Genomic DNA, 57,952 nt, shown 5'->3' with positions numbered 1-57,952 from the left:
GTGCCTGGCCCTGCAGCAGCCCTGCGTCTGGAACAAACTCTCAGCCGCGGTGTACGCCATGCACACCTGCTCCCTCATCTACTTCCTACGCCTTACCATCATTGCAGGTGAGGGGGGTGTTCAAGCATTCCCTTGTAGCGGACTGACATTAAGTGGGGTGCCAGTCAGGTCGGGGACTGATCATTTTAATAGTCAGCGTCTGGTCAAACTATACAAATATACATGTGTAACAATACTTAGTACATATGACATGAACCCTTTAAAAAATTCTATATTTTACACAAACCTAGTTAATTTCCAGACTCATAAAGAAATCATAAACCACTTCTCTTTAAATTCAACACAACATTTATATAGAATTATATGATAATCAGTTAATCCCTAGTGTGCATTTTTAAATGAATTCAGGTTTCCCAACAGCAATAGTAAAGAGTCTAATCACGAACAAAAACCTATGATTCACATTTCTTTCAGTTCAACCCAAAGCATCTTCATTCAGACATGTGTGTGTTTCTAAAATAGAGAAACAAACATCAGCATTAAGTAACATTAAATCTACAACTCTCTATAATTAAAAGTACAATACTTATTGTTAGGAGATTTAAATGATAACTTGGCCGCATTTCCAAATCCCCCCGCGTCCCTAAACATAGCTGTTATCTTACATGGAGGAAACCCAGAGCATACAAGTAACCGTTTAACAATAATCCACTTTAATGGTAATATACAATGCAATACAATCAAATACATTACCATACACAACCATATCGTATCATATGAATAATGTCAGGAGTTTGGCCTACTCCTGGCTCCTGCCCATAGGCCGCCAGACCTCCAGTCCCAGCAGCACGAGGAGAGAGAGGGAGAGCACAGCGGGGTTCCTGTCTATATACTTCGCTGACCAGAGGAGGAGTTATCTGCGCCTCCCTTCCAGACCAGTGATTGGCTGCCCAAATTAGTATCAACAGCTCACATCTTAAGTCCCCAATCCCAGTGGCTCAGCTTCCTTATCACAGGGATCTGAGATGACTGTATGTCAACTCCACACCTTCCCCCTCTTCCTTTGTCCTCACAAAACCAAATGTTCACAGGCCCCGAAAACAGTTCACAGTTTTCTCACCCAAATCATTTTCCCTTTTTAAGCATCTTGATAGTTTACTAACATGAATACATACAAATATTTCCTTACAATTCCCTCTTTTGCACTCTTAAAAAAGAGAGTGCAATTTACACAAGGCACTTGCAAAAAACTGCATCCTTGTCTGCAGACTGCTGGAACCCAGAGTACAGAAAGTCCTCTTCACAGAAAACCCTTCCTGCGTCATAGTAGAACGCCTTCCCTCTCAGCCTTCGACTACAGGCGCTGCAGGTGAAGCAGCTGTCATGGTAGAGGCTGCCCATAGCTTGGCAGGCCTGGCTGGCTCCATACACCGTCTTGTTGCACTTAACCCACACTCCTGTTTCAGCGGAGAGTGGAGTCCCCTGTGCCGTCCTGGCTTGCCGTGTCTTTGTCCCCTCTGATCCGCTGACGGCGGCTTCTGGGCTGCCTGCTAGAGAGATGTCTTCCTTCTCCTCCGGCTTGCTGATGGCGGCTTCCGAGTCGATGCTGAATAGATGTCCTCCCGATCTTCCTTCTCCGGTCCGATGATGATGCCTCCCGGGACGACTGCTGGATGGATGATGGATGTCCTCGAGGTCCTTCTCCTCCAATCCGCTGATGACAGCCTCCGAGTCGACCTCCATGACGAGAGCCAGATCTGTCCTGATGTCGTCTAGGGTCCTCGCAGGTGTTTTCCCCGCCGCACACTGGCTCCCGTGGTCCCAGTTGTCCCCCTTTCCTTGTAGGCGGACGGCATGGGATGTCCTCTGGGTCACTCGGTCGGGGCCGGAGAGCCTGGGGTTGACAGTCAGCCTCCTGCGTCTCGGGTCCCTCTTTCGGCGTCAGCAACCTGTGTGGAGAAATCTGATACAAATCCCTCAAGCCTACGCTCCGGGCTCTGGGGCCCTCGGCTGTTTGACCCACCAGTGCGTGGCAACTTGGAGCCTGTTGGTGGGGTGTCTTAAAACAACAGACGTGTGTGCACAGGTTTTCTAAATTAATTGTGCTGCTTCAGAATCTTGGACTGTGCCCACTAAATAAGAACCCCAACATCTTTAGGTAAACTAAATAACATATTTCAATAGCTCTGAATTTCTGACAAGCATCTGTATTTATTTTTAAATGAAATCCCTGAGATCCCATTAAAAATCTAAAAATATGATTTGAACTGCTAATGTTTCTGGTAAAGAAACACACTAATCTTATGGATTCAAAAACAACCAAAATCACAATACTAACAAAGTGAATGGCTTCCTGGTGATACTGCTTCTACCCGTCAGTTCTTAGATATTATCCTACTAAAAAATGAATACAAAATTCCAACAAACTGTCATCAAATGTCCCTCCACTACAAATGTAGATGAAATGTATAACCCCATAATGACCTAAACAATAAAGTCTATGGCTCTTACTTCTTTACCAGGCTAGTTACATGATGTTGTCTGTTGAAACATTACTCACCGGTCAGCCTCTCCAGTATTCCATTCTGGACTTATATCTCTCTGGCAGCCCCTTGGCCACTGATTCTCTATCTGTGTTACCTGCTATAACTCAATCAATACTAGAGACATGTCAACATTCATCAAACAGCCTCTTATCCCCAGATATGGAGCAGGTCAATTCTAAAACTGTCAATCAATGGTCAGATTGAACAATGGAGTTGGGCAGCAGGTTCCTTTCAGTCCCTAAATGAAAAATGTACATTGTAAAGTTTACACTCCCCCTTTTTTACACATTCTCTCATGTGTAAACAAAAACCTGTATGGGAAGAAAACCTTCAGGTCATAATGGATTATAAGACAATACCAAACATTTTTCCCAGTAAACACCTGAGAGTGTTTCTCTCCATCATTCAGTCCTAAAAGAAACAGAATTCCAAATGTCATAGTTTGAGTTTCACATTCTGCAAACAGCCACCTCCTGTGGGAGTGAAATATCAAGTAGGTTAGAAACGGTTTCCCCTTTTGTGCAATGTTAGGAAACCTCTCATTTCACACATTATTATCACCCAAAAATAATGTGTTAGTCCAAAACATGCTTGATTAGTCATCGTTTTAAATCATGCAGTTGCACTGATCAGGTGCAGACATACACACACTCACACTCACACTCACACTGTCAGGTTGTAAAGTCAGGTTTGGTCAGGTTCACCGCAGAGTCAGTCACACACACAAAAGGTTACCACACGATTATAAACGTACTTTTAAACTGATAAAAAGCTGGTAAACCTATAATTTAACTGTACAAATTACTAATAGAAAACTACTATTTAAAAACCAAACACATTACTTGTTGTCAAGGATGCACACAAAATGAAACTTAAATGAGAGGCTGAACTGCCACCTGAGGGGGAACTACGACGCCAGATTAGTGGTTATAGCGAGGTATGTGGAGCGTAAAGGCAGAGTTTTCGGTTAAGGTGGCTAATACAAATCGGATTATGAAATCGATTAGTCTATGTATCACAGACTAAATTAAATCAATACATTTCACTTTGATTTCATTTGGACAAAAATGAATTGTTTTTCCCCGTATCCTAACCTAACGGGGAAAGTGTCCGACCAAAATGCAATTTAAAAAATCAAATAATCAAGTCAGGAAACTTATTTTGTGATTTAAGCTATCGTCTGCATAGCAGTGGAATGGAATGCCGTGCTTCCCAAGTATGTAGCAAGTAAAGGGAGAATAACAGGGAGCCTAACACTGAGCCCTGTGGGAACCCACACTGGAGTAGAGAAGAGTATATTGTGCTCCTCCAGAAGGCAACAATAGTTTCCTGTTAAGTATAATTATTTTTATGTTCTACTAATTAAATCTTCTATATTTATTTCATACTGTCAGAAAATGGCAAAACCATAACCTTAACCCTCATTTATCCTTTTTACGATACAATCTCACCTTTATTTTTTAAATAGAATTGTGTTTAAATGTTTTAGTAGCTCTGAGAGCTTTTGACCATATCACTTGGTCCTCATCGACAGATTGATTTTGCTTAGTTCTCATTGGACCACACTTGTTTAAACCTCGAGGACTTTGATCCTCAATTATAAATCATGATTTTGTTTGTTCACTTTATGTTTTGATGTTCAAACAATACAAAGAACAATGGTGTTACGTCCTCCTTTTCCCCGGTAAAAAAACATAAGCCTCAGACTAACTAAAATAATGGCACTAATATAAGAATCACATTTCTTAGTACGAAACAGCAATACAATACCTATAACAATATATATGTATACTTATAAATAGGACCAGAAGTATTTCTCTTCTATAAGTTCACCACACATCACACAAGCTTTTTTAAAAGTTGAAGTCAATATATTTACTGAGAGATAAACCAAAAACAATAGAATAAATTAAGACCAGGCAATTGGCTGGTTCAGTTGCTGTCACAGCGGACACAGGAGAAGAGAGCGTTTCTGATGCTCTTCAAGAATCTCCTGTCTCTGCTTTTTCTTTCGCCGCTGGTCACTTTGATGACCTCTGAACAACCACAAAGAAGCAGGATGTTAGTGCGATCAAACAACTACAAACACATGAGACTGTGAGGGCTTTAGACATGTGACTTACCAGACTCCATGTGAGCAGCTTCGTCCTCAAGCTTAAAATAAACTGTTTCTGGCTGAGCAGAGACTATTTGCTCGGGAAGAGTCACAGCCTTGAACGCAACACTTTGGACGTTCTTTGATAGCTGCAGAGTGACACTTAGTTCAGAGTCTCTGCTATCAAAGATTACGTTTTCAATGCTTTGGAAGCTCTCAGTCAGTGAAGGCTGTGGTGGGAGACTCTGCTCAGCCTCTCTCATGTCAACAATCACGGTTTCAATGCTTTGGCTGACTTCAGGGTCCTGCTCCACAGCGAAGAACGGATGCTCCAGGACTGTGAGGGGAATAATCCGTCCACACTTGTCCGGCAACAGCATATTTTTCAAGAGGTCCACAAAGTTCAGCAACTCCTCTCTCTTGGCCATGTGTCTGTAAGGTATTACCTGCAATACATTGAAGGTAAAACATGTCTAAGTAATCCTTTTCAAACACGGCAATGCAGTCAATAAATACATTGTAGAAATACTTGTAATGACATTATTATCCAAAAAAAGACAACCTACCTCCACCAGGTCATCAAGAGACCTCAGGTGGAAACATTGGTTTCCTCTGAAGTGATGCCCAGTCTGTAATGCAAACTCCCATGGAGTCTACAGAGAGAGACAAAGTTTTGGTTACATTGTTTATACAGACAGACAGACAGACAGACAGACAGACAGACAGACAGACACACACCTACCTTAAGTGTCCAGATTTGCTGGTTGTAGCTCCCCTCAATGTTAAAGTAGAAGCTGCTTTTTTGTCCATAGTTCAATAGAACATCTGGAGGCTGACCCACCAAGTCCACAATTTGTTTCAGTGTGTCATATTCGTGGTCCGCAGGGAACAGAGCAAAGCCTGCTGCTATTTCCGCAGCCACAGCACCGAGAGACCACATGTCAATCTGTTCACTGAAGTCCATGCCCAGGAGGACCTCTGGTGCCCTGAGAGGAGAGGAAAACTTCTTGTTAAACTCACTTTTGTTTATTTTCCTTTACAGAAACAGACTTCCGATTTTTGCATCAAAGCCGCAGCCTCTGTGCCACATGTTTTATTATTCCTACCTGTACCAAAGACTCTGAACAGCAGTCCCTGGAACGGCCTCGGACACGTGGCGAGCCAGGCCGAAGTCAATGAGTTTGACCTGAAGCGGATGCTGCAAGCGGTTCACCACCATAATATTCTCAGGCTTTATATCAGCGTGGATTATTTCCAGGGCCTCAAGGTGGAGCAGTGCTGTTGTCAGCTGAAGAAACACAAAGATTGAGATGCTTTAGGATCACAACAATGTACATTTTTAGGTCTGATTTCCCATTAAATCTCAAGTAATTAAATGATGCTCCTAAAGAAAGGAATGATTTCACATACTTGACGTAAAACTGGACGGATCTCAGCTATGGGCAGAGCGTTGTGTTTTCTCTGCAGCATGTACTCATAGAGACTCAGGTCCAGGTGCTCAAACTCCAAACAAATTAACTTTTCATGGTAGAACGAGCCATACCATTTCACCAGACTGCATTTATCGGCATCGAGAGTCTGCAGCTTCTGGAGAATTTTAATCTGTGGAAGAAATACAAAATGTATTATTGCTATTTGTTGTCACCTTCAATACGAGGTTGTAGGTTTCTCATTTCAAAATAACTCAACACGTAACTTCAGATTTTATAATAAGAGTTTGTAATCTACCTCTTTCATAGCTCGCTCAAAGAAAAGAGGTCTATCCTTGGATATTTTAACGGCCTTCTTTGTGTTGGTTACATTGTCCATACACATGGCCACCTTACCAAAGCTGCCCTCCCCGAGAAAGGCCTGCACCTCGTAGCCGGAGGACAGCAGGGTCCCCTCGTGGATCAGGAAATCGTCTGTGGAGGAGAGGAGAGAGGAGGAAATGGACACACAATTAAGTTACATTTCACAGTCCACAGAACAGCACATCACATTCAGTCAGTGCTGTCACTGATTTCTAATGCAAGATAAAATATCCTATTTGGTCTTTCTTTTGTGCCTGCACATATAAACGTGTTCGAGAAACAACGCCCTCAACATAGGTTTAGTCAATTCCAGATGTACAGATGCAAAAAACTATCTTCATGTATTGGCTGAGAAATAAATAGGCAAAATACAAATACTGAAAAATATTGCTTATGAGAAATGTTCGGATATTTCTGTAGTGGTTGAGAAATGAATTAGTCAAAGTATTAAACATTACTTAATTACATTATTAAACTTGTTTGAACAAACTGTTCCCCCTAAATAAAGTACACATTTTGTACTATCAGGAAATACAACTTTTACGGATATTATTGCAGCATTTTGTTTAAAAAAAACTACAAAGATGTACCCAATTACAAGATTTAAGATCCAAAAAATGATATTTCTAACATGTTACATATTACTATCATTAGTTTATTTAAATGAGGAACATGTATTTGATCACTTGGTACTAAGCCTGGTCCTTATTTTGTAACCACAAACTAAAACAAAACTGTGTATTGAGCAAACATAAACTTAAGTCTGTTTTTCAGGACTTTACTTTACTGACGGTTGTTAACTACTTTCTGCTTACCTGTGACTGACATGTCACTTATTGTCTCTGATAGTACTGAATCAAATCGTGCTTGTGTTGAAAATGCGGTGAGGAGCAACAGATGTGTGTCTGTGCGTCTCAATTTCAGGTGAATAACTGAACAGTTTCCCTGGAAGCCGGTCCATATGTTTCTAAAACCTTCCAATGTTCCATTCTGGAGTTCCATCCACTCTGATGGAACGTTCCAAAATGGAAGGCATATGCAATTGAGGAAACATGTAAAATGTATTTTAAGAAAACATGGAAGTCACATAAATGTAAATCCTTGAATAGGCTGAGATGATAAAAAGTGAAAAGAGAAGCTTTTTTACACACTCTGATCCACATGTGAATACAAATCACAGATCCATTTAGATTTGTTCGTCATGTTGTCAATATAACTGCTAGTTGAGTGCATGCATGAGCATCAACCTACTAACAGCAGCAGAAACCTGTCAGCTGCAGGCTGTTTATAAGAGCCACTCAGTAGGTCACTACTGCCATCTAGTGGTGATACAGAATATGCATGACCATATGATGTATACAATTCTCATCTTATTTATTTAGAAAAGTTGGCTTTAATGACCTATAATTTTTAGGAAGCTATATTTTAAGCACATTGCAGGTTATAAAGTGTTTAACCTGCATCTTTTGAAAAATGTGGTTAAAATCCAGAAGTACTTTAGCATTACTACAGTGTAAAAATACTCAGTTGCAAGTGAAAGTCCTACATTTAAAATTGTACTTTAGAAAAAGTATAAGCATTAAACATTACTTTAAGCACCAAAGGTCCTCATTATGCAAAATGCCTATTTTAAGCACCAGATATTGTTTTATTATTTATTCAAATGATTGATCAATTCATGTGTTCATCACTTCAGTGTTGCTCTTGGTAAGGCAATGCAAGTTTATTTATATAGCACCTTTCAACACAAGGCAATTCAAAGTGCTTTACAAAAAACGAAAGACATTAAGAAAATGGCATTTAAAATCAGTCATTAAAAAGAAAAGATAATAAAATAAACATTAAAAGAAAAAATACATGGATAAAAGTTACAGTGCAGTTTAAGATGTGAATAGTTCAATTAAAAGCAGCGGCAAAAAGAAAAGTCTTTAGTCTGGATTTAAAAGTAGTCAGAGTTGCAGCGGACCTGCAGTTTTCTGGGAGTTTGTTCCAGATATTTGGAGTATAATAACTGAACGCTGCTTTTCCATGTTTAGTTCTGACTCTGGGGACAGAAAGCTGACCAGTCCCTGAAGACCTGAGAGATCTGGATGGTTCAATTTAGCAGGTCAGAAATGTATTTTGGGCCTAAACCATTCAAAGCTTTATAAACCAGCAGCAGTATTTTGAAATCTATTCTTTGACACACAGGAAGCCAGTGTAAAGACTTCAGAACAGGAGTGATGTGATCCACTTTCTTAGTGTTAGTGAGGACTCGAGCAGCAGCATTCTGAATTAGCTGCAGCTTTCTAATAGATTTTTTAGTGAGACCTGTGAAGACACCATTGCAGTAGTCCAGTCTACTGAAGATAAAAGCATGGACAAGTTTTTCCAAATCCTGCTGTGACATTAGTCTTTTAATCGTAGATATATTCTTAGGTGATAGTAGGCTGATTTAGTAACTGTTTTAATGTGACTGTTGAAACTCAGGACAGAGTCCATGACTACACCTAGATTTCTGGCTTTATCTGTTGTTTTGAACATTGCAGACTGAAGCTCAGCTCTAACTTTTATACGTTCTGCCTTGGCTCCAAAAAACCATTACCTCAGTTTTATCTTTGTTTAATTGGAGAAAGTTCTGACACATCCAGTCATTGATTTGTTCAATGCACTTACTCAGTGTTTGAATTGGAGCATAGTCTCCTGGTGAAATTGTTACGTACATGTGTGTGTCATCCGCAAAGCTATGGTAACTTATTTTGTTGTTTTTCATTATCTGAGCCAGTGGTAGCATGTAGATGTTAAGGAGAAGAGGCCCCAAGATGGAGCCTTGAGGTACCCCACATGTCATATTTGTCAACTCAGATGTGTATTTACCTATAGAAACAAAGTTGTTTCTGTCCTTTAAGTAGGATTCAAACCAATTTAGAACTGTTTTCGAAAGTCCCACCCAGTTTTCTAGTCGGTCGAGTAATAGGTTGTGGTCAACAGTGTCAAACGCAGGACTGAGATTTAATAATACTAACACTGAAGTTCTGCCACTGTCTGTGTTTAAGTGGATGTCATTGAAGACCTTAACAAGAGCAATCTCAGTGCTGTGGTTTGGACGAAAGCCTGATTGGAACACATTGAAACAACTATTTAAATGCAAGAAATTACTCAACTGTTGAAAAACAACTTTTTCAATGATTTTACCTAGAAATGGCAGGTTTGAGATGGGCCTGTAATTGTTCATTAATGAAGCATCTAGATTATTCTTTTTTAAGAGCAGTTTAATGACTGCATTTTTCAGGGCCTGTGGAAAAATACCTGAGTGAAGAGATTTGTTTACTATATGAAGTTGATCTGAGGCCATGCAACGAAAAACATCTTTGAAAAAAATCCTGTTGGAATAATATCAAGGCAGCAGGAGGAGGATTTCAGAAGTTGAATAATGTCCTCTAGGTTTTTATCATTAATCTGATGGAATTGTGTCATGGTGTTTGAATTGATATTAGGTGGCCATAGGGACAACACATTTGCTGTACCTGATGCAGAGGCACTGACTGCTTGTCTGATTTTCTGAATTTTGTCAGTGAAAAAGGAGGCAAAATCATTGCATGCCCTGGTGGATAGAAATTCAGAGGCTCCTGACACCGGGGGGTTAGTTAGTCTGTCGACGGTAGCAAACAAGGCACGTGCATTGTTTTTGGTAATGATGTCAGAGAAGAAAGACTGTCGTGCGTTTTTCAATTCCAAATTATAAAGGCCAAGTCTCTCTTTATAGATTTCAAAGTGAACCTGGAGATTTGTTTTTCGCCACCTACGTTCAGCTTTTCGACACTCTTTTTTCTGCTCTCACGGTCATGGCCTTTCTCTATGGAGATATTTTCTTCCCAGTCACTTCCTTTACTTTAGTTGGAGCAATGGCATCTATAACACAGTGTTTCCCCTATATACAAATAGTGGCGGCGCAGCGCCGCTGCTGAAATATGCGCGCCGCTGCTAGGGGGCGCCAGCTAGGTACCCAAAAAAAAAAAAAAAGTTTGCTAAATGTTGAGACATTGCCGCTGTATGTACTAGGCAGGGCCGATTTTTGGTATAGGGCACCAGATCTGGGGGGCGCTGCGCTGGTAGCTCTGGGAGGGAAAAAACATTTTTGACCGTTGGTGCTCATCCTAATTTTCGGCCTTGATGTAACAACATTCATAATTAAGTAAATGTAACACCCTTTTCACCCCGGTTACACTTTCCATTTGCCCTGTACGATGGGCGCTGTAAGTCATGGAAGTGGGGGATGTTGGCTTATCAGGCGCCTGCAGCTCACAGCCAAAGTGCGAGCGTGGGAGCGAGAGAGAGAGCGAGGGAGAGAAAGAGAGAGAGGGCGCACCGGTACCGGCTCTGTGGTTATTAGAATCTGGTGCTAGCTGCGCTAACGGATATAAGAAGTAGATGTTTCTACAACCAGGGTGGAGGAGAGCTCTCCTGTCAGACTGAGTGGCTCAGTGAGGTAAAGGACTCTGAGTGTTTAGATAGTTCATTTCAGTCTAAGTTATCTCAGTGGGTCTCAAACGTTTTGACCACAAATTATGTAAACACATATTTCCAAGGCACTCCTTTATAATTATTAGGATAAATAAAAACAGGTTTGAAATCATTCCAATGTATACTTTAGGACAGTAAACCAAAAATATCGTTTAAAGTTGGAGAGATACAAAGATACAAAAATATGCATAAATAAATGTTAACTAGGTCAAATAAGATATGAATGAACAACAAAAATAAAATAAGTGACATGTATTTGTTATTGGCTATGGTGGGTTACTGGTTATGTTCACATACTTATTTGATTATTAAAATGTAAACCGATCTTTTTCATATGGGTGTTTAGAGTTGTACCCCCTAGATCAGGTCTCTAGTAATTGTGTGCTCAAACTGCACCAGATTGAAGCATTTTACTTTAAAAAAAAAATGTTGTTCAAAAAATCTTCATACCCCCGGACCCCTTTAGTCTAGAGGATGTGACGTCCACCCCCCAATTAAAACAAGCTCATACAATACTGAATACATTTGAAGCCATTTTGACGGATATGACCTATGTCAACAAGTTTCTGTTTTTTGTAGTGTATTTGCCTTTTGTAGAGATTTTTCATTTATTCTTTACATATAAAATCTAGGGCAGCAAATTAGCTAAAACCGGCCCTGGTACTAGGCCTCAAGAGCCTTTCTTGTGCTGACACATAGAAACAAATTGGCGTGGCGCACTTCGCACGCGCACACACTAAAAAATTCCATGCGCTCACATTATACTGGGCCCACGTGCCTTAGCACCGCTGCTATGACTCCATCCTAGGGGAAACACTGTATAACATTTATAACATTTCCCTAGTATTTTCAGTTAAATATCGCTTTGTGGTTACCTCTTTTTGAACATTTTTGTGAACAGAAATAGAGCTCTCAAAGAACACATAGGAATGATCAGAGAGTGCAACATCAGTCACCACAACCTTAGAGATATTCAGACCCTTTGAGATAATTAAGTCCAGAGTGTGCCCCTTATTGTGCGTGGGCTCCGTCACATGCTGAGTAAGTCCATAGTTATCAAGAACACAAAACAGTTCTTTAGCCCCAGTTCAGTAAATTCATCAAAAAAGCTTGCACAGTATTTGGGTGGTCAGTAGTGATACAAATGCCATATCAATCTCATTAGTATGCAGAAAAAGTGACAGGTCGCCCCGCCCCTTTTTGGCCGGAAGTCCCGCCTTATTTGACCGGAAGTCCCGCCTTTTTATTTTGAAAACCGGAAGTCCCGCCTCGTTCGACCGGATGTCCCGCCCCCGCTTCCGGCGGATGTCCCGCCCCCGCTTCCGGTTTACAAAATTAAATTAAAATTAAATTAAAATTAAAAAAATGAGAAAAATAAAATGCCGTTGTTTTCAATCAATTAATATGCCTAGGATATATGTCCCGCCTCCTAACCACTTCCTGTGTGGTTAATCCTGTATACAGTATCGAATGTAACTTACAAATACTTGCAAATAACATGAAATTAATCAAAAGTAAAAGCATCTAAAAACATATATTTAAACCTCTCTGTTTTTGCAAACAGGACATGACAGGACATGAGGGGAGAAAACATGGTGAAGGAGGGGGAACACACACACACACACACACTTTCCCCGCCCCTCACCCCTCTCGCTTTAGGGCTGTCTAAATAAAAAGCCAGCGTCTTTGGTCACTCTTAAATATTTTTCAAGTCGAGAGAAAATGGCCAAGAGACGTCTTGATATGAGTTTAATCAGCGAGACACCGGTGACAACTTACAGCCATCCGTTGGGTGCTCCAGTCCAGAAACGAATGCAGTTTGTATGCCGGGTTCAGACACCTACAGCCGAAGATATGCTTCAGTCTCCTCTGTCTTGAAGGCAGTGGTTAATCCTGTATACAGTATCGAATGTAACTTACAAATACTTGCAAATAACATGAAATTAATCAAAAGTAAAAGCATCTAAAAACATATATTTAAACCTCTCTGTTTTTGCAAACAGGACATGACAGGACATGAGGGGAGAAAACATATGGTGAAGGAGGGGGAACACACACACACACACACACACACACACACTTTCCCCGCCCCTCACCCTCTCCCTCTGTCTAAATAAAAAGCCAGCGTCTTTGGTCACTCTTAAATATTTTTCAAGTCGAGAGAAAATGGCCAAGAGACGTCTTGATATGAATTTAATCAGCGAGACACCAGTGACAACTTACAGCCATCCGTTGGGTGCTCCAAATCAAAGTAAAGCATATAAAAAACAGATATTTTAAAAAGTCAGCCTTTTTGCTAAAGGATAAGGGAGGGGGAAAACCCCAAACCCCCTATGGAGAAGCCATAAACCCCCTATGGAGACAAACATGTTGTAAACAGAGGGAGGTAGGTAATATACTTAAATATATATAGAAAGTCAGAGAATATTTATCAGAGGATAACGCATATACATTTGTACAAGTCGACACGGGTGGATTTTGTAAGAAAACAGAGTTTTCGTACTCAGACCGCTGCAACAATTTCAAGCAGATCTCTGCGATATGCAGTCGCTGTCCGAATATAATGATGGCTTTAATTATTTGTTAACAGTCATAAATGTATTTAGAATAAACCTGTGCTCAAACATTAAAAAGAAAAAGAAGGGTAAGGTTACCAAAAGCTTTTGATACAGTTTTAACACACACAGCGAGATCCCTAAAAAGTCACAAACAGAAGCGGAGAAAGAATTCTTTAATAAAGTTTTTCAAAACTTGTTGAAGAAAAGCGGTATACAACATTATATAACCGCCAGTGACATAAAGGCATGTATGGTAGAAAGATGTAACCGTACGCTGAAAACTAAAATGTGGAGGTATTTTACAGCTAAAAACACTCATAGATAGTGTTTTTTATGTATGACAACTTTACAACTGGTAGAAAGTTAAGTACTTTTTCTGAGCAGATTTTCTTTAAGACTGTGACTCTTAACACACCAACCCCCCGAGAGACAGACATACTCATCCCCTTTTCAACGTATTTTGTTTTTGTCTTTCTCGTTTTTTTTTTTTCCATTATATTTTTGGAAAAAACTACATAGTGATTGCTAGCAAAAATACAACATGCAACTAATACATTATACAATATTACGACTTTTGGCGATATTTTCAACACAATATACTTGTACCCTTTTTTTTTTTTTTGTAGGACTTCAAGATATGTTGCATGTCATGCATAAACACGGTGTCATCTTCCTTCAGCCATCACAACAACAATCAAGGTGGATCTGTGAAATGAAACACCTCTTCCCAAAGAGTGACTACCCTATTGAGGGCATGCGTCTAAGGCAGTAGGGTCTAAATCGATGGGCCAGATATACTAACATGCAGAACGTACGGTATGTTTGAAAAAGACTAACCATTTATCCAGTTCAAGCTGTCTTTAAGATGTGACATAGCGCTCTGACTATTTCCCATAAAATCGTGACAAACTATTACTTGTTCTTACATTTGACCTCTTGCTGCTTGGTTGAAAATGATAGATGAAAAAGAACTTTTTTAAAAAGAGTCAAACCACAAATGTTTTAAGATTGTTACAAAATGTAAAAAATAAAAAAGGTCTGGAGACAAAATTAATTCAGGTGACTCTGGCTTTATTAGGACAACAAACATATAATACAAATGGGTTAGGGGTTAAATATAACCATCGTGGACTTAATAGTCTAACAAAATACTTTTATCTGAATACATTTGTTCTTTTTAAGAGCACTTTTTGAAATTATTTATTTATTATTTCAGTGGAACAATCCAGTGTTTGTTAACATTAACGCTTTCTTCTCTTTTTCTTGTGTTACTAAGATACTTTTAAACACACTTTGGTGTATGCAACACTTGTTCAGATAAACAAGGTTTTTTCTTTTCTGATAAACTTACATATTTTAGTTATTTTATGTTACCAAGATACTTTGAGATACACCCTGATGTACGCAACACTTAACAAAGGGTATAATATGAAGTAGTTGGTAAGGAAGGGGTTTTTCTTTAAGGGTGCAAAACTTTAGAACAGGGTAAAATATTCATTAATTTGTATTGAATTGAGTTTTCTTTTTTTGATTTTCAACATACTATATGACTTTTACATATTTCTGACGTACTATACTTTTTTGACTTTTTTCTGTAGAATCTTGACAAAACTATTACTTGTTCTTAAATGATGACCTATTGCTGGAGATGAGATGAAAAAGCTACAACGCTTAAAGAACTTTTTTCTAAAAACTCTCAATTCTACACTGACTCCCCCCACTTAACGCAATAAGTCCCACCCCACTCAGCAAATCATCTAAAACGAAGGACCCCACCAAGACGACCGTTGAAAACTAGCCATGGATCTGAGAAAAACCAAGTCTGATGTAGCCTACCCTTATTATCACCAGGATAATGGATATGGGCTTAATGACTGGATGGTACAAAGTAGGGGAGAGGATGTTCCCGAAGAAGAGCTCTCCTCTATATGTAATAGTATTGTAAACGAAACATTTAAAGTGGTCCTGGAATCTTCATTTTTCAGAAACATTCTGTAACATTACCGAAGAAATTACACTTACTCTTTTTCTTGTGTTACCAAGGTACTTTTAGATACAGTTTGGTGTCTGAAAACTGAAACTGGTTGAATATGAAGTACTTTATAAGGAATTCGGATTCTTTTAAAGGCAGATTTTGGCTTTTTTTCTCTTGCCAAGATACTTTTAGACACACTTTGAGGGATGCAAAACCTTAAAACTAGAAAATGAAGTACAGTCTGATTAGATTTTTTCTTAAAGACTGTTTCTCTAAAAGGTAAGTTTGTGATTTTAACAATTTTCCCTGACACTTGGCAGATATGTGTGTAATTCTCTCACAAAGGAACTGTAAGATACACTTTTTATGTATGCAAAACCTTAAACTTTTTTTTTTTTTTTTTTTGAAAATAAAATACTTTGTCTGAATACATTTTCTTTAAAGGCACTTTTTTTATTTTAACTCTATTTCAGTGGAAAAATACAGTTTTGTTGACATCAAGTCTTTTTTTCTCTTTTCTTGTGTTACTAAGATACTTTTAGACACACTTCAAGGAGAGACTTGAAAATATCCGAGTTGTATGGAGAAGAAGAAGACTAATAACCAGCCGGGGGTTTTTTTTTTTCCGATACTTTGACTTTTCTTTAAAGTAAAATAAAAATGGGAAACTACTATGCAAAACGCTCTGTATATATTGATCATAATGTAGTCAATACCCTTTTAATAAGTGTGGTGATGAGGACGATTGAAAACAGAATGAGTAGTGACCCCCGTGTAAGCAGAATGGCTGAAGTTTGTAAACTAGAAGACATTTTGGATATCGTTCGTTCTGGCAGTACTATTCCGGGTCATTGGGAAACCATTGTAAACGAAACATTTAAAGTGGTCCTGGAATCTTCATTTTCCGAAACATTCTGTAACATTATCTCAGAAATGAAACAAACATCAAAAGTGTATCATGTGCTCTCATTGTATGCTCTGTTTGTAGATGTAATGCATCTGTGTGTTGAAAACAGCATACACGTGAATATTTTGACTGAAGTGAAAAACTTCCATCACGATATCTCCAGTAATATGGGGAATTCTATGCTGGAGACTGTCCTGGGGATGCTACAATCAGTATAACTATTGATTTTGTGTGTGAAAAAAATAAAAAAGTGTTTTTTTTTACATCTAAAAACTGTTGTCATCATTATAGCAAGGGGGGCGTGTCTGATACATGTGTATTACAGTCCTTCTTGTTGTGTTTTTTCAGTGTTTTCTGTGTGTCTGTACACACAAAGCACACTTCATTATCTACTTTTCAGCTTTTTTAAAAAGAAAAGTGTGTCTTTCGGTAACTTTCTCAGAGAATTTAACCATAAATCTGTTAAATGTTCAAAACAGCCTTGTTTCACTGAAATACCCTCAAAATGACAAACTGCCATTAAGAGTCAGATTCTTAACCAAATCTACTGACACAAAGTACTTCATTATCTACTTTTCAGCTTTTAAATACAAAAGTGTATCTTTCGGTAACCTTCTTGAGAGAATTAAGCATAAATCTGTCAAAGATTCTTAACGAAATCTACTGACACAAAGTACTTCATTATCTACTTTTCAGCTTTTATACACAAAGTGTATCTTTCAGTAACTTTCCCAGAGAATTTAAGCATAAATCTGTCAAATGTTCAAAACAGCCTTGTTTCACTGAAATACCCTCAAAATGACAAACTACCATTATTACGAAATCTCCTCAAACAGAGTACTTTCTACAGATGAAGCCTCCCACTCAATGCAATAAGTCCCACCCCACTCAGCAAATCATCTAAAACGAAGGACGACCGTTAAAAACTAGCCATGGATCTGAGAAAAACCAAGTCTGATGTAGCCTGCCCTTATTATAACCAGGATAATGGATATGGGCTTAATGACTGGATGTTACAAAGTAGGGGAGAGGATGTTCCCGAAGAAGAGCTCTCCTCTATAACATATCCATGTAAGGTCTTTAGGACAAAAGAGGTATTTGTTCAACACATTCGCAGCAGTCGGTTAGCGGGAGATGATCTATAAGATTATTATGGATATGTTATAGAGGAGAGCTCTTCTTCGGGAACATCCTCTCCCCTACTTTGTAACATCCAGTCATTAAGCCCATATCCATTATCCTGGTTATAATAAGGGCAGGCTACATCAGACTTGGTTTTTTCTCAGATCCATGGCTAGTTTTTAACGGTCGTCCTTCGTTTTAGATGATTTGCTGAGTGGGGTGGGACTTATTGTGTTGAGTGGGAGGCTTCATCTGTAGAAAGTACTCTGTTTGAGGAGATTTCGTAATAATGGTAGTTTGTCATTTTGAGGGTATTTCAGTGAAACAAGGCTGTTTTGAACATTTGACAGATTTATGCTTAAATTCTCTGGGAAAGTTACTGAAAGATACACTTTGTGTATAAAGCTGAAAAGTAGATAATGAAGTACTTTGTGTCAGTAGATTTCGTTAAGAATCTTTGACAGATTTATGCTTAATTCTCTCAAGAAGGTTACCGAAAGATACACTTTTGTATTTAAAAGCTGAAAAGTAGATAATGAAGTACTTTGTGTCAGTAGATTTGGTTAAGAATCTGACTCTTAATGGCAGTTTGTCATTTTGAGGGTATTTCAGTAAAACAAGGCTGTTTTGAACATTTAACAGATTTATGGTTAAATTCTCTGAGAAAGTTACCGAAAGACACACTTTTCTTTTTAAAAAAGCTGAAAAGTAGATAATGAAGTGTGCTTTGTGTGTACAGACACACAGAAAACACTGAAAAACACAACAAGAAGGACTGTAATACACATGTATCAGACACGCCCCCCTTGCTATAATGATGACAACAGTTTTTAGATGTAAAAAAAACACTTTTTTATTTTTTTCACACACAAAATCAATAGTTATACTGATTGTAGCATCCCCAGGACAGTCTCCAGCATAGAATTCCCCATATTACTGGAGATATCGTGATGGAAGTTTTTCACTTCAGTCAAAATATTCACGTGTATGCTGTTTTCAACACACAGATGCATTACATCTACAAACAGAGCATACAATGAGAGCACATGATACACTTTTGATGTTTGTTTCATTTCTGAGATAATGTTACAGAATGTTCGGAAAATGAAGATTCCAGGACCACTTTAAATGTTTCGTTTACAATGGTTTCCCAATGACCCGGAATAGTACTGCCAGAACGAACGATATCCAAAATGTCTTCTAGTTTACAAACTTCAGCCATTCTGCTTACACGGGGGTCACTACTCATTCTGTTTTCAATCGTCCTCATCACCACACTTATTAAAAGGGTATTGACTACATTATGATCAATATATACAGAGCGTTTTGCATAGTAGTTTCCCATTTTTATTTTACTTTAAAGAAAAGTCAAAGTATCGGAAAAAAAAAATCCCCCGGCTGGTTATTAGTCTTCTTCTTCTCCATACAACTCGGATATTTTCAAGTCTCTCCTTGAAGTGTGTCTAAAAGTATCTTAGTAACACAAGAAAAGAGAAAAAAGACTTGATGTCAACAAAACTGTATTTTTCCACTGAAATAGAGTTAAATTAAAAAAAAGTGCCTTTAAAGAAAATGTATTCAGACAAAGTATTTTATTTTCAAAAAAAAAAAAAAAAAAGTGTAAGGTTTTGCATACATAAAAAGTGTATCTTACAGTTCCTTTGTGAGAGAATTACACACAAATCTGCCAAGTGTCAGGGAAAATTGTTAAAATCACAAACTTACCTTTTTGAGAAACAGTCTTTAAGAAAAAATCTAATCAGACTGTACTTCATTTTCTAGTTTTAAGGTTTTGCATCCCTCAAAGTGTGTCTAAAAGTATCTTGGCAAGAGAAAAAAAGCCAAAATCTGCCTTTAAAAGAATCCGAATTCCTTATAAAGTACTTCATATTCAACCAGTTTCAGTTTTCAGACACCAAACTGTATCTAAAAGTATCTTGGTAACACAAGAAAAAGAGTAAGTGTAATTTCTTCGGTAATGTTACAGAATGTTTCTGAAAAATGAAGATTCCAGGACCACTTTAAATGTTTCGTTTACAATACTATTACATATAGAGGAGAGCTCTTCTTCGGGAACATCCTCTCCCCTACTTTGTACCATCCAGTCATTAAGCCCATATCCATTATCCTGGTGATAATAAGGGTAGGCTACATCAGACTTGGTTTTTCTCAGATCCATGGCTAGTTTTCAATGGTTGTCTTGGTGGGGTCCTTCGTTTTAGATGATTTGCTGAGTGGGGTGGGACTTATTGCGTTGAGTGGGGGGAGTCAGTGTAGAATTGAGAGTTTTTAGAAAAAAGTTCTTTAAGCGTTGTAGCTTTTTCATCTCATCTCCAGCAATAGGTCATCATTTAAGAACAAGTAATAGTTTTATCAAGATTCTACAGAAAAAAGTCAAAAAAGTATAGTACGTCAGAAATATGTAAAAGTCATATAGTATGTTGAAAATCAAAAAAAGAAAACTCAATTCAATACAAATTAATGAATATTTTACCCTGTTCTAAAGTTTTGCACCCTTAAAGAAAAACCCCTTCCTTACCAACTACTTCATATTATACCCTTTGTTAAGTGTTGCGTACATCAGGGTGTATCTCAAAGTATCTTGGTAACATAAAATAACTAAAATATGTAAGTTTATCAGAAAAGAAAAAACCTTGTTTATCTGAACAAGTGTTGCATACACCAAAGTGTGTTTAAAAGTATCTTAGTAACACAAGAAAAAGAGAAGAAAGCGTTAATGTTAACAAACACTGGATTGTTCCACTGAAATAATAAATAAATAATTTAAAAAGAACAAATGTATTCAGATAAAAGTATTTTGTTAGACTATTAAGTCCACGATGGTTATATTTAACCCCTAACCCATTTGTATTATATGTTTGTTGTCCTAATAAAGCCAGAGTCACCTGAATTAATTTTGTCTCCAGACCTTTTTTATTTTTTACATTTGTAACAATCTTAAAACATTTGTGGTTTGACTCTTTTTAAAAAAGTTCTTTTTCATCTATCATTTTCAACCAAGCAGCAAGAGGTCAAATGTAAGAAACAAGTAATAGTTTGTCACGATTTTATGGGAAATAGTCAGAGCGCTATGTCACATCTTAAAGACATCTTGAACTGGATAAATGGTTAGTCTTTTTCAAACATACCGTACGTTCTGCATGTTAGTATATCTGGCCCATCGATTTAGACCCTACTGCCTTAGACGCATGCCCTCAATAGGGTAGTCACTCTTTGGGAAGAGGTGTTTCATTTCACAGATCCACCTTGATTGTTGTTGTGATGGCTGAAGGAAGATGACACCGTGTTTATGCATGACATGCAACATATCTTGAAGTCCTACAAAAAAAAAAAAAAGGGTACAAGTATATTGTGTTGAAAATATCGCCAAAAGTCGTAATATTGTATAATGTATTAGTTGCATGTTGTATTTTTGCTAGCAATCACTATGTAGATTTTTCCAAAAATATAATGGAAAAAAAAAAACCGAGAAAGACAAAAACAAAATACGTTGAAAAGGGGATGAGTATGTCTGTCTCTCGGGGGGTTGGTGTGTTAAGAGTCACAGTCTTAAAGAAAATCTGCTCAGAAAAAGTACTTAACTTTCTACCAGTTGTAAAGTTGTCATACATAAAAAACACTATCTATGAGTGTTTTTAGCTGTAAAATACCTCCACATTTTAGTTTTCAGCGTACGGTTAAATCTTTCTACCATACATGCCTTTATGTCACTGGCGGTTATATAATGTTGTATACCGCTTTTCTTCAACAAGTTTTGAAAAACTTTATTAAAGAATTCTTTCCCCGCTTCTGTTTGTGACTTTTTAGGGATCTCGCTGTGTGTGTTAAAACTGTATCAAAAGCTTTTGGTAACCTTACCCTTCTTTTTCTTTTTAATGTTTGAGCACAGGTTTATTCTAAATACATTTATGACTGTTAACAAATAATTAAAGCCATCATTATATTCGGACAGCGACTGCATATCGCAGAGATCTGCTTGAAATTGTTGCAGTGGTCTGAGTACGAAAACTCTGTTTTCTTACAAAATCCACCCGTGTCGACTTGTACAAATGTATATGCGTTATCCTCTGATAAATATTCTCTGACTTTCTATATATATTTAAGTATATTACCTACCTCCCTCTGTTTACAACATGTTTGTCTCCATAGGGGGTTTATGGCTTCTCCATAGGGGGTTTGGGGTTTTCCCCCTCCCTTATCCTTTAGCAAAAAGGCTGACTTTTTAAAATATCTGTTTTTTATATGCTTTACTTTGATTTGGAGCACCCAACGGATGGCTGTAAGTTGTCACCGGTGTCTCGCTGATTAAACTCATATCAAGACGTCTCTTGGCCATTTTCTCTCGACTTGAAAAATATTTAAGAGTGACCAAAGACGCTGGCTTTTTATTTAGACAGCCCTAAAGCGAGAGGGGTGAGGGGCGGGGAAAGTGTGTGTGTGTGTGTGTGTTCCCCCTCCTTCACCATATGTTTTCTCCCCTCATGTCCTGTCATGTCCTGTTTGCAAAAACAGAGAGGTTTAAATATATGTTTTTAGATGCTTTTACTTTTGATTAATTTCATGTTATTTGCAAGTATTTGTAAGTTACATTCGATACTGTATACAGGATTAACCACACAGGAAGTGGTTAGGAGGCGGGACATATATCCTAGGCATATTAATTGATTGAAAACAACGGCATTTTATTTTTCTCATTTTTTTAATTTTAATTTAATTTTAATTTTATTTTGTAAACCGGAAGCGGGGGCGGGACATCCGCCGGAAGCGGGGGCGGGACATCCGGTCGAACGAGGCGGGACTTCCGGTTTTCAAAATAAAAATAAAAGGCGGGACTTCCGGTCAAATAAGGCGGGACTTCCGGCCAAAAAGGGGCGGGGCGACCTGTCACTTTTTCTGCATACTAATGAGATTGATATGGCATTTGTATCACTACTGTGGTCTCTAGATATTTAGGAACAGAGCTCGAGAGGAGCATTTCAGCTGAAGGGCCACATATTCAAAAGAAGCAAAGATCCCATACGATGTCCTCCTGCATTGAAGGGAATCATTGAACAGAATAGCAACTCCACCCCCTTTCTTATGCATTCTTTCCTGACTCATAAAACTAAAGTTGGGAGGGGTTGATTCGATAAGAACAGCTGCACTGTTATTTTGTTCAATCCAAGTTTCCGTTAAAAACATAAAATCAAGATTGTGCTCAGTGATAAAATCATTGATTACAAATATTTTTCCTGCCAGAGACCTGACATTTAATAAAGCTAGTTTAAGTTTGTTAGATACACTATCAGTAAGATGTTTTGTGACAAGCTGTGGCTGACATGGAATCACTGCTAAATTTGATAAACTCACACAAATGTTTGAGCACTTCCTGTTTCTAAGCTGATTCACCGCTCTTAATCTATTACCTATCAACACAGATATCGGCAATACTGGCAGGCAGGGCCCCGGCATGTCCTGGAAAGAGTTAAGAGTGCCATACGCCCTTGAGCCTGGACCCAGCACATATCAGTAAGAGTTTGTTGCGTTTTGTACACACACATCCTTATCAGGCTTCGGAGACTGCAGATGCTTTCTTGAAGGGAGGGGAGGTGGTTGACGTAGGCACGGTGATGAAGACGGGGGAGATGGTGCGCATCTCTGCAGTGATTTTGGTGGGCGTCGTTGAGGAGTGGGGGTAAAGGACATGCTGCCAACCCTGCGTATCGCCTTAGTTTGGTCTTTGAACTCCAGGAAGGAATCGGTGCCAACCCTCTGTATCTCCTTTGTGTGTTCAGCGATCTCCAGGAGGGTGGGCAAGGGTGAAAGGGTGAACGGAGAGTAGAGAGAGCTGTGGGGTGAAGGAAGAGTATCCTCAGAGGTAGGGTTGGGTATCGTTTGAATTTCCACGATTCTGATTCTACTTTTCGATTCCGGTTCTTAACGGTTCTCAATTCCGATTCTTTGAGGGGCAGGGTAAAAAAATTATTAAGTTCTTGTTGAGAAAAACAAGCATAGCCTATCTGCCTTCTCAGGCATACCAGGAAGAAATGTTTGAACATTTTAAAGCAAAATGCTTCAATCTGGTGCACTTTAAGCAGAATTACTAGAGACTAGATCTAGGGGGTACATAAACACCCATATGAAAAAGATCGGTTTACATTTGAATAATTAAATAAGTATGTGAGCATAACCAATAACCCATAGCCAATAACAAATACATGTAACGTATTTTATGTTTGTTGTTCATTCATATCTTATTTTACTATTTTATTTATGCATATTTTTTTATCTCTCCAGTTTAAAACGATATGTCTGGTTTACTGTCCTATAGTATACATTGGAATGATTTCAAACCTGTTTTATACCAATAATTATAAAGGAGTGCCTTGGAAATATGTGTTTACATAAATTGTGATCAAAACGTTTGAGACCCACTGAGATAACTTAGACTAAAGTGAACTATCTAAACACTCCTTTACCTCACTGAGCTGTAGTTATCAGCCTCAGTCTGACTGGAGAGGACTCTCCCTCCACATCATTGAAGAAACATCTTCTTCTTCCGTTAGAGCAGCTAGCACCAGATGCTAATAACAACAGCGCGAACCGGTCCCTCGCTCCCACGCTCACTCGCACTTTGACTGTGAGCTGCGGGTGCCAGATAAGCCAACATCCCCCATTTTCATCACTTGCAGCGCCCATCGTACAGGGCGAATGAAACGTGTAACCGGGGTAAAAAAGGGTGTTACATTTACTTAATTATGAATGTTGTTACATCAAGGCCGAAAATTAGGATGAGCACCAACGGTCAAAACATTTGTTTTCCCTCCCAGAGCTGTCAGCGCAGCGCCTCCACAGATCTGGCGCCCTATAGGGCTAGGTGAACATCTATAATGCCAGTGCAACGGGCCGGCACTGGTCTCAGGCAGCGCCATGCTCTGGTCTCAGGTTACACTGTAGGAAGTGTAGGTACAACCATAGACATATAAAGAGTAGACGCCGCATCGACCGCTCCTGCCTATTGGCGCTGACGAGCCGTGGGGCCGCCATCTTGGACCGGTCACCTGCTCCACTCAGTGTAATCTGTCCGGCAGGCGCAATGAAGTGTCAGCGCATTTTATCAATCATAACTCGCTGAATACAAAACTGATTTTCACGGGGGGGGGTTTCTGCAAACGTCATATATGTAGGCATGATACCGGACACATGATTCGGCGTATTTTAATATTCATAGTAGGCTTAACAGCAATAGCATATTCTGGTATTTGATAGCCTATGTTATGTATGATAGGTATTTTGCAAAAGACACACGATATATAATATATACACACACACACATAAAAAAACACTAATGGTCTCTATATGATAGAGAAGCAGATTGTGTAGGCCTATACTCAGCTATTTTAATAAGTTGAAAAATGAACAACAATAATACATTATACATAGACAGAACTTATATATCAGTAAAAATGAATATCTATGTCATAAAAAATGAAAATGTACTTCTACATCTATATAAAAAATGTAAATGTTCAAGTTAAACACAAGAACATGATACCACCCCGCCCAAACCATATTTACACAAAGTTGCTCATGACACCCGAATGCCCCGTGCATGCGGCTCCTCCAAAGCATGACTGAGAACCTCTTTCTCATATCTTTGTCTTTGGGAAACCTTCAAAATAAAAACGGGAGATTTGAGAGTCAACACAAAAACATTTTAAGAAGGAGGTCAAGCTTATTTTCTTCCTTCTTCTTCCTAGATAGATTAGATTAGATTTTAGATTTAGATTAGGACCCTTTGTGTTTCAGGTGACAAAGACTTCGTCAGGTAATATGCAATGGGAGCCTTCCAATGTCCTTGTAGGCCAACCACCATGAACACAAGAGCCTCAGTAGCAACATCGGTTTCATTGTTTCCATCACCCATGTCGACAAAAGCAGACATTGACTGGTTATGTGGATTATATTGCACATGTTTTCTGATGGCCATGGCATCCAACATGAGTGAAACACATCCATATTTAGCCTGGTCTTCCTGGCATCTTCTCTCCAGCATATCCAGCATCATCTTGTTCAGGCCAGGCTTGCCATCCACCGAACACAGCCACCTGTAAAAAAATTGAGAAGTAGCTATTTAACGTACTTACAACCGTAATTTCCAAAAATGAAATTGAACAATAATAGTCTCTCTGAGGTATTCGTATGCCTTTGGACCATGTAGATGGAGTGTGAGGGCACATTCTCTGTGGTCCTTTGAGTACTCATGGCACTGCTTTGCCTTGAAGTATGAGAACAAATTAATAAGTCCCCTTCATATAATAACAAAGGAGTTTAATAAAGAGTGTAAGAGTAAGATGTACATGAATTTCAAAGTGCTACTTTCATCTTACCTGAGTAGAAATCAAGCCTCTCTTTGAGTTCTTCATTAATGAGGTTCTTTTCCCCTCAAATCCCCCAAAAGACTCCTCACTGTGGTCTTTGCCCTCTTTTCTCTAGCCATGGCATTCTTCCTCTCTCGCTCGAGACTCTCCACTCTTGCTTCATTGAGTCTGGCCTTAAGAGCAGTAGGAGAAGCAGGCAAGACATAGCTATGATCCTAGAAAGAGGGATGAACATGGTTTGAGTGATGTTTCACTTCACACACATCACTTTGACACAACTAGAGTATGGCCCACATTCTTTCTTATAGTCATCACCTGTCAAAGCCACTGCCAGCATCATGCGTGTGTGTGTGTGTGTGTGTGTGTGTGTGTGTGTGTGTGTGTGTGTGTGTGTGTGTGTGTGTGTGTGTGTGTGTGTGTGGTGTGTGTGTGTGGTGTGTTGCGTGCGTGCGTGCGTGCGTGTGTGCGTGCGCGCGCGTGTGCCAGGAATGCATGTTCAACATGTCTTCAATTGTGTGTGTATGGGTTTATTTGTGAGTGTGTTTAATATGAGTGGCAACAAACAAGAGATTTTACTTTGTCTCGGACCATTATGAATGATGTTGAAAATAGAAATACTCACATCATTAAGCTGAGGTTGTGAGTGTGAGGTTGAAGCTTCTGGGTCGTCCTGAGGGGCCACAGACAGGCTCTCTTCAGCTTTTCTGGAAGTAGACGTAGTCCTGCCCTTTTCCGGCTAAAATGAAAAGCAGAATAACACCACACACACACACACACACACACACACACACACACACACACACACACACACAACACACACACACACACACACACACACACACACACCACACACAACACACAACACACACACACGTTCTCACTCCCATCCCGTCACATATTGACGGACGGTCAGGGCCCCTCCCCGTCGCTATATTACGTACAGGGTACCCCTTTCCCGTCATTTTCTACGGGCAGGGCGTCCCATAGACCTTCATTGCGGACACAGCGGACCCCTTGCCCGTCAGGCTTCTACGGGCAGGGCGTCCCATGGACCTTCATAATGCCTATTTTAAGGTTCATTTGGCCATTAAAATGCGTTTTGATCTCATTTTATGCGAGTAATGAGTTTTTATTTCTGATTATTTGTGCAGTACATGTACATGATGTTTAGTTGCTAGTTATGACGAAGATTACTTCATGAATGTGTACACATTCATGGTTGCTAAGGTGGTTGCTATGGACGCTGGCAACAGCTCCCAGACCACGTGATCAACAACAATGGCCGACCCTTCGTGTTATTCCCCGGTGGAAAATGCCTATTTTAAGGTTTCATTTGGCCATTAAATGCGTTTTGATGTCATTGTATGCGAGTAATGAGTTTTTATTTCTGATTATTTGTGCAGTACATGTACATGATGTTTAGTTTGCTAGTTATGACGAAGATTACCTTACGTCTGTGAGGAAAATACATGGGGCTCAGAGCCTCGTATTTTTAAAATCTTTTTTTCCTTCTAATTTGTTATTCTTTTCAAAATAACACACTGTTATTTACTCACCAATAACACACAATTATCCTTGCTTTTATTTATTGGTTTAATTCCATAATCTCGGTCTTTTTTGGTGTTCGTCAGGAACTGAATTTCAAAATAAAAATAACCGGAAACAGACGTGGGCATTTCGAGCGATTACCCAAGATTCTCAGCTACGCTGATTGGATGTTTTAGCCGCAATGCATGCTGGGATTTGGTGTTTATATTATATGAAATCCGGAAAACATTTGAAAAGAATAAAATAATACTTAATTCCGAGTGCTCTTGCTTTTCTCTTTGAAAGTCATCACATAACGGCATTGTAATACACGGTTCGGCTGCATTAAATATTACAGATCTGCCGTAGTTCTTTATTTATAGCGCCCTGATGAGAAGAACCTTTGGAAAAAACTGAGGAAATGCCGCCGAAACTGAATACTTGACGTGGATATATCAACAATTCAAAAACTTCTCAATTTCTCTTCTCACAATACGTCTCCTTGCAGTATCAACACTAATTCGGCTGACTTTTACATTTGATCTAATTCATAGATAGGTTATATTTACACCATAACGGTGCACAGCTGATAGAAAAGGACTTGTAGTTTTTAAAGATATTACTGATTTGAATTGGATTGAATTTTGAATGTAAGAATATAAATACTGAGTCTGAAATAGTATAGCAATATGCTGTAAAATTATGTGAAAGCATGAATAAAACTACACATCTTCAGATGTTGTACATACAAGTGTCTGTGTGTGCCTAGTGGTTAAAGCACATTATTGAATTATTGTTTTTATGTGTTATATTTGATTAAAAAAATATTAAGAGTACATATACTTTCATAGGGGGAAAGTAGAAGGTCTGTGATAGAAATATAGAATATAAAAAATCAAGAGATACTATAAGTGATCTCTTCAATAAACAGTTTAGTGCAGGATGTACAAAGATATTAATAGGAGGAGGTGCAAAACAGAAAAACGAATTAACCTTTATTTAACATTAAATAACAGATTAAGGTCTTCTTTTAAATAAGAAAAAAACGTTGGGGGTATCTATCTACAGATAAATACAAAGTACTTAACGTCTAATATATTGCTTTCCTGCAATGTTAACTATGTTGAAGCACTTATTTTAACTGATATTATACATATGGATTATACTCTTATGTATGTAGATAGAATAAGAAATGTGCAGAATATGACAGTTTAATGGTGGAGGTACACACATATTGATAGATGTCTTGTAATGCACTGTTGAGGGACCTGTGACCCAAGTTTTTCATTCATTGCATAACTACACCGTAGTTGTGTAAATTATATGTCAATACACCTTTAAAATCTTGAAATCTTGAAAGGGATGTGCAAAATAGCCATAATATAGTCTTTAATTAACTAGTAGTAGAGAATAACGAGTAATTATATACTTTATTACTCGTTTCCATTAATGTCAATTGCAGATACATGTTTAGTCTTCTCAAGCACCAACTATCAAAATATCTCTCCTGATTGTTGGCACTTGACAACCTTCCCTGAATTTTACTCAGGTGTAACTAAAGTTCTGATTTAAGGGTGTTTATATTTCACATCATTAATCAGAATCTGCAAAGTAACTCAAATAAGTGTAGTGGAGTAAAAATACCAGGTTAACCTCTGAATTGTAGTGGAGTAGAATTACAAAGTATCAATGAGCTGTCATGTGGGTATATTAATGCTATATATTGATGCTGCGCATTATGGACAGCGATTTTTACCCATTTATTAATTATATGTTTTACATTTGATAACACCAATGTGTTTAATACTGGCAACTTCTAATTTTGGGAAAAACGAAAACGTTCAGTTGAGACGTCCCATAGAACATTTTGCGAAACACAATAGTGAAGTGTGTAGTTCTGGGGGGCGTTCGATTCCAGTTTTGGATAGTCTGGCGTGGTTTCGTTCCATTTCAAACAGCTGTTTGACGCTGTAACCTTGGCGCACTGCCACTCCAACATCCAATCCCAGACCTTGAAGAGTAATCACGGGGACAGTAGTCCTAAACGATAGCTGGGGATTCTGGGTAGTGTAGTGTCTTCGGCCATCCTAAACTCAAAAATGTTGACAATCGCAATGATGCTCGAACTGTCCCTTATAGGCCTACGTCTGTTTCCGGTTGTTTTTATTTTGAAATTCAGTTCCTGACGAACACCAAAAAGACCGAGATTATGGAATTAAACCAATAAATAAAAGCAAGGATAATTGTGTGTTATTGGTGAGTAAATAACAGTGTGTTATTTTGAAAAGAATAACAAATTAGAAGGAAAAAAAGATTTTAAAAATACGAGGCTCTGAGCCCCATGTATTTTCCTCACAGACGTAAGGTAATCTTCGTCATAACTAGCAAACTAAACATCATGTACATCTACTGCACAAATAATCAGAAATAAAAACTCATTACTCGCATACAATGACATCAAAACGCATTTTAATGGCCAAATGAACCTTAAAATAGGCATTTTCCACCAGGGAATAACACGAAGGGTCGGCCATTGTTGTTGATCACGTGGTCTTTGGGAAACCTTCAAAATAAAAACGGGAGATTTGAGAGTCAACACAAACACATTTTAAGAAGGAGGTCAAGCTTATTTTCTTCCTTCTTCTTCCTAGATAGATTAGATTAGATTTTACTTTATTCATCCCACAACGGGGAAATTCACTTGTTACAGCAGCGATTTATAAAGTCTCAGTTGGCCATGAACATAATGTTTGCTGGCTACGATTTCTCTGGCGGACATCAATACAGTACAATAATATTCTATTTCCAAAATACAACCAATTATAATGTTGAATCCTACTTGTGAAAAGTAATCCCCCGACCCCTGTTCGCAATCGTCCGCCGATTTGCACAGCAATATGCTGCACAGTGCTCTGGCATCTTGAAACCTCTGCTGTCTATGGGTAGAATGTCTGTACAATATGGGTAGGATGACCGGTCCAAGATGGCGGGCCGTATTTCTTGCGCCCCCAGCAGCCAATGCGGCGTCTACTCTTTATATGTCTATGGGTACAACGCTACATTTCCCGCCTCGCCGCAGTCATATAGTAGGCTACGGAGAGCGGCGAGAAATATTTCCTCAGGCATCGAAAAGCGGAACCGAAATTCACATTTCTAAATGATGCCGTTGGAATCGAAATGTTGGAACCGGTTCCGAACCGGAACCGGTTCTCGGTACCCAAACCTATTCAGAGGTGATAGGGGGGGTGAAGGGCGGTGGAGACTCCTCCATTTGTCTCCCATAATCAAGACATTCCTCAGGCGGGTGCAGTGATAGATTTTCAAGGTTTTCTGAGCGATGTGTTGTGTCTTTCTCTTGTTTTGATTCCTCTTGTTGCTTGTCCTTGGCAAAGGGAACAGATTGATGACGTAGGCAGTTGAATACGTTAGAGATAAAGGTGGGGTTTATTTTACACTTATGGGTAGCTTAAACTAGAATATTATATTATGTGTGTTGATTTATATTTGTTATTAATAACCTAAATCTGCAAAGTTTCAAACCAAATATATAAAATAAATGTAGTGGAGTCAAAGGTACAATGTTGGCTAACAAACTAGTTGAGTAAAAGTAGAAAGAGCACAATGTGAAAATACTCAATAAAAAATGGAGGTTGTTGTACTTGAAGTAATACATTATGTTGTCGACAAGGGCTGTCAGATTTAAATACTTTAAATGTATGGTTAAGATTTCACAGCCCTATTGTCTCCCACACATATTCTTCATATGCTTAAACGTGCTGCTTGTTAGTGAATCTGATGAATCTGATATGTCTACAGAACCCCATCAATCCTGTAACTCAATCGAGTGGTGCAGGAATGAGTCTTAAATCCAGGAATTAGTTTTATCATTTGAGCCTTCTAAGGCTCCTTTGTCTGGATGGCAACGTTTTTATGAAAACTTATTTTTTACTTTTTCTTTAAAAACATAGCAACTTTGAAATACATTCAGTATCAAAAACATAATTCAGGAGTGTTTATGTTGTCCATTTATTTATTTTTATTTGCTTTAATACATGAAATGAAGTGCTGGAAAAAGAAACATTGACAGAAAAACAACTCAACAACTGATCAGGAGGAAGACATTTCTTAATAAATTCTGCTTAAATCCACTAAAACGCAATCAATGTCTTATTGAATGCTTTGGGAAATGACTTACAACTCAATGACATTTAAAATAAACGCATGCATAAAGAAGCCCAGTTGGAATGACAATTACAAATCATTGGCCCTGAAGAGATAAACAATTTCATTTACATGAACATGTACATGCTGTGACCACAGGATAGGGCATTTGCCTCCATAAACACTTTTTCCTGGCCTGGCCTGTCCTCATCTCAGTGCCGCTGTCAGACCCGTCTGCTTCAAGCCTTCTCCACCCATCGTCTCCCTTTTTGTTTTCCAAGCAGTGCCAAGCCAGAATCTTAATGAGAGCAGTTTCAGCTCGCACACACTCCATCCCAGCCGGAAAGGAGCAACTTGGCTCTCCACCTGATTTTTGGCAGTCCGTCTGCCTCACCCAGCGTGGCCAGAAGGCCGGACCCAGATCCACCCATTGGTAAATTAATCCACAAGTGGCAGAGCGCACCAACCAGTCTCTAACTGAGCTGGCAACATGCTTTGGGAGAGAACCAAGGTCCAGATCTGCGGCATACTTCACCAGCTTCTGACGACTGTTTGCTGCAGCCTCGCTCAGCTCTGGAGAAGCACTCGGGTTAAACTTCTTCCTGGTAGTAGTGGGGAATTCCCCAGGAAGTGAGAAATTGCCCAAAAGCTGACTCCTAGATGCTTCAGATGGCTGCTCTATGGACATCCAAATCAGGTCAAAGGAGGATCCCAGAAGACGCAGGAGGCGAGAAGGTCGGAGATGTCTGGGTCTGGGCATGTGGTGGTAGTCTTCAGTGTTTGTTAGCAGGGTGTACGGGCGGATCGGCTGCGAGTAGGACTGCAGACGTTCTCTCAGATGAAGGAATGGTGAATCCCAAATTGTGTCCTCCTTGATTTGAACAACAGTCAAATTCTGGTTTTGTGTTGAAACGTTAGAAGCTCCATGTAGAAGGACAGAAATCCAGCAGAAACAGACTCCACAGTCGAACAGCTCAGGCATGGTTATTAAGGTTCGGATGGGACAACAAACTGATGAGAAATTGCTGCTAGTTCTCCTTACTACCCGTTTAGTTATGGGTGCTTCAGAGACTCTGTGTACCTTACACCAGAAATCCTTGAGCTTGTGAACAATAACATGGTGAAATCAGTGTATTATACCACAAACGGCAGACATAATATTGAGTGTGGCCAAAGCACAGCGAAGCTCCTGCTTCTTCTTGTTCACGGCTCTGATGTTTTGGCTTGTTTCGAAGCAAACAAATCCGAGAAGCTATAGATTAGTCTAACGCTTTACCAGAATTGATTACCAGATGTCACAGATATTTATATGAGACAAAAAAGTAGGTCCACATATTTCACAGCAAGAAAGAAGAGTAATCATTTGACCTTGATTTGGCAGAGCAAGACAAACAACAGCTCTCTCACGCAAAGACTGCACTTCACAAGCTTCAGGGTAAATTCCCGTCATGGAAGCTTAGATAATGACATATCACTCAGGATTTGTAAAGAAAGAGGACAGATGCTAAAGGTTAGTCGGACAATAACCCCATTTATTCTCATCTACGGAAAATCAGCTGTCAAAGGCACGTCATGGCGTAATATCAAATACATTCAACATATACTGTAAACACTTCTAATTTAAGTTTTCTTTCCATCAACATCATAATAATACACCATATAAATACAGTTACATATAGTTACATTAAGACGCAAACAGCAGGCATGAACTAAGAAATATTGCATTTTTAGTTGAGTAGGCGTCAGGTCTGAAATAGGTGTGTGTGTGTGTGTGTGTGTGTGTGTGTGTGTGTGTGTGTGTGTGTGTGTGTGTGTGTGTGTGTGTGTGTGTGTGTGTGTGTGTGTGTGTGTGCGTGTGCGTGTGTGTGTGTGTACGCGCGTGTGTGTGTGTGGACTAGCATTACTATACTTGTGGGGACCCAAATCTGTTTACATAGTCACGTGTGGGGACTCGCCTCCCTTATGGGGACAAATTGGAGGTCCCCATAAGGGGAATCATTAATTTTAGGGTGAAGACTTGGTTAGGTTTAGGATTAGGTTAAGGGTAAGGGTTAGGGTTAGGCATGTGTTGGTTATGGTTAAGGTTAGGATACGTCTCTAGGAAATGCATGTAAGTCAATGTAATGTCCCCTGAAGTGATGCATACATGGTATGTGTGTGTGTGTGTGTGTGTGTGTGTGTGTGTGTGTGTGTGTGTGTGTGTGTGTGTGTGTGTGTGTGTGTGTGTGTGTGTGTGTGTGTGTGTGTGTGTGTGTGTGTGTGTGTGTGCTCTTTTAAGAAAGCCTGACTTAACACAGCATGTGTGTGATTATATTTCAATGAAATGTTGCGTTTAGGTTGACCTTCACATCCACCCGCCTCTTTTTTTGTCCTCGCACTCAAAGTGAGAAAAGCTGGTCTGATCTTTCCTGTTGCCGGGCAGATTGTGGAGGAGGTCTCGATGTGGAGGCGGGTACGCTGCGAATCGTCGGGGCGCTGTAGTCTGATTCCTTGGCTCGATCTTCCAGGAACTTATCAAACTCTGGTAAGGACAGTTAAGTTAAGGGTAAGTTTGTGCACGTTCAATTAAGCAAGAATTATTATACATAATTTTTACACTAAAATTCAAAACATACCTTCACTGGACACCCCCTCGCTAACTGAAGAGTGTTCTTCCTGCATTACAAACACAATAACACATTAAGAGTAAAGATCATATAGACCACATCACATTGACCCTCAATTACCATTATTCTCATATATGTGTTCTTTAGTAAAGTCGAGAACAGATTAGAAATTTGATTTGGCTAAATTATATTTGTACCAGTGTTGCTCTAATTTCTGGTACATTAAAGCGTGTGCCTGTTGATCCTCATTGAAAAAAGCTAACAATTTGGACAATAATTCCCAAATGAAAGCCTGAAGAAAGTTGAACAACGGAATCCAAATGTTAAAATAGTGAAAATAATTTTGTGAATAACTTAAAAAAAAAAAATCATAATTATATTATAATTTTTAAATCTTTTGTTACACAACAGTAGAAGTGAATACATATATCTTAGTCCTGTTTGTGAACCAACCACTCTCTTGCAAATGGCTTTAATCCAACTCTAAATGTGTTTTTTTTAAATATATATTTGTCTTGTTTTATTTATACTGTATGTAAAAACATGGGTTTGTATTTTTTTTTAAGTACATGTATTGACAAACTAAGTCAATTCCTATTTTTTTTTTTTTAAAAGTACTAACGAGACAAAGAAAAAATCCCAAATAAAGCAGAAATATCTTCTGACATTCTTCTGTCTGTGACATGTTTCCTCTTACCATATCATTAGATCTGTCAACATCACTCTGCGGGGAGTTTTTTTCTGGCGCCACCTACAAGTAAAATAATCAAGAGAGGGATAAAGTGACACTGTTTTAGCCAAATCTACACAATTAGCAATATACTTTCATTTCAATTGAGATATTTTATTCAGATCCATGTCTGTGTAGCGTGGTATATATACACACCCCTCCTGTGACCTGCAACCTGGTGTCCAGAGCTCCAGCGAGGCCCTCCACAGCCCCTGGGTCCTCATACCTGACACTGGGAAGAGGATGTGTTGTAATGCAGGCTGTCGAGTGGAGCAGTGATGATGTGTTTTTGTGGGCCAACCCGGAGGCTAGCATCGCAACGGCTCCATCTCAATAATATTTGTGGCAAACACACGTTTTGTTCAGCAGGATAATCTCTACATATAAAACCCAACTTTAATGAATTGTTAAGGGTTAAAAAGTATAAAGCTAACATTAGGCTAGTGTTCGGTGTTATGACGTTTAGTAGTCTCATTTAGCCACTTGTTGGCAACCATGTGGAGATTATCCTGCTAAACATAATCGGTGTGTATAATTAACGCTTGTTTTAGATCCTATTTTCTAGTGTTGTTCAGGGAGCCCTTGAGAAGCTTACTTCCAGTTTGGCGTACAAATAGTCCTGTCAACTCACAATAACTCATTGATAGATAGCCCTACGTAAGTAATAGGAAGAATGTGTATTGATTTGTTTTGTGGTGAACCGTCCTTTTTAAAGTCACCACAAGTGAAAAGGCACTTGATTCCGTAGTTTTAGTCACGATTGCACGCAAATAAAAATCTGTAGTGAGAGCAAGTGTCCTCTGTCGTCAGTGAGCTCCACTCACCTTTTCCTCTGGTCAGCCAGGGAGCTTCCTCTTGTATGTGCAAACATGTCAAACTCCTCCTCCTCTTCTACAACACACATGGTTAAATCATTAGGTCACAAAAAAAGCAATGTTGTCCATCTTGGTAACCAAACGTTTAAAATAATAAAACCAAAACATTTGTGAAATACTTATGTTTGCTTTGTTTTTCATCAAAATGTCATTGTTTGTTATTCATGGTAAGACCATTATTCTATCATAATTCTGATAATGAATCAGAAATCCTTTATTGGTCCCACAGCCAGAGCGTTGATATCAGTAAGTTACAGCAAAGAACACAATACAGATTTCAAAAACAAACACACATATATTATAAATAAAACGGGCACATAAAATACAAATCAAAATAGTACATAAAACAAGTGAGTAGCAGCATAATAAAGGTAAAGAAGCAAAGGTTTTAAAAAAAAGTATAAAAGTATTCAAGCAGCAGCCAGTAGTAAGAATATTAAACTGTAATAATATATTGCATATAATTGGTGTTGGAGAACATGATGTGTCCATAGACATAGTATCCTGCAACCTTTCAGAACATCATATTCTCCAGCAGTGTATCTTTTCATGTTGTCCTTTTCATAAGTAATGCTGTTGCAATAATGCAATGTTTGCAATATCCTGTTTTCTAACAGAAATATGCCAACCCAAGAAGGATGACCTGATCCATACCACAGCATATGTATGGCATTTGGGTTACAAAAGAGGGCACATGTTTTTTTACTCACTGTGGTTGGCTGATTGATGTTGATTGTCGGGAGCGCTGTCTGCTGATTGGCTGGTTGTTGTGATGACAGCAGGTTGGCTGAGAGAGGGGGGTTCAGGGCTGAGGTCCAGGAGGTTAGTGGTGGTGCTAGAGCTCTGCTACGAGAGAGGATACGACTTATTGTGTGTATTGTTATAGAGGCAAACAAAAGAGGAGGAGCGAGACATCTTCTTACCTGTGGGGTATTCGACACTTGAGCCTTGTTCAGTCTGTCAAACCTAACAATACAAATAGAAAACAATTACAATCCAGTGAATATAAATTAAGTACAGAAGCCCTCAGAAGACATTTCTGGTGATTTTGTTTCTCTTATTTTGATTTAAATTGATTCTCTCCTTGATTTTCAGACTTGAGAATGCTGAAAGAAAAGGTTTTGCTTGAAGTAATTTAAGTTCTTTAAAACATAAATATATATATATATATATGTGAATGTTTTCTTATTCTCCTCTACCCACAAGAGCCTAAGATGTACCAGCATTCAGGGTTTACTTCAGCCTTGCTTATTAAAAAAAAAATAGTATTTTATAAAAAAAAAAAAAAAAAACTCCTGTTGATCCTGAGAAAAAGAAATCGCCTGCTAAAACGTAACAATTGACAGATTGAAAAAAATGTAAGAAACTTAGAAAGACTATCCTGTCAAAATATTTTCCTATTCCTAAGTGATTAACACAGGAGAGACATCTTCCAAATGGATCACCAACTTTTTGTTTCCTCATCGTGTTGTAATTGATCTTTAATACACCCTTAAAACGTATAAATATAATCCAAGGCTAACACAAACCTCTCGTAGCGGATGAAGGCGTTGTTGAGGTCATCGTTGATCATTAGCAGCTCTCCAATGAACCCTTCATCCAGCAGCTGGGGGATGAGCTCCACCACTCGACTCTGCATGTTCTTACACACCGAGTACAGCTGCTGCTCAGGGGGAGGGGGGGAGAGACTCAATCATTATCATCACTAATAACATGGAGTCGCGGTTAAAGACGTGAAATCTAGTCCAAGAGTTATACAATGATCATATGTACCCACTTCTCTTCATCCTGCTTCAACTACTTTTACAAGTATCACTAGGGAACGACAGAGGTCTCACACACACACACACACACACACACACACACACACACACACACACACACACACACACACACACACACACACACACACACACACACACACACACACACACACACACACACACACACACACACACACACACACACACACACACACACACACACACACACACACACACACACACACACACACACACACACACACACACACACACACACACACACACACACACACACACACACACACACACACACACACACACACACACACACACACACACACACACACCTGTAGCAGCTCTCTGTCATCTTGCTTGCACTGCCCAGGCGAGATCTCATTCAGCATCTCTGACATCACAGTGAGGTTCCCCTTCACCAGTGCCAGCTCACTTCGTAGCTTCTGTTCCTGGATTACAAGATATACAAATAATAGACATCAGTCAAAAGCCACAACACTGTTACATTTATTCTATTGTAATTGTGTTTACTGCTTAAATATGAAGAAGGCTGTATTACTCATAGAACTTCTATAATGCATTGAAATGCTAGTTATATTTTCAGCACATAGTTAACATCATTAACAATGGCTCTGCTCTACGGAGTCACAGTAGTGCCATATGTCAAAAGATATATATATATATATATATATATACACATATACAGTGGGGCAAAAAAGTATTTAGTCAGCACCAATTGTGCAAGTTCTCCCACTTAAAAATATGAGAGAGGCCTGTAATTTTCATCCTAGGTACACTTCAACTATGAGAGACAGAATGGGGGGAAAGAATCCAGGAAATCACATTGTAGGATTTGTAAAGAATTAATTGGTAAATTCCTCGGTAAAATAAGTATTTGGTCACCTACAAACTCCACTATGGCCAAGACCAAAGAGCTGTCAAAGTTCACCAGAAACGAAATTGTAGACCTGCACCAGGCTGGGAAGACTGAATCTGCAATCGGTAAGCAGCTTGGTGTGAAGAAATCAACTGTGGGAGCAATTATTAGAAAATGGAAGACATACAAGACCACTGATAATTTCCCTCGATCTGGGGCTCCACCTACAGTCTATGGGCTCCACGCAAGATCTCACCCCGTGGGGTCAAAATGGTCAAGATGGGGTCAAGAACGGTGAGCAAAAATCCCAGAACCACACGGGGGGACCTAGTCAATGACCTGCAGAGAGCTGGGACCAAAGGAACAAAGGCTACCATCAGTAACACACTACGCCGCCAGGGACTCAAATCCTGCAGTGCCAGACGTGTCCCCCTGCTTAAGCCAGTACATGTCCAGGCCCGTCTGAAGTTGGCTAGAGAGCATTTAGATGATCCAGAAGAGGATTGGGAGAATGTCAGATGGTCAGATGAAACCAAAATAGAACTTTTTGGTAAAAACTCAACTAGACGTGTTTGGAGGAGAAATAATGCTGAGTTGCATCCAAAGAACACCATACCTACTGTGAAACATGGGGGTGGAAACATCATGCTTTGGGGCTGGTTTTCTGCAAAGGGACCAGGACGACTGATCCGTGTAAAGGAAAGAATGAATGGGGCCATGTATCGTGAGATTTTGAGTGACAACCTCCTTCCATCAGCAAGGGCATTGAAGATGAAACATGGCTGGGTCTTTCAGCATGACAATGATCCCAAACACACCGCCCGGGCAACGAAGGAGTGGCTTCATGAGAAGCATTTCAAGGTCCTGGAATCTCCAGATCTCAACCCCATAGAAAATCTTTGGAGGGAGTTGAAAGTACGTGTTGCCCAGCGACAGCCCCAAAACATCACTGCTCTAGAGTAGATCTGCATGGAGGAATGGGCCAAAATACCAGCAACAGTGTGTGAAAACCTTGTGAAGACTTACAGAAAACGTTTGACCTCTGTCATTGCCAACAAAGGGTATATAACAAAGTATTGAGATGAACTTTTGTTATTGACCAAATACTTATTTTCCACCATAATTTGCAAATAAATTCTTTAAAAATCAGACAATGTGATTTTCTGGATTTTTTTCTTCTCATTTTGTCTCTCATAGTTGAAGTGTATCTAGGATGAAAATTACAGGCCTCTCATCTTTTTAAGTGGGAGAACTTGCACAATTGGTGGCTGACTAAATACTTTTTTGCCCCACTGTATATATATATATATATATATATAAAGATTAACACATCAGTAAGAAGATGTAGAACTATAAAGAGCTATAAATAAAATGGTTTGTATACATTTGAAATATATATATTTAATAATATATTTTCTTCCTCTGTATATTTTCCATTTATTCGTTATTTTTTATCTTTTTCAGGTTGCTTTTTTCCCTCCACATTCTGACCAAGTGTTCAAAGTACTTGCGGGGCACATATCGTGATGTTTCTTCCCCTGATACAAGTGAAAGTATGCTGAATATAAGCACAACATATCATACCTACAAAGACATATCAGTGATTACAAGAACTACTAAATTACCTTTTTTCTTTTATGCATACAGAAAAGTTGAACATAAAGAATGAAGCAAACATAGATGTAATAAGAGGGGAATTGACAATAGTGCCTCCAAATGAATCATTAACTTCTTTATCATAAAGCGGGGATAACTGCACTGTACAAAGCGAACCAAGGTTTCTAAATATAATTGCCCCTTTTCAGGATTTTTGCAACACTAAATCACATTGCATCTTCCAAGGATTTTAGACACTGAAAATAAATCGATTCTTGAATGTCAAAGCGAAAACAAATGAATCTGGATCAGATATCCCTTAATTGAATGAGTCTGAAATCAGTCAGTCATTGTATTATTGACCTGTTCCATGCAAACATTGACTGACAGGTTTTTTGTTTTTTTAAATGTAGTTGTACCTGTTGTGCAGAGAGGGAGCCCGGCTCCTCACCCCTCTGGTCCGGGGGGGAAGTACTCTGAGGGGGGACACTGGAAGCTGTTTGTGGTTCTGACTGAGGTGTGGGAGCGGCAACGGGGGCTGTTTCAGGAGTCTCATTTTCTGGGGTACTCTGAAGATAAAGAACCAGTGTAAAGACAGATATCTGTAGATGCATTGTGGGTGTTATTTTCACTTTGCCGACCGTCTCACCCTATTGGGAGTGTGTATGGGGGACAGAGCATCCAGATCTGTCATGGGGAACTCCAGACCGCGTCTCCTCAGGTCGTCATATACGTACACCACCCCTGCCAGGGAGGGAGAGCTTCGAAACGCATCCGCCCACGACTGAAGAGATGAGGAAAAACATGAAGAAAGAATGAGAATGTCTGACTGTTGAATCACTGTTCAAAAACACCGTATACTGGCCAAAACAAAGATTATATGGGAAAAGAAGAATAAAACAACAGAAATTGAATGCTCCTTCAGTATTAACAAGCCCAACTGTATCTAATTTGATCATTCCTGCCGGTCTCACACAACTGGCCTTGGCGAAGTAAGATAGGAAAGTGTGAAGGTAGTTAAATCACAAAAAACAATAAAAAGATAACACTATAAGTCTGTAGCCATAATATAGTCAGCGTGTGTGGTTTCAACACATACCACTGAAATATCTCACAGTACAAGTGAGGACAAACAACTTAAAAACGCAAAACAAAAAAGATTTCCAACTAAATAAAATGCTATTGCAGACAAAAGCTAAAATGGTTTGCTGATTTACTAATGTTCTATGATATTAATAGCTTTGAGTTTAGAACAACTGGTCAGACAAAACAGTTATTTGAAGAAAGTGTATTAGGGCCATTGAAGGTAAAAAAACTACCTGACAAATGACAAAGCTGGGGGAAGTAGGTATTATTATTTCTATAAGAACACATAAAGAGATTTAAGTTCTAATTTAGAAGAAGAAACCAGTGGCGTAACTATCGACGGTGCAGCCGGTGCAACGCATGCAAAAAAAAAAAAAAGTATATATAATTTTTTTATATTCTTTTTTTAATATTGTTTTTTGGGGCCCCAATGGCATTGACCGGTTCACGCAGTCTTCAAAGTAACCAAGCAACCTAAATTAATTTGTAATTTGTCTATCCAATGACCTTGCTCCCTTTCATGTCATGTGATACCTCGCGTGACGAACGAACCGTTTAATCAACCTGTACTGTAGCTAGCAGCAGCAAGTTCGGCAGCATTATAAAAAATGTAATATCAATCAATCAATCAATCAATCAATCAGGAGATGTAACAGCTAAACTGACAAAATTAGATGTTTTTTTTGTTATACATCGTCCTCGAAATTGAGCGCTAACGTTAGCAATGTTGACGTGCAGCGGCAGCCAGAGGCTAACGATAGCTCAGCACCATCAATGCCATCTAGCTCCACAAGTGAAGCTGTATCCGTGGCCGTGGCTGTGCAACCTTCTTCTCCAGCCAGCCAGGAGGAGAGGCTGGATTTGGCTGTGCCCGGCAGTGGTCCAACAGTTCCCCCAAGGGCCCCAACCGATAGGGGACTCTATGGCGCTATTGAGGCCCCCAAGGCCAAGATCAAAAGCTATATTATAGCAACTGGTCTATGTAGGCCTACCGGCCCATTCCCCAGAGAGAAACATCAAGGAAACAGGTTTAATCCTCTTCTTAGTTCGCTGTGCCGTTGTCAGGCTGTGGTGGTCTGAGGCCAGGGCAGGTTGTTGTTGATAGCCTATACATGTGGCGCTTCTGAGTGGTTGTGTATATCCGTGTGTGTGTGAGCGCATCAGCGTGCACTTATGTTTGGGGCGATGGGGGGGGGGGGAGGCCCAAAACAATATTTGCACCGGGGCCAATCACAACCTTGTTACGCCACTGGAAGAAACTCACATTTACGAACCCTCACCCCCCTTTTTTCAAAGGAACACATTGCTTTACTTGTTTTTAATCTGATCACACCAAAGACGCCAGCAGTAAACAGGGAATTCCCCATGCAACCGTTAATGAAGAGGTGAAACAGTACTGAACATGACATTGCAATAATACATTTTTCCTTTAAAAATGTAAGACTTTTTAATCTCAGAAAATATATGTTTTTCTCACTATAACATAGTAGCTTTTTCCCCTTCCATTTACCCCTACAATTTCAGAGAATATAAAAAATGGTTTTGTATTTTTTTCGTTATATTGCCATTTTATAGACACAACAAATAGATGTCAATATATAATCAATATGGGAAATAATCATCAGTTACAGCTCTTGTGCAGACAGTTTATATCATCTTTCCCTCTATAGAAGCATCTGCATACATACCTGTATGAGGCTCAGCACACGGTCATGCAGGGCAGTGGGGGGGTTATATTTGGGAAGAATGGATCGCACCAAAACTCCTTCAATAAACTCCTGTGACGACACAAGAATGTGGAAGCGCTGGCCGCAGTTCTTCACACAGGCCTCGAGAACCTGCAGTGATACAGTTCAATATGAAAAAAAAGTCAAGTCCAAAATGAAGCGTTTTCTCACATTGCCTCAATGTGTACACTAAGACTTCAATATTGATTTAGCAACTTCTTTAAGCAGACACCCTTCCTTCTTTTATCATCCTTTCACATTATTTTTGTTTAAAATGATACTCTCACAACCTATAATCCTCATGAACAAATGATTGCACATTGACATGGAATCCCCTACAGATACTCACAGTAAGGGCCAACATGATCTCTCTGAAGTTCTTGTTTCCTACGATTCTCTTCTTGATAGCTTTGACTGCATCTTTGGGCCTGAGAAAAACAACATCAGATATTTATAGATAAGAAAATAATTAAATAAGTCGAAGCAAGTTGCTATTGCAGAAGAAAACTGTGTATTAATTTGTTTGTGACTCATCTCTATAAGAAGAGAGAGCTGGAAATAAAGTCAATTTAATTTGTTTGTTTTTTTACTATATAAGTCAGCAACAAAACCATAGGAAGTGAAACAGTGATATTCAAAACTAGGAGACCTACATACAGTAGAGAAAGGTCGGGCAATATGCACCACATAATGAAACCATGTGACTTGTGTGAGCACCCTACCCCTCGTCCGTCTCGTTGATGATGTCACAGATCTCCATATTGATCCCCCAGTCCTCCGACTGCAGACAAACGCTGGTCGCTCGCTCTGTCAACACACAGGGAACAGGTGAAGGGGCATTAGTAGAGTCATATTGCTAAAGGATTAGAAAAATATCATAATAATCAGAAGACTTTCCTCTGATATTAAGATGTTTGCCAGAAAATAAGAAGTCACACAGGTCATTACAATCGGTTCTGTATGTATTTCAGATATCAGTCTGGGGGAAATGTTTCAATTGGTGTAAAAAGTTGGTTTTTGTTTTTTTGTTTGTTGCTTTTGGAAGAAAAACAACATCAAAAAATCAAAATGCCATACAATATTAAGATATGCTGCCTTTAATTGTTATATTCATACAGGAAAGAAGATCACCATATGATCATCTCTATGTCTACCTCTTAAAGTAAGGAGTCTAAAGAGGAGCTCTGAAAGCATTAGTGAAATAAAATGCATATCTTTTTTAAATCGAAAATGAAATCTATGTGACAACACACAATAAACATTACAATCTTAAAAAACATCCACACTCAAATCAACTGGAACTTTTTGGTCCGTTTTTGGCACTACAAGCTGTAAACAAAATCAACCTTTTAAAGTTGTTGAGTTAACATTTTAGAAAACAGTTTCCTGTTTAATCATCCAACAGATATGGAGTGCAGTCCTTAACTCCTTTTTTGGAGTTGTGTTTCTAGCGATCAAACCAATGTTAATACAATACTCAAGGATCAAGGTTTAAGATGTTTTATTCTCATTCTACAACCAAATGTAGCCCCTTAATGAAGTTCAGGGTGGTCCAAAACCCCACAAATAAACTGTTTAGCTGCTAAATGCTTTATCATGTTGATTTGTATATTTGCCGTCTGTGTGTGTCTGCCGTTTGTTGCTGAGCAGCTACAACTTTACAGCTTTTTCGCTCCAAACAGCTGCCTGCTGTGGTGAAAAACAAGGCTCTGGAAGCAGCGTGTGTGAACCAAAATTGTAAAGTTTTGCACCAGAAAAAAAAAACAATGAGCTGAAAGATGCTAAAACGGTGTGTAGAGCTAAAGGGAACTGAAGAGTCTGGTGATAATTCTCTTTGTGTCATCAGAACAAGAGAAACCTTTCATATTACACATAGTTGTTGGATCCATTATTCATAGGCTACAAAGCAGGCTGTTGTGAGGAAATCATCATGTCCTCTGACGTTATAGAGCTCCCTCCAGAGCCACATAAGACATTATACAACAGTTTTCTGAGGAAGGCTGAGTAACACTGTGTGTAAACCACAATCTTCAAGTGTAAAATTGCAATTTAATCAAATCAGATTTTGGGAACTGTGTTGACATTTTCTTTTTACCGACAGTATGATCAAACAAGCGACATTTCATCATATAACAATTCTGAGTAATTGGTGAAAATATTTGTCATCAGCTATCCAAAAGGCACTTTAAACCATTATGAGCATAGGCAAACAAACAAAACATATCTCATGAGAAGACAGCCAAGGTTATTGTGTTTTTTTTAATTGTAACTATATTGATCAGCTAAGTTTTTTAGCTTTCACATTACACTGAACAAAAATATAAACGCAACACTTTTGTTTTTGCTCCCATTTTTCATGAGATGAACTCAAAGATCTAAAACATTTTCTATATACACAAAATAACCATTTCTCTCAAATATTGTTCACATTTCTGAAGAAATCTGTGATAGTGAGCACTTCTCATTTGCCGAGATAATCCATCCCTACTCACAGGTGTGGCATATCAAGATGCTGATTAGACAGCATGATTATTGCACAGGTGTGCCTTAGGCTGGCCACAATAAAAGGCCACTCTGAAAGGTGCTTTTTTGCTTTATTGGGGGGGTCTGGGGGGGTCCGAAAACCAGTCAGTATCTGGTGTGAGGGTTAGGGTGACGGAGCGTCCACACTACAGCTCCAAAAATAGCTTGGAGCTGGGCGTGTCTGGAGCTTGGGGATTTTATTCAAGCAACACGGCCAACAACCAATCACATGAATCTCCCGCCCCCGACATACAAAGCAAAAACCCCCGGGGATTTTATGCGAGCAATATATCTATAAACTCCCCAAACAGGCGAAAACCTACCAGTTTCCCCCACTGTCTCTGCCACCTCCCTCCATGCCTGGTTCCTCCGGTTTGTATCCCGGTAGGTGAAGAGGGTCTGGTCATACAAAACCGGGTGATTCTCTACGGCGATAGTTAGTTTCTCCTCCGACTTTTTTTGAAATATAGAAATGAACGGCGGGATATCTCTCCCAGCTTAGACGCGGTTTGATTGGCTAGCGCTTCAGCTGTCAGATTTTGGGAAACGGGATTTGATTGGCTGGCGCTGGCTACTCCGGCGTCCAGGCGACCAGAAGTTGAACAATGTTCAACTTCTGGTCGCCTGGGTCGCCTGAGACGCCTCGCTCTGCTACCACAATTCAGTTCGGCGAAAAAGCGCGGCTACGTGACGTCACCCCATTGAAAGTGAATGGGCAGCTTGGAGCAACTTGGAGCTTTCGACGCTGTCGACGCTGTAGTGTAGACGGGCCGTGAGGGTAATGTTGTGAATCGAGTGGCCTGTGTTCGTCGTCCATTACATACGCCTGCCCATACCATAACCCCACCACCACGATGGGCCACTCGATTCACAACATTACCCTACCCCTACCCCTACCCCTCACACCAGATACTGACTGGTTTTCGGACCTCCCCAGATCCCCCCCAATAAAGCAAAACTGCACGTTTCAGAGTGGCCTTTTATTGTGGCCAGCCTAAGGCACACCTGTGCAATAATCATGCTGTCTAATCAGCATCTTGATATGCCACACCTGTGAGGTGGGATGGATTATCTCGGCAAAGGAGAAGTGCTCATTATCACAGATTTTTTCAGATTTGTGAACAATATTTGAGAGAAATGGTTATTTTGTATATATAGAAAATGTTTTAGATCTTTGAGTTCATCTCATGAAAAATGGGAGCAAAAACAAAAGTGTTGCGTTTATATTTTTGTTCAGTGTATTTCTGTCCATACTATTTGCAATCAAAGCCGGCTTTCTTTGCACTCCTCCACCCCTCACTGGCTCCTCATAAATCTCTAAATCTCCTTAATTCCTTTCCACCAACACCCCCCTACATTTCCAAACCCTCACTGCCTTTCTCAATCCCATTCTACTCCCTCCCTCCCTCCCTCCTCTCTCCTTCCTCGCTCCCACTTCATGTGACTGTCAGCTGCTTCTGTTCTCATCCGCCTCAGAAGTAGCTGGAGCCTCTCTGACATTCATGTTTGGGGAAAGTGAGTGGATGAGATAAGAGGAAGAGAGGCTTGAGATGGGTGTGTAACCTTTTCTCACCACTCATAACTGTCCTGATTACTCTGCAGGCTGTCTGTGTTGGCTTTACATTTTCAAGCAAAACAAGCAACATGTTGCATTAAAGGATGTGTACCATGACATAATACGCTTGCTGAGAGTATAAGTGAAACTTGTACACAAGGTGTGAAACTGTATTTTTGTAGAACACATCAGGGATTGAGGAAGTGAGAGAAAACACATTTGGCGTCATTGATTCGCTAGATGTGTTGTCACTTAACTTCTGCAACAAATCATATGAAAGATCGAGGCAAGTAAGTCCCGCCTCTGACGCGTCATTGGCTTTAAAGACATCGTTTGATGTTTCTGTCAAATTCGGACTTCATTTTGAACATTTTATAAAAGTAGACAAGCATTACAAGTGTCATAAAGTTGTTTTCCATGCCTATGAGCGTGGCAAATCTTGAAGCATGTAACTGGTTGTATAAATTAAATAATCCAAAATTGAATGTAAAGGTGAACAACTCCTAGCATAAAGTTCATAAACAGCAGCTACTTACCGATTCTCTGACCAACAGGCGTCGAAAAGGGGTTTCCTATGAAAAACTCAATTTTCTCCCCGAGTGAAAACATATTTGGAACAATGAGCAGCGACCACTCCAACTGTGTGAAAGTTATTCGGCAGCTACTGAGCTCAAACTGCTGTGTTTCCTTTGCTTCCAGAGTCCGCTGCTGCTTCAGAGGCGCACGGGCTCTCTGAGTGGTGGTCACGTGAAAACACAAAAACACACACACACACACACACACACACACACACACACACACACACACACACACACACACACACACACACACACACACAGTCAGGAAGCAGCAGACAACAACACAGAACACAGCCGCTGATTTCATCGCATTGTTAACAATGGACGTAACTTGATTATATTAAAAATAAAGACGCTTTATTTGCGGTTGCAAGTTTTACTACAATATAAAATAAAATAAAACACAGCAGCCTGTGAGATAGCTGTTTGATCTCAGTGCAAGTAGGCCTTTTCAACCAGTCAGTATTGGTAGAACTAAAGGAGTGTCCAAGTATTATACACAAGTATTAAAGAGAATACATTATAGAATAACTAAAATAATCGACATAGGCCTACTGTTAATGCAGACACATTACATCTTTACTATTGGGAGTGGTGGAATACTTTTGAGATATTTTACATTATTTATAGTATTAAAATATACTAAATACTAAAGTCGTGCATACAAAATGTGCTGTGAGCCTACCTTTCCAAAACCAACATCTGAGACCATAAGTCAACTAGAAACTTTTATGTCAGCAGCACCACCTAGTGTACAGTGAAAGACCTGAATGAACATTTGATTCTGATTTTTTTTACAGTATTTTTTTTATTTTTTTATCTTGCAACATATATTGAACAGGTGCTTACAGAAAAGAAAGTTATTGTATGTCACAAACAACTGACTTATGGTTTGTGACCCCTATTGACTGAGAACAGTTCGTCTCTCGAATGTACTCCACACATGGCCTATACAATGTTTAGGTTAATCTGGTCTAGTGTCTGAGTCTACAAGTACATGCCAAGAAGAAACAGTTTCTAATCATTACTTGTGATAACAAACAGAGCTGTTTTTCTGCAACAATATTCTGCAAGTGATTGTTCAAGGAAACAGGACTCACATCAACATTTATTATAATTTTTTGGGGGAAATGTTATGCCTTTAGCTATAGGAAGACAATAGAGAGATGACAGGAAAGAGAGGACAGAAGGATGGAGATTGACATGAAACAAGACATGTGTGTTTTAAAGTTATACAAGTAAAAGTGCTTGATTTTTTTTTTAAATGGACACTGCATGTAGATGGTTTATCTAATTATGTATGGTATTATATGATGACTTTTAAATTGTTGTAAGTCATGCAATAATGTGTGTGCAGCATTTTAAACACACTATAAACCAACCCGGTATCACGGCAGAACGTGAACATGTGACGATTTACCATGCTGGGAGACGTGAAGATGTCACGATTTCAAACGTGACAGTTACACGGTATTGTTAACCCATGTTAACCAGTGGAGAAATAACCGGAAATACCAACCAAATGTTACTCCGATGTAATGATTTATTTTGTAATAGTCACACTCGATTACGCCGATTTTCTTGTTGCCCCAGCTGGTCGACACCTCTTTTAGCAGAAACAAAGGCTACATTAATGTATTAAATCGATGTTAATCCGTGTGTGTGAATGTGGAATTAACAGACGTGACGTTGTGCGATTGAGTTGCCAGGCAACAGCTTCGGTTCATGTTAATTTACAAACTCTTCAACTACAACCGTAGTTATATTTAAAAACATGTTAGAAGGCCTCACGAAATACTTTAATGCAAATTAAAATGTAAATGTGAAGGAATGTGTGTATACAAAATACATCGGTCATAAACGAAACCGGAAACAGACGTAGGCAAGATCCTCAGCTCGATGATTTGCTGGGATTTGGTGTTTATGTGATGTGAAATCTGAAAACGTTTTTTAAAAATACAATAATACTTTATTCCGAGTGTGCTTGCTTTTCTCTTTGAAAGTCATCACATAACGGCATTGTAATACACGGTTTGGCTGCATTAAATATTACATATCTGCCTCATTCTCTATTTATAGAGCCCTGCTGAGAAGACTTCTAGACAAACAGGAGAACTGCCGCCAAAACTGAAGATGTGACGGTGGATCATAAATATATAAGCAATTAAACAACATCTTACATTTCTTTTCACACAATACGTCTCCTTGCAGTATCAACACTAATTCGGCTGACTTTTATATTTGATCCAATTGGTAGATAGGCTGTATTTACACCATAACGGTGCACAGCTGATAGAAAGGGGACACCTGGTGGTTAAAGCACGTTATTGAATTGTCTTATTTTATTATTAGATATTAATAGGAGGATGTGCAAAACAGACAAACCTAATAAGGCTTAATTTAAACATTAAAGAGTACTTAGGTTAAGGTCTTCTTTTGAATAAGAAAAAAGCTTTAAGAAGAATATGGAGGGATGAAACCCTCTTGAAACCGCAGGTCCTTCCTTCCTGCAGCGGTCAGACTTTACAACCAGCACTGCCCCTAGTAAGACCCTCCTACACACAACCACAACAAAGACTATAACACCCCTTACTGCTAAATACAAACCAACTTTGTGCAATATGTGCTATATGTGCAATATATATGCCATTAATAACTGTGTCATTTATACCTGGCCACTAAATCAATATATATATGCCGTTTTTTTTTTATGTATTTTTGAAAATTATGTAACTTTTTATTTTTTTAGCATATTGTTTATTATATTATTTCTAAATATAATTGCCCCTTTTCAGGATTTTTGCAACACTAAATCACATTGCATCTTCCAAGGATTTTAGACACTGAAAATAAATCGATTCTTGAATGTCAAAGCGAAAACAAATGAATCTGGATCAGATATCCCTTAATTGAATGAGTCTGAAATCAGTCAGTCATTGTATTATTGACCTGTTCCATGCAAACATTGACTGACAGGTTTTTTGTTTTTTTAAATGTAGTTGTACCTGTTGTGCAGAGAGGGAGCCCGGCTCCTCACCCCTCTGGTCCGGGGGGGAAGTACTCTGAGGGGGGACACTGGAAGCTGTTTGTGGTTCTGACTGAGGTGTGGGAGCGGCAACGGGGGCTGTTTCAGGAGTCTCATTTTCTGGGGTACTCTGAAGATAAAGAACCAGTGTAAAGACAGATATCTGTAGATGCATTGTGGGTGTTATTTTCACTTTGCCGACCGTCTCACCCTATTGGGAGTGTGTATGGGGGACAGAGCATCCAGATCTGTCATGGGGAACTCCAGACCGCGTCTCCTCAGGTCGTCATATACGTACACCACCCCTGCCAGGGAGGGAGAGCTTCGAAACGCATCCGCCCACGACTGAAGAGATGAGGAAAAACATGAAGAAAGAATGAGAATGTCTGACTGTTGAATCACTGTTCAAAAACACCGTATACTGGCCAAAACAAAGATTATATGGGAAAAGAAGAATAAAACAACAGAAATTGAATGCTCCTTCAGTATTAACAAGCCCAACTGTATCTAATTTGATCATTCCTGCCGGTCTCACACAACTGGCCTTGGCGAAGTAAGATAGGAAAGTGTGAAGGTAGTTAAATCACAAAAAACAATAAAAAGATAACACTATAAGTCTGTAGCCATAATATAGTCAGCGTGTGTGGTTTCAACACATACCACTGAAATATCTCACAGTACAAGTGAGGACAAACAACTTAAAAACGCAAAACAAAAAAGATTTCCAACTAAATAAAATGCTATTGCAGACAAAAGCTAAAATGGTTTGCTGATTTACTAATGTTCTATGATATTAATAGCTTTGAGTTTAGAACAACTGGTCAGACAAAACAGTTATTTGAAGAAAGTGTATTAGGGCCATTGAAGGTAAAAAAACTACCTGACAAATGACAAAGCTGGGGGAAGTAGGTATTATTATTTCTATAAGAACACATAAAGAGATTTAAGTTCTAATTTAGAAGAAGAAACCAGTGGCGTAACTATCGACGGTGCAGCCGGTGCAACGCATGCAAAAAAAAAAAAAAAGTATATATAATTTTTTTATATTCTTTTTTTAATATTGTTTTTTGGGGCCCCAATGGCATTGACCGGTTCACGCAGTCTTCAAAGTAACCAAGCAACCTAAATTAATTTGTAATTTGTCTATCCAATGACCTTGCTCCCTTTCATGTCATGTGATACCTCGCGTGACGAACGAACCGTTTAATCAACCTGTACTGTAGCTAGCAGCAGCAAGTTCGGCAGCATTATAAAAAATGTAATATCAATCAATCAATCAATCAATCATCAGGAGATGTAACAGCTAAACTGACAAAATTAGATGTTTTTTTTGTTATACATCGTCCTCGAAATTGAGCGCTAACGTTAGCAATGTTGACGTGCAGCGGCAGCCAGAGGCTAACGATAGCTCAGCACCATCAATGCCATCTAGCTCCACAAGTGAAGCTGTATCCGTGGCCGTGGCTGTGCAACCTTCTTCTCCAGCCAGCCAGGAGGAGAGGCTGGATTTGGCTGTGCCCGGCAGTGGTCCAACAGTTCCCCCAAGGGCCCCAACCGATAGGGGACTCTATGGCGCTATTGAGGCCCCCAAGGCCAAGATCAAAAGCTATATTATAGCAACTGGTCTATGTAGGCCTACCGGCCCATTCCCCAGAGAGAAACATCAAGGAAACAGGTTTAATCCTCTTCTTAGTTCGCTGTGCCGTTGTCAGGCTGTGGTGGTCTGAGGCCAGGGCAGGTTGTTGTTGATAGCCTATACATGTGGCGCTTCTGAGTGGTTGTGTATGTCCGTGTGTGTGTGAGCGCATCAGCGTGCACTTATGTTTGGGGCGATGGGGGGGGGGGGAGGCCCAAAACAATATTTGCACCGGGGCCAATCACAACCTTGTTACGCCACTGGAAGAAACTCACATTTACGAACCCTCACCCCCCTTTTTTCAAAGGAACACATTGCTTTACTTGTTTTTAATCTGATCACACCAAAGACGCCAGCAGTAAACAGGGAATTCCCCATGCAACCGTTAATGAAGAGGTGAAACAGTACTGAACATGACATTGCAATAATACATTTTTCCTTTAAAAATGTAAGACTTTTTAATCTCAGAAAATATATGTTTTTCTCACTATAACATAGTAGCTTTTTCCCCTTCCATTTACCCCTACAATTTCAGAGAATATAAAAAATGGTTTTGTATTTTTTTCGTTATATTGCCATTTTATAGACACAACAAATAGATGTCAATATATAATCAATATGGGAAATAATCATCAGTTACAGCTCTTGTGCAGACAGTTTATATCATCTTTCCCTCTATAGAAGCATCTGCATACATACCTGTATGAGGCTCAGCACACGGTCATGCAGGGCAGTGGGGGGGTTATATTTGGGAAGAATGGATCGCACCAAAACTCCTTCAATAAACTCCTGTGACGACACAAGAATGTGGAAGCGCTGGCCGCAGTTCTTCACACAGGCCTCGAGAACCTGCAGTGATACAGTTCAATATGAAAAAAAAGTCAAGTCCAAAATGAAGCGTTTTCTCACATTGCCTCAATGTGTACACTAAGACTTCAATATTGATTTAGCAACTTCTTTAAGCAGACACCCTTCCTTCTTTTATCATCCTTTCACATTATTTTTGTTTAAAATGATACTCTCACAACCTATAATCCTCATGAACAAATGATTGCACATTGACATGGAATCCCCTACAGATACTCACAGTAAGGGCCAACATGATCTCTCTGAAGTTCTTGTTTCCTACGATTCTCTTCTTGATAGCTTTGACTGCATCTTTGGGCCTGAGAAAAACAACATCAGATATTTATAGATAAGAAAATAATTAAATAAGTCGAAGCAAGTTGCTATTGCAGAAGAAAACTGTGTATTAATTTGTTTGTGACTCATCTCTATAAGAAGAGAGAGCTGGAAATAAAGTCAATTTAATTTGTTTGTTTTTTTACTATATAAGTCAGCAACAAAACCATAGGAAGTGAAACAGTGATATTCAAACTAGGAGACCTACATACAGTAGAGAAAGGTCGGGCAATATGCACCACATAATGAAACCATGTGACTTGTGTGAGCACCCTACCCCTCGTCCGTCTCGTTGATGATGTCACAGATCTCCATATTGATCCCCCAGTCCTCCGACTGCAGACAAACGCTGGTCGCTCGCTCTGTCAACACACAGGGAACAGGTGAAGGGGCATTAGTAGAGTCATATTGCTAAAGGATTAGAAAAATATCATAATAATCAGAAGACTTTCCTCTGATATTAAGATGTTTGCCAGAAAATAAGAAGTCACACAGGTCATTACAATCGGTTCTGTATGTATTTCAGATATCAGTCTGGGGGAAATGTTTCAATTGGTGTAAAAAGTTGGTTTTTGTTTTTTTGTTTGTTGCTTTTGGAAGAAAAACAACATCAAAAAATCAAAATGCCATACAATATTAAGATATGCTGCCTTTAATTGTTATATTCATACAGGAAAGAAGATCACCATATGATCATCTCTATGTCTACCTCTTAAAGTAAGGAGTCTAAAGAGGAGCTCTGAAAGCATTAGTGAAATAAAATGCATATCTTTTTTAAATCGAAAATGAAATCTATGTGACAACACACAATAAACATTACAATCTTAAAAAACATCCACACTCAAATCAACTGGAACTTTTTGGTCCGTTTTTGGCACTACAAGCTGTAAACAAAATCAACCTTTTAAAGTTGTTGAGTTAACATTTTAGAAAACAGTTTCCTGTTTAATCATCCAACAGATATGGAGTGCAGTCCTTAACTCCTTTTTTGGAGTTGTGTTTCTAGCGATCAAACCAATGTTAATACAATACTCAAGGATCAAGGTTTAAGATGTTTTATTCTCATTCTACAACCAAATGTAGCCCCTTAATGAAGTTCAGGGTGGTCCAAAACCCACAAATAAACTGTTTAGCTGCTAAATGCTTTATCATGTTGATTTGTATATTTGCCGTCTGTGTGTGTCTGCCGTTTGTTGCTGAGCAGCTACAACTTTACAGCTTTTTCGCTCCAAACAGCTGCCTGCTGTGGTGAAAAACAAGGCTCTGGAAGCAGCGTGTGTGAACCAAAATTGTAAAGTTTTGCACCAGAAAAAAAAAACAATGAGCTGAAAGATGCTAAAACGGTGTGTAGAGCTAAAGGGAACTGAAGAGTCTGGTGATAATTCTCTTTGTGTCATCAGAACAAGAGAAACCTTTCATATTACACATAGTTGTTGGATCCATTATTCATAGGCTACAAAGCAGGCTGTTGTGAGGAAATCATCATGTCCTCTGACGTTATAGAGCTCCCTCCAGAGCCACATAAGACATTATACAACAGTTTCTGAGGAAGGCTGAGTAACACTGTGTGTAAACCACAATCTTCAAGTGTAAAATTGCAATTTAATCAAATCAGATTTTGGGAACTGTGTTGACATTTTCTTTTTACCGACAGTATGATCAAACAAGCGACATTTTCATATAACAATTCTGAGTAATTGGTGAAAATATTTGTCATCAGCTATCCAAAAGGCACTTTAAACCATTATGAGCATAGGCAAACAAACAAAACATATCTCATGAGAAGACAGCCAAGGTTATTGTGTTTTTTTTAATTGTAACTATATTGATCAGCTAAGTTTTTAGCTTTCACATTACACTGAACAAAAATATAAACGCAACACTTTTGTTTTTGCTCCCATTTTTCATGAGATGAACTCAAAGATCTAAAACATTTTCTATATACACAAAATAACCATTTCTCTCAAATATTGTTCACATTTCTGAAGAAATCTGTGATAGTGAGCACTTCTCATTTGCCGAGATAATCCATCCCTACTCACAGGTGTGGCATATCAAGATGCTGATTAGACAGCATGATTATTGCACAGGTGTGCCTTAGGCTGGCCACAATAAAAGGCCACTCTGAAAGGTGCTTTTTTGCTTTATTGGGGGGGTCTGGGGGGGTCCGAAAACCAGTCAGTATCTGGTGTGAGGGTTAGGGTGACGGAGCGTCCACACTACAGCTCCAAAAATAGCTTGGAGCTGGGCGTGTCTGGAGCTTGGGGATTTTATTCAAGCAACACGGCCAACAACCAATCACATGAATCTCCCGCCCCCGACATACAAAGCAAAAACCCCCGGGGATTTTATGCGAGCAATATATCTATAAACTCCCCAAACAGGCGAAAACCTACCAGTTTCCCCCACTGTCTCTGCCACCTCCCTCCATGCCTGGTTCCTCCGGTTTGTATCCCGGTAGGTGAAGAGGGTCTGGTCATACAAAACCGGGTGATTCTCTACGGCGATAGTTAGTTTCTCCTCCGACTTTTTTTGAAATATAGAAATGAACGGCGGGATATCTCTCCCAGCTTAGACGCGGTTTGATTGGCTAGCGCTTCAGCTGTCAGATTTTGGGAAACGGGATTTGATTGGCTGGCGCTGGCTACTCCGGCGTCCAGGCGACCAGAAGTTGAACAATGTTCAACTTCTGGTCGCCTGGGTCGCCTGAGACGCCTCGCTCTGCTACCCACAATTCAGTTCGGCGAAAAAGCGCGGCTACGTGACGTCACCCCATTGAAAGTGAATGGGCAGCTTGGAGCAACTTGGAGCTTTCGACGCTGTCGACGCTGTAGTGTAGACGGGCCGTGAGGGTAATGTTGTGAATCGAGTGGCCTGTGTTCGTCGTCCATTACATACGCCTGCCCATACCATAACCCCACCACCACGATGGGCCACTCGATTCACAACATTACCCTACCCTACCCTACCCCTCACACCAGATACTGACTGGTTTTCGGACCTCCCCAGATCCCCCCCAATAAAGCAAAACTGCACGTTTCAGAGTGGCCTTTTATTGTGGCCAGCCTAAGGCACACCTGTGCAATAATCATGCTGTCTAATCAGCATCTTGATATGCCACACCTGTGAGGTGGGATGGATTTCTCGGCAAAGGAGAAGTGCTCATTATCACAGATTTTTTCAGATTTGTGAACAATATTTGAGAGAAATGTTTTTTGTATATATAGAAAATGTTTTAGATCTTTGAGTTCATCTCATGAAAAATGGGAGCAAAAACAAAAGTGTTGCGTTTATATTTTTGTTCAGTGTATTTCTGTCCATACTATTTGCAATCAAAGCCGGCTTTCTTTGCACTCCTCCACCCCTCACTGGCTCCTCATAAATCTCTAAATCTCCTTAATTCCTTTCCACCAACACCCCCCTACATTTCCAAACCCTCACTGCCTTTCTCATCCCATTTACTCCCTCCCTCCCTCCCTCCATCTCTCCTTTCCCGCTCCCACTTCATGTGACTGTCAGCTGCTTCTGTTCTCTCCGCCTCAGAAGTAGCTGCTGGAGCCTCTCTGACATTCATGTTTGGGGAAAGTGAGTGGATGAGATAAGAGGAAGAGAGGCTTGAGATGGGTGTGTAACCTTTTCTCACCACTCATAACTGTCCTGATTACTCTGCAGGCTGTCTGTGTTGGCTTTACATTTCAAGCAAAACAAGCAACATGTTGCATTAAGATGTGTACCATGACATAATACGCTTGCTGAGAGTATAGTGAAACTTGTACACAAGGTGTGAAAACTGTATTTTTGTAGAACACATCAGGGATTGAGGAAGTGAGAGAAAACACATTTGGCGTCATTGATTCGCTAGATGTGTTGTCACTTAACTTCTGCAACAAATCATATGAAAGATCGAGGCAAGTAAGTCCCGCCTCTGACGCGTCATTGGCTTTAAAGACATCGTTTGATGTTTCTGTCAAATTCGGACTTCATTTTGAACATTTTATAAAAGTAGACAAGCATTACAAGTGTCATAAAGTTGTTTTCCATGCCTATGAGCGTGGCAAATCTTGAAGCATGTAACTGGTTGTATAAATTAAATAATCCAAAATTGAATGTAAAGGTGAACAACTCCTAGCATAAAGTTCATAAACAGCAGCTACTTACCGATTCTCTGACCAACAGGCGTCGAAAAGGGGTTTCCTATGAAAACTCAATTTCTCCCCGAGTGAAACATATTTGGAACAATGAGCAGCGACCACTCCAACTGTGTGAAAGTTATTCGGCAGCTACTGAGCTCAAACTGCTGTGTTTCCTTTGCTTCCAGAGTCCGCTGCTGCTTCAGAGGCGCACGGGCTCTCTGAGTGGTGGTCACGTGAAAACACAAAAACACACAAACACACACACCACACACACACACACACACACACACACACACACACACACACCACACACACACAGTCAGGAAGCAGCAGACAACAACACAGAACACAGCCGCTGATTTTCATCGCATTGTTAACAATGGACGTAACTTGATTATATTAAAATAAAGACGCTTTATTTGCGGTGTTGCAAGTTTTACTACAATAAAATAAAATAAAACACAGCAGCCTGTGAGA

General features: G+C 39.4%; 4 protein-coding genes across 5 annotated transcripts; all 4 read right to left on the bottom strand.

Moving 5' to 3' along the window:
* Positions 1 to 4,395: 4,395 nt before the first annotated feature.
* Positions 4,396 to 7,377, bottom strand: LOC117455068 (homeodomain-interacting protein kinase 1-like). The gene is made up of 8 exons (XM_034094425.2): positions 7,250 to 7,377; positions 6,370 to 6,545; positions 6,052 to 6,243; positions 5,748 to 5,929; positions 5,384 to 5,627; positions 5,208 to 5,294; positions 4,670 to 5,087; positions 4,396 to 4,582 (listed from the first exon to the last, which is right to left on the bottom strand). The coding sequence occupies exons 1-8, from the start codon at positions 7,260 to 7,262 to the stop codon at positions 4,479 to 4,481; spliced, it is 1,416 nt and encodes a 471-aa protein (XP_033950316.1). The 5' UTR covers positions 7,263 to 7,377; the 3' UTR covers positions 4,396 to 4,478.
* Positions 7,378 to 31,419: 24,042 nt separating this feature from the next.
* On the bottom strand, positions 31,420 to 32,975 carry LOC117453589 (noggin-2-like). The gene has a single exon (XM_034092451.2). It carries the CDS (start codon positions 32,548 to 32,550, stop codon positions 31,693 to 31,695), a length of 858 nt encoding a protein of 285 aa, XP_033948342.1. The 5' UTR covers positions 32,551 to 32,975; the 3' UTR covers positions 31,420 to 31,692.
* Positions 32,976 to 33,078: 103 nt separating this feature from the next.
* LOC117453449 (target of Myb1 membrane trafficking protein-like) lies at positions 33,079 to 47,655 on the bottom strand. Of its 2 annotated transcripts, none has more exons than XM_034092268.2 (15): positions 47,458 to 47,655; positions 43,566 to 43,650; positions 43,193 to 43,271; positions 42,805 to 42,954; positions 40,680 to 40,814; positions 40,450 to 40,599; positions 37,890 to 38,006; positions 37,309 to 37,442; positions 36,703 to 36,745; positions 36,490 to 36,625; positions 35,729 to 35,795; positions 35,061 to 35,136; positions 34,872 to 34,925; positions 34,184 to 34,223; positions 33,079 to 34,089 (listed from the first exon to the last, which is right to left on the bottom strand). In XM_034092268.2, exons 1-15 carry the CDS (start codon positions 47,528 to 47,530, stop codon positions 33,947 to 33,949), a joined length of 1,482 nt encoding a protein of 493 aa, XP_033948159.1. In that variant the 5' UTR covers positions 47,531 to 47,655; the 3' UTR covers positions 33,079 to 33,946. The 2 variants fall into 2 exon arrangements, with proteins under 2 accessions (XP_033948159.1, XP_033948161.1); XM_034092270.2 differs by having other exon boundaries at positions 36,490 to 36,622.
* A 2,360-nt stretch (positions 47,656 to 50,015) lies between these two features.
* Positions 50,016 to 57,539, bottom strand: LOC117452325 (target of Myb1 membrane trafficking protein-like). The gene is made up of 7 exons (XM_034090882.2): positions 57,501 to 57,539; positions 53,620 to 53,704; positions 53,248 to 53,326; positions 52,860 to 53,009; positions 50,735 to 50,869; positions 50,505 to 50,654; positions 50,016 to 50,054 (listed from the first exon to the last, which is right to left on the bottom strand). The coding sequence occupies exons 2-7, from the start codon at positions 53,655 to 53,657 to the stop codon at positions 50,016 to 50,018; spliced, it is 591 nt and encodes a 196-aa protein (XP_033946773.2). The 5' UTR covers positions 53,658 to 53,704; positions 57,501 to 57,539.
* Positions 57,540 to 57,952: the final 413 nt, after the last annotated feature.

This window comes from Pseudochaenichthys georgianus, chromosome 1 (assembly GCF_902827115.2).
Source record: "Pseudochaenichthys georgianus chromosome 1, fPseGeo1.2, whole genome shotgun sequence".
NCBI classification, from domain to species: Eukaryota; Metazoa; Chordata; class Actinopteri; order Perciformes; family Channichthyidae; genus Pseudochaenichthys; species Pseudochaenichthys georgianus.
The sequence above is the reverse complement of the archived record's forward strand: the minus strand, read 5'-3'. Positions and strand labels throughout refer to the sequence as shown.

Excerpts from the sequence above, each read along its gene's own strand:
- LOC117453449 (XM_034092268.2), bottom strand. The coding sequence starts at position 47,530 with ATGTTTTCACTCGGGGAGAAAATTGAGTTTTTCATAGGAAACCCCTTT. Across the intron at positions 42,955-43,192 it reads AGATCATGTTGGCCCTTACT|GTTCTCGAGGCCTGTGTGAA; the intron begins GTGAGTATCTGT and ends GTATCACTGCAG. Across the intron at positions 37,443-37,889 it reads ATGACAGAGAGCTGCTACAG|CAGCTGTACTCGGTGTGTAA; the intron begins GTGTGTGTGTGT and ends CCCCCTGAGCAG.
- LOC117452325 (XM_034090882.2), bottom strand. The coding sequence starts at position 53,657 with ATGGAGATCTGTGACATCATCAACGAGACGGACGAGGG. Across the intron at positions 53,327-53,619 it reads ATCAACGAGACGGACGAGGG|GCCCAAAGATGCAGTCAAAG; the intron begins GTAGGGTGCTCA and ends TGTTTTTCTCAG. Across the intron at positions 53,010-53,247 it reads AGATCATGTTGGCCCTTACT|GTTCTCGAGGCCTGTGTGAA; the intron begins GTGAGTATCTGT and ends GTATCACTGCAG.
- LOC117455068 (XM_034094425.2), bottom strand. Across the intron at positions 5,295-5,383 it reads AGCAAATCTGGACACTTAAG|ACTCCATGGGAGTTTGCATT; the intron begins GTAGGTGTGTGT and ends CTCTCTCTGTAG. Across the intron at positions 4,583-4,669 it reads AGCTGCTCACATGGAGTCTG|AGGTCATCAAAGTGACCAGC; the intron begins GTAAGTCACATG and ends GTGGTTGTTCAG.
- LOC117453589 (XM_034092451.2), bottom strand. The coding sequence starts at position 32,550 with ATGCCTGAGCTGTTCGACTGTGGAGTCTGTTTCTGCTGGATTTCTGTC.